General features: G+C 46.3%; 1 protein-coding gene across 1 annotated transcript; it reads right to left on the minus strand.

Moving 5' to 3' along the window:
• Positions 1 to 6,216: 6,216 nt before the first annotated feature.
• Positions 6,217 to 59,922, minus strand: TNN (tenascin N; the record flags this gene model as incomplete). Its single annotated transcript, XM_082614609.1, has 17 exons — positions 6,217 to 6,357; positions 8,478 to 8,641; positions 15,375 to 15,542; positions 16,452 to 16,548; positions 21,662 to 21,813; positions 22,229 to 22,361; positions 23,785 to 23,915; positions 26,288 to 26,551; positions 28,285 to 28,548; positions 31,931 to 32,194; positions 39,760 to 40,023; positions 43,387 to 43,650; positions 51,048 to 51,137; positions 52,443 to 52,628; positions 56,112 to 56,375; positions 57,496 to 57,870; positions 59,517 to 59,922. The coding sequence occupies 17 exons, from the start codon at positions 59,920 to 59,922 to the stop codon at positions 6,217 to 6,219; spliced, it is 3,627 nt and encodes a 1,208-aa protein (XP_082470735.1).
• Between the last annotated feature and the right edge of the window lie 12,167 nt (positions 59,923 to 72,089).

The raw sequence follows: 72,089 nt of genomic DNA on the forward strand, positions 1-72,089 counted from the left end.
TCCAATAAAAGGAGAACCCTAGGCGCGCTCTCTCTCTTGAGCTCATTTTCTCTCTCTCTCCCTCCCACACACAACCTCACAATGGGGCCTCCTGTGTGCCGTGTAATTTCCAGGTCTTGCAAGTAATAAACCTTTATTTTTCAAAGGTTCCTGACGGCTATTGCTGAAGGGTATCTTACAATTATAATAAGAGCTCAAGGGCCAGTCCAACCGAAACATTGGGTATTGATAGGCTGAGACCAGCCCAGAACACACAGCCTCATTTGCCTCCTATCCTTCTCTAATCAAACCTAATTTTCTTCACTTGCCAAAATAAAGAACCGGTTTCACTCCACCGCTCTTTTACTTAAATTGCAATACTACAATACCTTTGTTTTCTATTTCTGTCATAAGTGCACTGCAATTTATCTGCATTATAGAATGAACAGGCTTTTCTGGGCTAGCCTGAGAACCTAACTTCTTTATATACCATTGGCGTCGGAACTCAACCCATTTCCCCCGTAGTAACATCCAACCAACAGAAGGACTTTGGAAGTGGGCTCACCTGCACTTTAGGAACTGCCTAAAACCCCTTCCAGGGGTGCCCCCCCATCCCCTTGCCGAACCACCAGCCCAGTGGCCCAGGTCGGGGGACAGAGTCCCCGTCTCACGAGGCAGTTTCTTCAAAGTGTTTCCCAGTTACCTGTTTTGTGCAGCAGCACTGCCTGCGCAACCACCAAGCACTGGCTGGATGCTCAGTCGTACCCCAGAGGCTGACTCTCCAGGTCATTCTACCCAGGAAGGAAGGAACGTGAAGACCCCCAGAACTTCCCTTTCTGGAGGAGAGGAAAGTGGCGCTGAGGCTAGAGGCTCCCGGTAGGACCACACTGCCACCTGCTGGCCCGGCCGCGTACAGCGCGCCCCGCTGCGCTGGGAGGCTGCCCCCAAACGTTATTGATTGATCCGCGCTCTTTATTGACAGAAAACACCTTCCCCGACCCTCTCCACCGCCCTGGGGAAGGGCTTAAGGGAACGACTTGGAAATTCTTTTAGAGGAAGACTTCCTCCAGTAAATGACTACGTTTCGCCGAGAGCATTTCATTATTTATAATTGTTTTTCCTCTCTTCACACACCATATACCTGGTCCTTTTCTTTCATGTCATCCCTTTGACCACAGTTCCTTGGGTCATTTTTTTTTCTCCCTTCAGCATTTCCTAGCTTTAAGGATCCTTGAATCCCTGAGAATTCCAAGTTAAAAAGTAGAACTCCTTTTTTTTTCTTTTTTGGCCGCAGGGCTTGCGGGGGGATGGGGGTGGGGGGTCGACCAGGGATTGAACCCAAGCCCTCAGCAGTGAAAGTGCAGAGGTCTAAACACGGGACCACCAGGGAACTCCCAAAAGTAGAATTCTTGACATCATGTGACAAACATAAAAGTTGGGACCCTCTTCCCAGAGGAAGCTACTGTCAAGAACATCTAAACTCTGCATGAAAGGATCCCTCCCCTCCCTTTACCACCCACCCCCCTCAAATCCTGTTAATCCTTCCTCCAAAATATTATTTAATCTATGCTCTTTTTCCCTTTCTCACAATTTCTGCCACAGGCCGAGGAAGTCAGTACCTATTGTCTATTACAATAACCCTTAACTTGTCTGTGAATCTCCACTCTTTCCCCACAACTGCCCTCCACGCCTCCCCCTATTCTCTGTGCTCACCAGACTGATGTTTCCAAAATACAAGCCTCACTACAAGTGTCACTTCAAGGTTTAAACACCCCTGAGTGTTCTCCACTGCCCCCCTTTTTCATCTCAGCCATGGTTCTCAGCCCCAGTTGCACGTTAGAAGCCCCTGGAGCCTTAAAACAGTCAAAGGCAGGGCTTCCCTGGTGGCGCAGTGGTTGGGAGTCCACCTGCCGATGCAGGGGACATGGGTTCGTGCCCCGCTCTGGGAGGATCCCACATGCCGCGGAGCAGCTAGGCCCGTGAGCCACGGCCGCTGAGCCTGCGCGTCCGGAGCCTGTGCTCCGCAACAGGAGAGGCCACAGCAGTGAGAGGCCCGCATACCGCAAAAAAACAAACAAACAAAAAAACTCAAAGGCACAGGACTCAGCTGAGACCCACTGAAGCAGCGTCTCTGGAGGTGAAGTAGGATCAGGCTGGTAACAGCTCCAGCTGTTTTTGCTAAACAGTGCAACCTGAGACCACAGTGCTCGCGGGGCTGAGACCAGTCCCTGCCCATCTCTCCAGCAAGGCTCCCCACCAGCCACTCCTCACCCCACCTAGAAACCGTCTTCCTCCCTCAAACACGCCACACGCCCCCCTTTTTCATCCTTGCCCTCAAGTGTCCTCCTCCCAAGGCGCCCTGCCTCCCCCAGGCCTCTCGTTTCTCCCCTGGTAAACTCAGAGTCCCCCTTCCAGACGCAATGCTGACACCACGCCCACAATGCTTTCTACGGCACCCCGCGCTGCTCACAGCATTCTCCCCGTGGCAGTGCCCACTGTCGTGGTATGTCCCCATGGCCATCCCCACCACACTGCGAGCAGGGGCTGTGTTCTGCTCATCGAGGCTTTGCTAGTATCATTTTTTTTTTTTTTTCGCGGCTCGCGGGCCTCTCACCGCTGTGGCCTCTCCTGCTGCGGAGCACAGGCTCCGGACGCGCAGGCTCAGCGGCCATGGCTCACGGGCCCAGCCGCTCCGCGGCATGTGGGATCTTCCCGGACCGGGGCACGAACCCATGTCCCCTGCATCGGCAGGCGGACTCCCAGCTACTGCGCCACCAGGGAAGCCCCGGCTTTGCTAGTATCTTGCATGCAACAGGCAATGGCTCGGAGACTTTATCAACTGCGTGTGATACTTCTGTCCTCGCTTTTACCCCAGTGCCTGGCTGTGCCATCTGTCCCTTCTGTGACAGCTTTTGTTTTCTTTGGTTTGTCCTACCCGGTAGGAGTTGTCCCTTAAGCTTCCAAACCCTGATGGCTCATAACCTGGCTCTAAGAAATGTGTCTGACCCTTGAAAAAGCAGGTGTATCCAGAAATCTCTTCTGGGGCCTATATTCAGCTACCAGAGCAGGAGTTGCCAGAGCTGGTCATGTTAAAATGGGGTTAGGCACAGAGATTTACGTCTGGAATGTTCTCCTCAGTCAGACAAACATCCTTTGAAAATGAGCTTCCCACCTCCTGCACTTTCTTCTTTGCCCCAGTGGAATCCTTGAAGGGTCAACTGGGGTTTTCTCTGTCCTGTCCCTTTAGGGCAGCCAGGACCCTACAGGCAAAAGAATGCAAGAAACAACTCCAGTTTCCCACAAGCCCCCTTCTTGGCCAGCGGTGGGAAAACACCAGGGTTGGTGAACATGGACGGGGCTGGGCTGCTGCTACCCTCACAGACGCCTCCTGAGCAAACAGGCCATCAGAGGGAGCCCCCTGCGCCGCCAGAGCTACTCAGAGAGCTGTCACCCATCCAACAGCAGCCCGGGCCCAGAGCTGCTGAGTCAGAAGGGCTGTGGCCCAGCAATCCTGCCCCACCAGGCACACGTGACAAGCGCAGTTAAATTGGGGAAGCACCACCCACGAGGCACCCGACCCCACCCCCGCTCTGAATCATTCCGGGGTTTGATCCACTTTGCAAAGGAGGCTTTTCTTTTCTAAAAAGCTGCACCCACTGGGATGAGCACAGGGCTCCTGAGCCACCAAGGTGAGAACTCCGTGTGCAAACAGGAGACCAGAGGCCTCATAACTGAGAAGCTGTGCAAAGGGAGCTTTAAAATGGACAAGGAAATTAGCTCAGCCTCCAGCCCTGAGGAAGCTGGATCAAACTAAAGACATCTGGCCAGTCTCTGCAAATATCTACTCCTCAGAGACGCCCGTGGAGTCCCCCACTTCTGCCACCCATCTCCCCCTCCATCTCTTAATCCTACTATAATTTTCTTCCATGGCACTCATCACTTCTGGGAATTGTACGTGTATCTGTTTTTTATTGTCAGTCTCCACCAGTAGAATGTAAGCACAAGGGCAGGAATCTTGTGTTTGGTTCACTTCTATAGCAGCAGGGCTCAGAGTAGAACCCAGCACAGAATAGGGCTTAATCAATATTTGTTGAATGAATGAGTTAATGAGTGGATGAATGACAGCACACATAATCCAGCAGTGCAAGGACCATGTCTGGCTTGCTTACCTCTGTGAGCTCACCGCTGGCTCCCCAGTGCCCAGAACACTGCCTGATAAGCAGGCAGACAGTTAAATTCTCCTTGAATCGATGAGAGAGGTGCAAGCACGTTTTTTTGTTGTTGTTGTTACAGCTTTATTGGAGTATAATTGCTTCACAGTGGTGTGTTAGTTTCTGCTTTATAACAGAGTGAATCAGTTATACATATACATGTCCCCATATCTCTTCCTTCTTGCGTCTCCCTCCCTATCCCACCCCTCCAGGCGGTCACAAAGCACAGAGCTGATCTCCCTGTGCTATGCGGCTGCTTCCCACTAGCTATCTACCTTACGTTTGGTAGTGTATATATGTCCATGCCTCTCTCTCGCTTTGTCACAGCTTACCCTTCCCCCTCCCCATATCCTCAAGTCCATTCTCTAGTAGGTCTGTGTCTTTATTCCGTCTTACTCCTAGGTTCTTCATGACATTTTTTTCCCTTAAATTCCATATATATGTGTCAGCATACGGTATTTGACTTTCTCTTTCTGACTTACTTCACTCTGTATTAGTCCCAACACTGACACTGTACTTCATCCAGACCACACTTGATCAGACCGAGAAGTTACCAGGGCATCGTTCAGTGCATGTGTATAGGGAGCCAAGGGGATGCTGAAAATTTTAAAGGTTGACAAACACTGTTTTGGAAGTATGGCTTGGCATTCGGACAGAGGTTAAAACCTGGAGAACCCGAGGCAATAGACGACTGCAGCACCCTCGAGGAGGACCGCAGCTTTTAGGGCACTTGTCTTCCTCCCCACTCACCCCCTTCTCCTGGTTCCAAATACCATTATTGGCCATCACATCAGTCAGAGGCCACGGCCAACCAAACTCCATTATAATGCACAGATTGTACCCTTGCTTGCACTTAGGTTAAATTTAGATTTCAAGTGTACTTATGTGGGGAAAACAACACAAGGTAAATGTTTTTTAATCAAGTGGTTTATTTACTTATTTTTTTTCTCGAATAGGAAATTAAGTTTCTTCCATGGTCACTGACTTTGCCACAGAAAAACCTTCCCAAGTGATAGGAAAATAAGCCAAAAGGATCTGACCTTGCCAAGTGTCCATTCAAACAATAAGCCTCTGGTGCTGAGCGCTTTCAGGAAACCCAGGGGTCCGACAGAGCGGGGTGGGGGAGGGGGAGGGCAGGGGCAGGAGGGAGAGAGGAGGGAGGCTGAGGACTTGACAGTAGGAAAGGGAGTCACAGAAAAGGGTCTTTGGGAGGAACCAGTTACCAAGAGAGTCAAATTATTTAAAGTTGAAATAAGTGAGAATTTATTCACAACATATGCAGATCTACAAGAGTGATAATGCAGATGGCTGGAAAGGGGGCACTTAAAAATAGCAGTGACATGGAAGTTGGGGTTTAAAGCATGCCGGATATTGGTCAGAACACAGCAAAATTCAAATCCCTCTTGGTCCCTTTTGTTTTCCTTTATTTTTCCTCATAACATCAGCAATTATTTTTAAAAGGGGAAGATTTATGCCTTTTTCCCCAAAAAAGATTTTACCAATTTTCCAGTGGTAAAGGAAGGTAAGTTTCAGGCTACCTCAGCCCCTTGTCATCAAACCCCTCTTTGGTGTTTCTTTTTAGACAGAAGATTTGTATTAGCAGAGCCCTGTATATATATATATACCAATTTCCAGAGATTTCCAACTGAAGAAGTACTAGGTGATTCTTTATCCCCCCCCCTTTTTTTTTGCCCTAATCCCGTATATTTGTTGCTGAAGATAGAGCAGAAAACCTTGCAGTTCCAGTGCTGTCCCTCCCATACACATTGTGCAGCTATTTTTGTGTTGATTTTCAGGCCCACAATACAGGTGGGCAAAATGCAGGTGACAAGGAAGTGAGCTATATGGTTGGAAGCTTGGTGACATGCTTTGTCCTGCAGGTTATCCAGCCATCTCAGAAGCCAGGGGCTATGAGCACCCCTCAGACTTCCATTAGCCAGTCATCAGTACCCACCCCACCCCATGCTTACACAGGCCCCAACCCCGGGCTGGTCTCCTCTTGTGCGATCAGTGCACGAATGGGCCGTCAGAATGTTCTCGAATCTTCTCCCAGTGTTCGCTGCTTTCTGCCCAGGACATGCTCCCCGCTGTAGCCATGAGGGCGGATCTTCAACTCCACAAAAGGAATGGAGAATTCATGTCCTTTCCATGGCTCCCAGTTCACCCCCTACATTAAATAAATAAGTAAATAAATTAAATAACTAAATAAATAAAACAAATAAGTAAGCCAACATCAAGAAGAGGCACCTGGGAGAAGGTGGGGTGGATTATGGTATCAAAGAATGTTTCTTTGCCAGGGAAACTACTCCCTCTCTGCTTAGCGGAGAGACTGGGATATTTATAAAGGCAGTGAGACAGGAATCTAGAAGCGTGCTCCCTCTGCTGGGCAGCTGAGGTTAGACAGGCTGACAATTTGGAAGACCCCTGTGGTTGGAGGATGGGGGGTTGTGAGCCCAGGAGGCGGGTGAGACCAGAGCAGCAGCAAAGGTAACACAGGGTCAACCTGGTCGGCAATGATCAAATTATCTTTGCCTCACTCTTTTCCTTTACAAAAAAATTAAAGGCAACAGTAAACATATTAATTGGCCAATTGTGAAAAATCATTTTCAATTTAGACTGTTTAGATATTAGCTCTGGGGTAATAAATAGCCTGCTGAAAACTAAATTTCATTTTACGACTTTTGATGGGTGAGCACAATAATATTTAATTCACTTAATAACCTTGCAACCTGGCCAATAAAGAGCCCAAGTGACCAATTTTATGTATTTTAATTTGTGAGGTAAATAATAAACAAGAAGCTAAACGCCTTGCAGACTGTGAAAAGCACATTAACCAGATGAATGTCTTTTATTAGCAAATATGGGGATGGTTTAGGGCATGCTGGCTGCTCATTTCAAATATTTGATCTCTGATCACAGGCTTCCCTGAGTCAGCCCACATGCTGCCACCATGATTCAGGGGCACACCCTCCACGGCTCCCCTGGGGACAAATTTCTTCTTCCCTTTGAAAAATCACATAATGATTGGGAGTCCCTGCTGCCTGGTTAGCACCAAAGGAATCAAAATGTACCTGGACTTTAGATGTACTAATATTTACAGTCATATTGGTACAATATGTATGAGTTCTGGGGAGAGGTGGCTTCCTGAAGGCTAGGATCAAGATCCAGGATGGGAAATGAGAAACCCAGGAAGGGGAGAGCTCATGGAGGGGATGGATTAATGATGAGTAGGAACAAAGATGCAATTTTTAAGAAGCTGTGAGGGAGCAGGCAGGAGATGCCTGGAAGCTGGCGAGGAACCAAGACGATGTCCACGGGGCAAGAGGATTCAAGAAATCACTGATTGGAAAGTTGCAGAGCAAGGGAGGGGTGAGGAGCCCTCGCCAACTCCTGGCCCTGTGTGTACACTCCTGAAGTGGAGAAACCAGTTCAGCACAATGCTCTGGGCAGACTTTGGGTGGCTCTGGATGAAGTGGATCCAAGGGTGGGTCTGACATAAGACAGAAAACTTTGTTTTCCCCGTGATCAAAGGACTGAGAAAAATAGCTCTGGTTTAACTGGATGAACGACTAGAAAGAATTCTGAAGTGTCTGTTATGGATAAAACGTTTGTGCCCCTCCCCCACCAAATTGCATATGTTGAAGCCCTGACCCCACAACATGACAATATTTGGAGATGGCACCTTTGGGAGGTAATTAGGGTTAGATGATGTCATGAGGGTAGGTCAACCATGGTGGGATCAGTGCCCTTATAAGAAGAGAAGGACAGACCCGAGCTCTCTCTCTCTCCCCACTATGTGAGGATGCTGTGAAGAGGTGGCCATCCACAAGCCAGAAAGAGCTCTCATCAGGAACTGAATCTGCTGGGAACTTGATCTTGGACTTCCCAGCCTCCAGAACCATGAGAAATAAATGTCTGTTGTCTAAGCCATGCCAGCTATACTATTTTGTTACAGCAGCTTGAGGGGACCAAGACTGTCCATGTGTGAACTCGTAAAGTGACATGGTGTGGGACCCATATCATCTCTGTTAAGCAGTGGGCAGCCTGAGTACCTCCCTGCACTGAGTAAGGGTGCAGCATTGGTGGGAATGTAGAGTGGGGAGGGGCTGCAGCAGATGGGCAGGGTGGGCCTTGACCTCAAGGCCATGGAGCCTGGAGAAGAAGCTTTACTGCCCTGACTGCTGGCATCAGAAGGAGAGGGTCAGCCAAACCAGTCTGGAGGGTGTCACTCTAGGAACACAATATGGGAGAAGCCTGGGACAAAAAAGATGTTCACCTGTCACCTACCTCACTATGTTTGGTCTCCCCGTATCTGCCATTAGGGTTGGCCAAGTGGCAGTTCTTGTACCACCAGCCGCCATGGTGCGTCAGGGCACAGTTGCTGAGGGCGATATCATTGTCTCTGTCAAAGGTTGTAAACTTCCATCCATTGTGGTAAGTAAGAGCGTCCCCTGCAGGAGAGAAGAGATGAGAGGGGAGAGCCCAAGTCTCACCCCTGAGGGCGTGATCAAACTCTGGCCTGAAAGAGGACTGGGGGCAGGAAAACCTCCAGGCATGAAAACGCCAGGGATGCAGTCAGTTAGGCCACAAGGAGCCACTCTTTTCTCAAAATCGCCAAGATGAGAACACGATACAGATGAACAGATTCTCTTTCCCGGCTGGTCACCCAAACTTCAGGCCTGTTTCTCCAATAGCTTTAAAAGCATTTTCATTTAGAGACTTCACAGTAAAATATCCAAACACCCAAAACCAAACTCCTCGACACTTCCCACAGTACCTGACCACCCTCATACAACTAACCCCCTTTCTGTGCTCCTGTCTCTGCTTGAGCATCCTCCCAGTCACCCAGACTGGGTACCCCCAAGCCACATTTGACAATCCTGTGTACCCATTATCAAGCCCTTCCTTCTGCAGATCACTCCTATACACCCCTGCTGCACCCACGGCTGCCACCCTGGGCTGTTCTCATCTCTCTCCAGGCCTGTGTTAACACAACAGCTTTCCCAGCTCTTCCGAAGCTTAAGCGTCCATTTTCATCATCTCAGGCCTACTTCCTCCCACATGGAGTGAATTACTCCTCCTGGCTTTTCAGGCCTGTAACTCGGCTGTACCCTTTGCACAATCTCATAGCCCACTATCCCCACAGGCGCCCTCCACGCGTGAAGTGGACGCATCCATCGTCCATGCCTCTGCTCACCTGTTTCTCTCTGCCCTTCCTCACTCCAAATCCTCACCATTCCTCAAAGCCCAGCTCAACCCCACTCCTGAGGAAGATTCTCCTTATTAATCCTCCCACACACACACCTGAACTTCTAGAGCCCTTCTGGGCACATAGGTACAATTAAGTGCTTCATTAATCCTATCTAGAAATCTGCCTTAATTATTTTACTTGTATTCTACTATTTCCCCATCACATTTGTCTTCCTTTTATAAGTTTACTTTTTAATTCAGCTCATAAAATGCAATAAGGGCTCATATCAATCCCAAGCTTAATCAAGTTCTGTTCCTACAATAACAGTATTTGCATTTAATCTGATCTCTGAGTTACCCACCACAGTCACATATACATTCTCATTTGATTGATGCCCACAACGAGCCTGAGGGGTGGGTCAGGCAGCTCTTAATCCCATAAGGAAACAAACTCACAGAGGTTAGACTCTAGGAATTTGTCACGGTCCCACAGTCTACAAGCAGCAGAGCCAGGACTCAAATCTCTGACCTGAGATTCCAAGCCGAGAGTTCCTTCTGAGACACCAATTCACAGGAAGCTCCCTTATTTCAACAGCAGGCTTTGATCATGCCTAACAAGGACGAGCTGTCTCTGGCCATCTACAGCAATGGTTCTCAAAGTGGACCCTGGACTGTGAGCAGCTGCAGCACCTGGAACTTGTTAGAAATGCACGGTCCCAGGTCCACCCCAGACATACAAAACCAGAAACTCCACGGTCATACCCTGCAGTCTGTGCTTTAACAAGCCCTTCAGATGACAGCAAGCCCTTCTGATGCCAGCTAAAGATTGAGAACTTTTGTCCTGCATCCTCATTCATTCATTCAGAAAACATCAGGCATGCCTGCTATGGCCCAGCACCATGCCAGGCTCTGGGAATACAAACAGTGGTCCTTGCTCTCAAGAACTTAGTTGCAGGTGGCTGGGGACAGATAGATACTTGACAACACACTGTGTAAAGGGAAGGTCCCAGATTGACCCTCTGATTTGGGAGATCCAACAGTGGCTCCTTCATGCCTCACATAAGACACAGCAAAACCTCTGCCCTCATTCATTTTCTCCAATCAAAGAAGGGCAAATTGTCACATCTGTTCATAGACATTTCTCCCTCTCCTCAGATTCCATGCAGACAGTTCCCTACAGCTCCAAATACCACACAATGGTTCCTTTAGCAACAATTACCTGACCTGCACATAAAGTCCCCAGAGCTGTTTTCTAAGAATCTGTGCACAGGCTATGTCTTAAAGATCTCTTTGTGGTTATCTAACCTTGGCATTGGGATAAAGAAAGGTGAAGCAGGTTGTGGCCCTGAGTGTGAGAGTTTTTTCCCCCGCGATGGCTTTTCTACCTTCTAGAAACTGAAGCCACACTAATGTTCCGAGTATAGATAGTGAGTTTTCTCATAAATCAAAAACTAACTTTTCTTTGGTCATCAGGCCCTGGCCAAGACAGTATTCTGATTTATTAAGCTTATCTCCTCAAGAAAGATAAAGTAGAAAAGCCAATGGTGGTTAGACTCCCTCCCACCTGCTGGAGTGTTAGGAGAAAACACTGATGAGAGATAACGTGCCCCACTTCTAGTCTAATGGCTTTGGGTGGGAGCTCAGGGAGCTCATTCTTCTCGGGTGGTGGGTGGTAGAAGTTGGTGGCAGGCCCATAAGAGGTCTAAACCCAAGCCCAGGGCGGGGTTGCTGATCTGGTCAGCACCCACCTCATCAAAATATCACTCTGGGACCAACTCTTCTCCTCTCATCCTAGGAAAGATGACCCAGGCAGCTGAGCCATCTCAGACCAGAAAAAGCTGTTAATGTCATTTCCCCTTTAAGTCACACACAGACACAGGACCACATGTCTGGATCTTAAACATCTTCTACCCTGGGACCAGGAATTGGCCAATGAAAGAGTGATTCGTACCATCGCTAGCTTTCTCTTTTGTCCATGTGTTCAACAATGTTTTCTTTCTAAGTGCCAGTACTTAAAAATCCACTTCAAAGCTAGGAAGCCACTGGCATTTGGGGTGCAACAATTCTTCACTGTGGGTATTTGGCATCCCTGGCCCCAGCCCACTGAAGGCTGGTAGAGTTCCTCAGTCTACCAGCACATTTCTAAGTGCCCCCAGGGGGTGGGCCATCATCCCTGCTTGAGCAGCTCTGAGTCTCCGGCAAGTGGGACTTGAAATCAGCTGCAAATGATGGGTTAGCCCACAGAAGGCCTTCTGCACCACCCCGAATGTCTAGCTATTTATGTTTTCATTATAATCTCCAAATTGATGAATAGCAGCCTCTTGAAGGTAGAGTTCATAGACTGCCCTACCTGTCTCACTCCAAGATTCAGAATCAGAAAGTCAATTGACATGGCCTTACCTTGCTGGAGTTTCCTTTGGGGAGGAATAATGGTCTTTTTGATTTGACTTCAGTGGAAGCAAAAGTTGAGGGCCCACCTGGACAGTCTGAGTAGGGGAAGAGTCTAAAACCTCACTTTCCCACCAGAGCTATACACCTCTAGTTCCAAAAAGAGCTATAACAGGGTTAAAAGCTGGGGAGAGCTGGCACATGCCTGGAGATATCAGAATGTTCACTTCCTATCTGAATGCCATGGCCTCTAAACAGTACCTCATCATCTAGGACGTGAGTACCCAGAAGCTTCCTAACTTCCCAAATCCTCCTCGGGGACCAATCAGCACATATAAGGAAAGCTAAAACTCCACTAACCCCACTGCTGTAATTACGAATTTAAAAATAAGAATGATAGTACCCAGGGGAAGACTAGACTGTTGTCTAAATGCTGCACGAGTTCAAAGTCTCTCAAGGCTTCCTATTAAAAAACACATCCTCCACTGACCAGCACTGTTGGCCTGAACAACCTTAGAATGGGAATTATACCCTAATCACGGTTAAAATGCAAATAGAGTCCCTGGGAGGAGAACCACAGTAATTCACAAATATGTTGACTCCTTTTCACTCATTTTCTCATTAGCATCAGTTGATTTACTGGATTAAGACAGGCCTCAGAAAAGGTACATTTGAATAATAGAGGGAAGGGGATTGGGTAGCCTGGGAGGGCAGTCCTGAGTGAGGTCCCCGGCATAAGTCCCGTGAGGGCAGTGGGTTTCAGGGAGAGATGTGGGCACAGGTGCCAAAGGGAAACAGCCCAACCCCATAGCTTGTCTGCAGAAGATTCCATGAATGGAGTCCCTGAAGACTGGGATTCTTCAGCCTGAGAAAGGAAGGCTGACTGATCACGATGGTCAAGACTGAATGGTACTGGGAAGAAAAGGGATGACCAGCTTATTTGCCATGTGGACTGAGACCAGAGCAGGAGGAGGCCCGAGGGGTCTGATGAAATAAAGTTCATATTTTATGGCAAGACAAGAAAAATTTTTAAATAAACTTTTTCTTTGCCTGTTTGGGCCTCTTCCCTCCCCTTTAGTGTGTACCATGCATCTGCATTAACCAGACTTCCTTGGGAGGTGACACTCGCTCTTAATCTCATCAAGGGGCCATCATGACCCATGACCCACTACATGTTTGTACATGTAGATCTGGATTGTGTAAACTGTCAACAACACATCATTTAACATATAACCCTTTGTCTCAAAAACTTATATAACTGTGCTTTGACCTCTAACAGGTAGAACAGTCCTCAGAGCTTTCTGAAAGACTGCCTCCCTGCTTAAAATCCTCAGGTTGGCTTGAAAAAAAATTTCCACTTCTTTCTTATATCAACGAATGATTACTTTATTTCACTGACAAGTCTAAGGGAGATTGTAACATTCACACCCCTTCCACCTACTGGCTGGGAGAGCCAATGCGATCTGATCTTAGCTACAGCTGGCGGGGAAGGGGAGGGTAGGCAGTGTGCTTAGTCCTACAAGAGGGCATCTTTAAATTAAATCCCCCTCATTCGATTAATATGCTTATAATCATCTGAACGTCCACCTGTGTTTCCCAATTGCATTTTAACTGGCTTTTTTCTATGCCTGACTTTCGTGTTTTATATTATACTTTGTACAATGTAAAATGGTTGCCAGCCTTTTTCCAGCCTATGGAGACCAGGACCAGCATGGAAAGAAGGGACGGCACCCAAAGCAGTGCAGACTCTTCTAGCTGCAGTGGCTTTTCTCCCAAAGACTGCTTTTCCCTGTATCAGTTCTTTGCACGCTTCCTCCCACCCCCAACCCCTACTCGGGACCCTTGAAACGTACCCCACGTCTGTCGCCCAAACTCCTCATACTCTGGTAGGTTCCTACCCCTCCCGCTTTGTCTCCTCCCATGTTACCATGTCACCAAACTCACCTCTTCACTGACCCTCTGAAAGCTGTTTTGGGCCCCAGGCTCTATTCTTTACAATATACAACACCCATAAGATTATATAGAAAGGTCGTGCTAGCAGGATCATCTTTCAAACTCACCTACTCTGTGCCAGGCTCCACACTAAGCACTGGGAAACAAGAGCAAGTGCAAAATTCATGTGATTTTTAAAAAAAATTAAATGACAAGACCTGAAAGAAATTTTGCATCAGTAGTTGGCCACTTCCAGTCATGGCCCCGGACACTCAGGGGTGTCTGTTCACAGTCCTCCACCATCAGGGGGTTCTCAAGTAGACAATTTTGAGAACGTCTGCAGGCTTCAAGGGTACACCCCAATTTCCTTGTGTCTGCTCAGCCTTTGCTCACCCCTGGACTCCCCCAGGCCTGGAGAGCCCCCCACCCCCTTTCCTCCTATCTGAAAGTTCTAGCCTTTCAGACCCAACTCCAGCCCACTGTCCTGCAGAGAGCCTCTGGCAATCCCTTCAGTCCTCAATGTACCCACCTCTCCACACTCCTGTAGCTCTTTATTCTCCTTAGCACTTATTTGACTCTTTGCAGAAGTTGCCTTATATTATTATTTATCTATTTACGTGTGCGTCTAAGGGGAGAGACCATGTCTTACACAGTCAGTCGATTTGGCTGGTAACACATTCCTACATAGTTCCACCAAAGTCAAAGACATGCTAAGTCAAACACCAGACTTACTTGTTAGGGTTTAAAGACCATAAACACAGGTTTAAAGTATACTAGGTAAAACAATAACCACGCCTTGCCTCTTAAAGAAAATACTCAGTGATATAATTCCAGTATTTCTGTCATGTTGCTTAATTTTGTTCTTTTCCTTCACAACTGAACACACCATCAACTGGCTTAAATCCGATGAGCAGCTAACATTCCCCTACTTTCAGCTGAACTGCTCATTTCTGTGTTGTCACAGTTGTGTGGAGTTAATGAGACCTATACTTCTTATTGTTTGAATCAGCACTTTCATTCTTCTGTCTTTGTTTATGGCAAAGTGCCACAAAATGTTTAAATAAGGGCTTCCCTGGTGGCGCAGTGGTTGAGAGTCCGCCTGCCGATGCAGGGGACACAGGTTCGTGTCCCGGTCCGGGAAGATCCCACATGCCGAGGAGCGGCTGGGCCCGTGAGCCATGGCTGCTGAGCCTGCGCGTCCAGAGCCTGTGCTCCGCAACGGGAGAGGCCACAACAGTGAGAGGCCCGCGTACCAAAAAAAAAAAATTTAAATAATACACACACACACACACACACACACACACACACTGCTATGCAAGAATGGCAGTCACACTGCTGAAGCCGAATGAGTGGTGGGCAGACACCATGAAATCTCTCAGAATGTGGGTTCATCAGCTAATGTACAACAGCCTGAATTGGGGGAGTATAAGAGGAGGGAATTTACTGGTGGGGGATCAGTGTGTAATGTACAGAAGTTCCAATTTTATGATAGTCAAAGACCGCTTCAATGATTCTGTTTAATCCCCTGCAAGGAGTGGGGCCTCACTTGTCAGTGAGGACAATTCACCTTCACAGAACAATATTCCATCCCCCCGAGACCCATGGCAGGTGGCCGACCGATCCTCAGACACACAGAGCAGGGGACCCCAGCAGGAAGGACACGTTTTGTCTTACCTGCTGTGCCTCTGTATTTCCCAACTGTCAGCCTGTACCGCTCCTTGCTGGAGGCTACTCGGAAGGAGTCATATGTGGCATAGGCAGATTCGTTGGCCGTCTGTAAGTCCACTCGCACCTCATAGCGGGTGGGCGTGCCTGTGGTGAGGTTGTGCAGCTTGTCGAGTCCTAAGAATCAGGAATGGAATTCCGGTAACCAATCAACCGGTGTGTGAGCACCCACCAGTGGCATCGGACATTTTCAGCCCGCAAAGCTGCCTCAGCCTTTACCTCTTCTGCTAATGGGGGCCTCCCCTACACCATCTCTTCTGGGGGGCTCATTTTTCATCCCATTATGTCTTTGGCACAGTCATGCTTCTGAGTGTGGAAACCACATCCTCTGGCAGGGAGCGGAGGGGTTAATCATGGGATGAATCTGCCCCCACTGACTCCTTCTCTCTTAAGCAGAAGATGTTCTATTTATCATCCGCTTATCTCACCAAGTGGGAGAGGAGATCACCTACTGACTCTGGGGTCACCGAAGGGACTTTTGCACCAAGCAAACCACAAACATCATCTACTCTGTCAGACGCTGAGTATCCAGATTATGAGTTTTTAAGTCTTCATTTCCCAGTTGATGCTTTTGGCTACTTCATTCTCTACAAACATCTGCTCCAGAATAGAGCAGATGTAAAAGGGAAAAAACAATGCCGTAACGACTGGCATGACTAGCAGAATTTCAGGGACTCGTATGACCTCCCAGTGAGAGCCCAGAGTCCCGATCGATCAACTATTTTTCTCCTCTTGTAGTTTCTGAAAAGTTCAGGCTGCAGGCAGGTTGTGCGGGCCTTAGATGCAGCATAAAGCCCACCCACCTGTGACAGCCCCACCCTCTCGCACGCCCAGAGCACATGAGAACCTTCCCGGAGACACAGCCACACCAACGCCCTGGTCCCCTGGTCGGCAGGCTCCTCAGAGAGGCCCTGTGGCTTGGAGCTCTTCCTGTACGTGGTGAGCTTTCTCAAGCTGCCTGACCAGCTTCTCAGAGGGGACTCTCCCTTTTGCACCTCAGCCTTTATGGATGCTCAAAGGTCCTACCAAGCCAGAACTCCCTCATGGGGTCCCCGAAGCCTTCCACGTAGGTCCGCCAGCGCTTGAAGAAATCCAGCTGCCCGGTGTTCCGCCTCTGGAAGACCTGAAGAGGGAGGTGGACGTTTCCCTCTGACATACCTGAACAGACGTGGCTGAGTGACACAGGGCAGCACAGCGGACTGGGGCTGCCCTGAGGATGGGCAGAGGGGACACAAGGTAAAACTGACAGATGTGGCGATGGACTGCCAGTGGAGCTGAGGGAGAGGGGGATGTCAAGACTGCCTCTCGTGGTTTGGGCTCGCAGCGCTGAGGGCAATTCACTCAGCAGATCGCTGGGAAAGGGGCTGTGAGAGAGGACAGTTTCCGTGAGTGCAGCAGAGCTCATCTGGGGACCCAGTCAGTGTGAGTGACTTCTGAGGTATCCTGGTGAACAAAGATGCCATAGGAACCACTGAATGTAAGGGCTAGAGTTCTCAGGAGAGAGCCAGGCTGGACTCAGAAGGTGTATCTGTGTATCTGAGGCACTGCTGGGTGCTCAGCAAGTCCCCTTTCACTCTCCTCATGCCCTGAACACAGGGGGACTTCCTTTTTCAGCCTTTCTTGCAGCTAAGCTGGAACCATAGGACTTGTTCCAACCACAGGACTGTAAACAGGAGCATAGCTTATGGGCTGGGGGTCTCCACACTCTCTCTTCCATTGCCCTGGGCCACGGGGCCACGGTGAAGGCCACATGATGACAGGGCAGGACCACAAGCTGTGATCGGCCTGAATTCCTGAGTCACCACTGAGAAGTGACTTTGCACACATGAGAAAAAACCTTTTATGGGTTACATAATTGAAATTTGGGGTTGGTTTGCTACTGCAGCATAGCCCATTCTATCCTAACTAACATGGAAAGCCACCGGGACATAGAGAGGAAGATGAAGCCACTGGAAGGATGAGACCACCCGGGTAGAAAACAGGAACTGAAAAGAGAAAGTGGCCTAGAATGAAGCCTTGCAGACCCCAAGATATAAGAGCCACACACAGCAGGATAAGTTCCTTAAGGCAAAAGAGGAGCAACTAGTGACGTGAAGGACAACTGAGAAAATGTGGGATCAGAAAGGCCGCTGGAGAAAGGTGTGCCCAGTAGTGTCAAATGCTGGTGAGAAGTCAGGGAGCATGAGGTCCAAACTGCCCACAGAACCTGGGGACACGGAATCGCCAGTGACTTGAGCAAAGGCTGTGCTAGTGAGCGACAAGAGCAGAAGGCCAACCGGACCGGGCTGAAGAGTGAGGGAGAAGGGACAACGTGGAAACGGAGGTGGGACTGTTTCATGAGAGTACAAGCTGCTTTCTTTTCAAAACGTCCTCTGTCTGAGGAAGGGAGGCAGTTCCAGTCAGGGTACGTTGGATTCTTTTCTATGAAGTAAACCTGAAAAGTACCTAAAAGCTAAACACACCCATGTATGCTAATGCCTCCTGGCCTTGAGGGCCACGCTAGACACCATCCTAGCTGACTTCACAAATGAGGCTGGAACTCCCCAAGGCTGGAGCGGCATCTTCCTCTCCGCCTACTTTCCTTCGTGTTCATTCAAAAGCAGACGCCCAACACAAAATCCAATCCCCACCCCCTTTCCACCATGCTTCACACCACCTTGAAGTCAAGCACTTTATCTTGAATCTGATGAGGTAAACCTCCTGATACTTGAGCATTCTTGACCCTTTTCTCTGGGAGGAGACGGGGAGGGAGGAGAGAGCAGCTTGCCCACAGCAATGCCGAGAGCTCCGAGCGGGAGCTCACCGCCAGCTCCTGAAGCGCCAATCCCTGTCTGCTGGCCCAGGAGGCGCTGAACGAAGACGGCAGTGGGTGGGAGTCCTGGCAGGGGGTTGGCGAGTCCATCATTTCTATTCCTGAGCCTCAGTCAGCTTGCTGTCCAACAGGTTAGAAGCGGGAAGGAGGTGTCTACCTCAGAGGCGCTGGGAGGACTCATGAGACAGGACACGTGAAAAGGATACAGAGCCTCTGAGCAGAACTTAGGGATCGTCATGGCGAACAACGACCCACTGCACTAACCCTGCTGTTCGCTTTCCCATCTTTTCACGTGTCCGTCTTTTAGAGACGTCCCCTTCCTTTACTGGCTTCCTTCGTTTCTTTTTTCACTTATTCACTTGTGTAACAATCACTTGTTGAGCGTTTGTTAAGGGCTGACTCCAGGGCAAGAATATACAATGCCATTTTACAGATGTGAAAGTTCAGAAAAGCAAACAGCCAGAGTGACACAGCTAACTATTCAGTGGCTGATGCAAAGATAAAACACTGCCTCCTCATCTTTCCATGAGAAAGTCTGAAAAAAAACAGCTCTACTGACCCTGTTGCTCACAAAGCATGTCGTAAGATTCTGAGGCTAACTGTTAATTTCCTAGCACCTGGGATTACTCCTGTATCACCGACAGTGGAATCCTAGGGCAGATGTGGGCACTAATGTTTGGTTCCGCCCACCTTGCATCAAATTCCTTTCCCACTGATATAATTAGTTATACTATAAGGTCAGGCTCAAATTTGATCCTGTCCTCCTAGGACATAGGCTTTACAAAGGCATTTGGTCTCTATCTCTGATCAATGAACATAGTGCCCAAGCATTTTTTTATTTGTTTTTTTCTGTTTGTTTTACTAATGCTTCAGCTTGGTTCTGATGCTCTTGGTATCACTGTTCAGACCCAGCTCTATACTTACTAGCGGTGTCCTTGGGCAAGTTAGTTAACCTTGACAAGCCTCACTTCTCTAAACAATTAGATCAAGATGTTAATAGCCTATTTGCCATTCTCTTAAATCAAGCCTTCAGCAAGGTCATCAATCATGATAAATCATAAAGTACAGAGGCCAGAGTCTGGCACATACAGATATAATAAGTGATTATTATACCTCAATAAATGTTAGCTTGCACTTTATGACATCAGATTCCAAATGAACTGACCCATTTGATCATTTGTACATCTTGATCAGTCAGCCTTAACTGACTCAATCAGAATCTAGTCTATTCCCTTCTATGAGGTGAAAATACCTTATAATGAACTATCTGGGGTAACAAAAGCCCCTTAGCAAGTTAAGTCTCAAAGGAGAAAAAAATCTCTTTCTGCCTGGTTCTACACAACAGAGCTTCACTGCACTCTAGAACTTACTCACAGTCCTGAATGACTAAACCAAGAGGAAAAAATGAAAATCTCATTTAAATGCCTGTGGAAAGAGCCTCTCATGTAGTCCTTAGGACTTGCAAGATGGAAAACAAAGATGGAAATATTTGAGACACTTAAGTGTTCCCTGATGGTCTTCATTCCAGCCTCCCACCCATAGCCTCAGTTACCTCATGGCAGAGTTCTGGCCTATTAATCAAATTGGGTTTCTGCTGCCTGGGATGGAGAAGAATCTCCTTAAAGGGATTTGAGAAGCTCAATTTAGAAGAGCAATGTATTCATATGATGATCATCTTTCAATGACAGCAGACTCCTGAACCCCCAAAAACGTGGAAACCATCAATAAAAGATTTGGTAGAGAAGTTTTCAGGACTCCATATATTTTCTGGAGTGTGGTAGCTTTGAGGAGAACCCTATAGAATTTCAGTTCATGTATTATCTTCAGGAGTCTGGGTGAGAAAACAAGACTTGGGAGGGGTGGGGGACTGGCATTGTTTAGAACCCAGAGGGAGTTTGTTATTTCTGGAACTGATGTCTGTGTTCTGGTAAAGATCACTTGCATGGGCAAGAAGCAGAAGGCAAGATCCTTGAGGTCAGGGACTTCTGTCTGTTTGGTTCACTGCTGGTTCTTGAGTATGTAAAACAGTACTTGACACATAGTAGGCACTGAATAAATATTTGTGGAAAAATCATGGGTACTCCCAGGCAGACAGACGAGCAGGTCTCTTTCGAAAGGTTGCCCTAGACACACATCTCCTGCCCTGTGCGAGGCTGGCTTTCAAAAAGGTCACACTGGACAGTACAAACATCCTGCCAACGGGCATCTATGGGCACAAACGCAGGGAACTGGCTTCAAGCCTGAAGGGACAGAATGCTTAGAGTTACAATGGTGCTGATGAGAAGCAGCAGGTACAGCCCTGTGAGTCTGGTCAGGTGGAAGGCCTCCCATGTTACATTCTGTTCCATTATTTTTATAGATCAATCAGGAATTTCCCCCATCCAATCCCATTACTGCCTTTCAGCTATCAGATGCAGCTGTGTGGATAATAAGTTTTCTTCTTTGCTGCTTATTAGATGGTATCATTTTATCGGTGGCTGTTCCAGTGTCTTTGGTTTTGCAGGCCCCTGAGCGAACGTGTAAATGAACATAGTTGGAGCTCTATGAGATCATACTTTCTCCTCCCCACAGTGAGTGGTGGAAGCACAGTGGGTAAGACTGCAGGCTGGTTTGGAGCAGTGAGAGCCTCTCTCTGTTCGGGTACAGGAAGAAGGGGGTGGGGGAGATGGAGAGATCAGATTGAAACTCTCAAAAGCAGCTCATCATAAAATTGGATCAGGCAGATGCAATCAAAGAAGGTACCATGTGGTTTACTGGCCCACAGAGAGTAAAACCTCCACACAGAAGAGGGACGGTCAGAACACTGTCAAGTTTCCTTCTCTCAGGTTTTAGCCTTTCGTATCCAAGTTCCAAAGGCCTTGCTTCTGTACTGTGGAGTCAGGATACAGAAGTTGGACAACGGCTCCAATTCAGAGGACTGAGCCCGCAAAGAGGCTATGCGTTTCCATCTTGGATGGCCTGAGATGACCCATTGGGAAGACCAATGACCCAAGAGGCTGGAGTCCTAAAATCTGGTCCCAACTTTGTTATTAACTCATGTGACTTAGCCAAGGCACTTCTCCTCTTGGGCTTCAATTTACCTATCTATAAAATATGAACCATAATCTCTCTCACTTACTCTATAGCTCATGTGTGAGGGTCATGTTTATGAGATGCTTTGCACAGAGTAAAATGTAGGTTAACACATGTGTAAAGGGCATTAGTAGACAGTGATAAACCCACAGCCTTCCCAATCATCAGCCTTAGTTTACAAAGCCTGCTCTATCCCAGGAGTGAAGTACTTCGGGCTCTATTCTTCCAGTAGGGTGGGATCTCTTTAAAAACAGCAGCAAGCCACCAAAGCTCCTCCCTCCCATGTATGAAGAAGAAATAGAGCTTCCTGGCCCGAGAAATAAGACACTGCCCAGGGCTCTGTGTGACTCACGATCCAGCCGCCTCCATCTGTGTCCATGTCACAGTACACCTGCAGGGGCCGACTGGCATCCCCGTGCAGGTAGACGGTATAGAGACCGCTAGCGACGTTGCTATTCTGCTGAACTTGACTGCAGTCCGAAGGGTGTGGAAAACGGGCACCAACTGGGAGCCAAGCAGAGGAACAGTGTCGTTAGGAGAAGGGCGAGGGAGCAGGGGAGTGGGGCTTGTCCCCTATTTTAACATTATTATGTTTAGAAATTATTTTGGAACCTCCTACTACTTTGCTTCTTCCAACTCTTCACTCACATCTTTTTTTTCTCGCTCATTCTGCTCTCATCATTTCCTCCTCCTCTGACCCAACTCCCCTCTCACCAAATAACACTCTATTTCATTCCCCTCCTTTGTCTCTCTACCACGGGATGGATTTCTTTTGAACTCATGACCCCACTTCCATTTCCCCCTGTCTAGAGAAATCCAGAATCCTGTAGCCACTTGCTCTTCCTTGGACACCTCTTCTGGCCTCTCCAATGCTTGCCCTCCACTGCATTCTTATTCAGAGCGCACGAGCTCACGTTACCTGTGGAAAGGGTGGTGGATACACTCCTGCTCCGGCGATCACCCTTAAAGGCAACCAAGGAGACAGGGAGGGTGACACCCTGCTCAAGGCCTTGCAACTCAAACCTCTGGTCCCCTCTTCCAAGCTGCACCTCCTACCAAACAAAGGAGACAGTAGACATTCATTTATCACCCCCAGCACCCTAGGTGTCAATAGCATTTCCTGGTGCTAATGACAGACGCTCCCTGGGAGAGTAGAGTTTTGCCTCTTTGAGGGCTCATTGGCAACCCAGAATCCAAGTAGGTTCTAGCTGCTTCTTTGAAGGGCTGTGCCATGGAGATTCAGCACTTCTGGGTGCTCTGGCTGGGAACCAGCACCTGGCACTGCCACTGGGAGAGCACCCACTAGGTGTCCTGGCAACCTCTGCCCCCCAAATACATGCTGGGGCACCAACCTCAGCCACCACTGGAAGCAACAGGCTGGCAACATCAGGCTGAGAAGTTAATGGGGAAGGTGAAGCGGGCTATGGTTATCTGTGAGGCAGGGAGATAGTTGGTTTTTCAATAACCTTTCTTCTGAAACTGTCTTACTCCCTCTGTAAACATAGGGTAAACTTTCCTGGCAGGACTGTCATAAGCATTAACTGAGATAATGAATAAGTCAAGGGGCCCTTCCTTTTCTCCTTCCTCCCTTCTTTTATCCTTGTGAAGGAGAGAGAATAATAACTTTCCACTTGGACAAGTTACAAAAATGTGCTGGCCTTCAGATCCCAGATGGGAGGTATAATTCTTGAAAAAAGGGTTAATCAATTCATTCAATAAATATTTATTGAACACCAACCATGTGCTAGTTCCAAGCACTTCAGATACAAGGATAGTCAAAACAGACAAAAATTCCCTGTCCTCATGGTGCTAACATTTATTGGGGAAGCCAGACATTAAACCAAATAACATGGAGCAGATTGTGTGGCCAGCAGATATGTGACGGTCAGCTAGGAAGGAGCAGGCACAAAGGTTAGTCCTATAAAATGAGACCACACGGGACTTCCCTGGTGGCGCAGTGGTTAAGAATCCGCCTGCCAATGCGGGTTCGAGCTCTGGTCCACGAAGATCCCACATGGCGCGGAGCAACGAAGCCCATGAGCCACAACTACTGAGCCGGCGCCCTAGAGCCCATGAGCCCAACTACTGAACACCGCGCACCTAGAGCCCGTGCTCCACAACAAGAGAAGACACTGCAATGAGAAGCCCGTGCACTGCAACAAAGAGTAGCCCCCACTTGCCACAACTAGAGAAAGCCCATGTGCAGCAACGAAGACCGAATGCAGCCAAAAATAAATAAATTAAATAAATAAATTTATTTATTTATTTATTTTTTAAAAAATGAGACCACACATAAATTGTTCACAAATGACCAAGTTTAGCATTGTCCCTTGCACACAGATGGTGATCAATAAGGATCAACACGTTCATCAGCAGGTTGCCATGGGGCCACCTCTCAAGCTGGTTGGCCCAAGTGAGTTGCTTCATAGGGAGGCTGGGCAGGGGCAGAAGAGAGAAGACAAGGAGTATCCATACCTTGACAGTGCCATCTGGGAACTGGGAGGTCAGAATATAGCCATCGATCTGAGCAGAGGGGCGTGTCCAGGTCAATACCCCACCAGACTCTGTTACAGCAGACGGATGAAGGTTTTGGGGGGGGTCAATGTCTGTATATAAAACACCAAGTAATTATTATTACTAAGGTAATGAGAAAAGGTAATTTTTGAGGTGTTGGCTTATGTTTTCTCCCTATATATTCTCCCATTTTTCTTCCTCCCATCAAGCAGGTAGCAGGCTCCATTCTTCCTTGCCACAAGGCCTTTAGGATCCGTGTCTCTAAAAGTATAAACCCACCGAGGACAAGAGGATTAAGGAACAGGGAGTTGGGTGAGTCCCAGAGGGAATGAACCTGGGCTCCCACTTCCCCAGCAGATCTCCAGAGAGCAGTGGGTATGAGCAATCTCGATCAGCAGACAGATTCCCTGAGATGGCAGGGCTCCCAAAGTGGTAAGGAAGGATGAGGGAAGGCAGATCTGGAAGGTCCCTGCACACAGAGGCACTCAGCAAACAGCTACCCAGAAGGGTGACCGAAATACTGGATGGCACTCCCTGGCCTTGGAAAACCACCCAAGACCTTACATACGGCCCTGGGGAAGGAGCATGATCCTAAATTTCCTGAGATTTCCAACTAACAAGCAGAATGGGAGCTTATGATGGAAATCAAGTTGGTATAGAAATATAAAGTTTGGGGAATTCCCTGGCAGTCCAGTGGTTAGAACTCCATGCTTCCTCAGCAGGGGTCCCAGGTTTGATCCCTGGTCAGGGAACTAAGATCCCACAAGCCCCATGGTGGCATAGCCAAAAAAAAAAAAAAAAAGAAAGAAATATAAAGTTCTATGTCTTATATAACTAAGTATGCAGTCTAATATGCATACCCTGTACAGAATGGGGAAGCGGGGGAGGTGCTTGTATAAAGGAGGAGAGAAAGGAAGAAAGGGTAGTAGAGATGTAGGAAAAATAGAGATTTCTTCTGGCTCCTATGTACTTTCCCACTCAAACACCAGAGGGAAAGTGTGGGTGCATGTGTGCACTGTAGACCAGGAAAACTAAATCTCAGCAAAAATTCTAGTCAACACCACAATAATTGGTCAGATGACTCATTTTTTTAACCAAACAAGATATGAATGGAAATTTCCATTTTGAAAAGTCATTATCATAGGAGGTGATTTTAATTTAGAAGTTTCAAAAAAAGATGTCTCCAAGCTATTTTCTACCCAGTAGCATTTCAGCTGAGAACTGAATTGCAGTATTTTAATAGAAATCAGGCAGCTATTTCTTTGAATTAGGATATTTTGACAAATTTTGAGTTTCTGTAACATCAGCTTAGTGTGACTTTCTAAAACATAATATCTGGTATGGATTTTCTTCCATCCATCACACAGAAAAACTGAATTTCCTGCTTTCAAAATCAAAGCAAAACCTTAACTATTTAAATATCTCAAGTTGGCTTCTGCCAACTCTTTGACTGCCCACCCATCCCTGGGTTATAAACTTCAGATGTCATCTTAGTTATTTCCACATTTCTGCAAAGTAGAAAGAGGAAATATTTTTGTCTTTAAAAATGGGGAAAGTGAAGCAAAGAGAAGATAAAGAAGGAAGAGTGGAAGGAAGGAATAAAGGAAAGAAGAAGAGACAAGAAGACAGAGAGAGAGGGGTAGGGGAGAAGGAAGGAGGAAGGTGCTGGTTGCCTCGGGAGAGCAGCACTGGATATCAGCACTGGGATGTGGAAAAGAGTTTTTCTTTCTACATATCTTTGTTTAGTTTGAAAAATTTTACTATAAGCATGTATTACTTTTTTGATTAAAAACTTCTGTTCATTGCAACTAACAAAAATAATAAAGGAATCAAGGCACCTCTAACGCCAGTGGCCACGCATGGCATACTCGGCCACACAGGGGACGGCCCAGGCCTTGCCCAGACTGTCTAAAGAGGCCCACGGACGTCAGGGTGGGCTCAGTGATCCCATCAGGTCCCTCTGAGGCCTGATCGCCGTGATGCTCGGTGACACCAGGGGCCTCGTCACGCACAGAAAAGACAAGCAGTCCAGGCTCCTTTGGTCACCAACTGTAGTAAGGGGATGAAGATGCTCCACCACTGCCCCCAGTCTGGAGATGGAAGCCGAAGAGGCTCCTTGCCTCCCTCCTCCCTAAACTGAGGCCCAGCCAGGTTCTCATAGCCAGGGCAGAGAGCCTGGGCGCTGGGCTGGGTGAGGGGGATAGGAAGGGAGGCTACTTTTTGCACAACCATCTTGAAGAGTCACACAGTCTTACTTTCACACCACTTCCTCTACACCCGTTCATCTTCATCTGAACTGTCCTGTCAACATACATTAACTTAAAAAGGTGAAAAGGGAAGCACTTTGAAGAATGCCCACAGGTGAAACACTGTGTTCCCTGCTCCCCTCCCCAGCCGATGTGGAGGAAGACTGTTTCCCGATAGGAGTGAAGAGTTTGATGTCCCCCGTCGTCCCTGACAGTACCTGTCGGGGCCGTGGTGTCGGCCTCCCTGCTCTCCCGGTCCCCCTTCTGGGCCCACACGTGCACCGTGTACTCCACGCCCGGCCTCAGGCCCGTCAGGACGGCGCTGCTCTTCTCCTTGCCCACGGGAACCTCCCCGGAGTCTCCGTCAGCAGAGGTGTAGCGCACCAGGTACCTGTCAATCACGGCCTGCACCGGGTCCCAGGAGACGGCGGCCGTGTTCTCTGTCACTTGGTCAGTCACCAGGTTTTTGGGGCTGTCAATGTCTGAAAGGAAAAGTGCACTATTAATAAGCACCAAAGAGTGAGACGATGTTTCTTGGGTGAGGTAGCCTCCATTCTAATGGTTTTCCCATCTCCTTTGTGGATTTTCAGTTGTTTCATGGACGTAGATCTCACCACAGCTGGACTCTTGGATCCTCAAGGAGGCAGCACAGGACAGCAGAATGAGCAACTAGATCAGAGTCACAGGAGCTACAATCCAGTCCCAGCCTGAGAGGCAGAGTGGAGGAGCAGGTGGAGCCTTGGGCTGGAGCCGGGGAACTAGGCCCAGCTCTGCCATCAGCCAGCGGTGGCCCTGGACAGCTCTGCTGCCCCTGGCGGGGTCTCCATTCCTCATTTGTAAAATGTGGGCCTTGCCAAACAGATGTTAAGGTACCATAATATTCCATGAATATTCCACAAATCTGACTCCATGAATCATCAGCTAACTTTGTGAATTGTAGAAATCATTCACTTCTCTGTATCTGAGGTTTCTCAACTGTAAAATGGGCATATTGATTCTTGCTCTACCCGTCTCAACAAAGTCCTCTGAGTACCAACTAAATGAGGAATATAATTCTCATTCCTTGCTGGTAGGAATGTAAAATAGTGCCACCGCTCTGGAAACAATTTGGCAGCTCCTCAAAAAGTTAAACATAGAATTACCATATGACCCAGGATTCCACTCCAAAGTATATAGCCAAAAGAATTGAAAACATATGTCCATACAAAAATTTGTACACAAAAACTCATAGCATCATTATTTATAATAGCCAAAAAGTGGAAACAACCCAAAGGCTCATAAACTGACAAATGGATACACAAAATGTATTATATCCATATAATGGAATATTATTCAGCAATAAAGTGAAATATTGACACAAGCTACAACATGGATGAACCTTGAAAATATTATGCTTAGTGAATGAAGCCAGTCACAAAAGGCCACATACTATATGAATCTATTTATATGAAATGTCCAGAATAAGGAAATCTCTAGAGATAGAAAGTAGTAGTTTCCTAAGGCTGGGGGAAGTAGGGGTGGGAAAGACTGCTAATGGTATGGTGTTAGCTTCTGGGGTGATGAAAATATTCTGAATTAGACAGTGGTGATGGTTGCACTACTCTGAACATACTAAAAACCACTGAATTACACTCTTTAAAAGGGTAGATTTTATAGTATGTAAATTATAACTCAATAAGTCTGTTCTTAAAAAACAAGGAAACAGAGATGAAAGAACTTTAAAAAGTATGAACCATTACTGTATAAAAATGCAAGCTTAGGATCCTCAGAACAGAGCACACAGTCCTCAAAGAGGATTTATCCACTAAGAAAGCAATAACACTTCCCTGTTCCAAAGAGATTACAGCAAAAGCCATTTGCCTAAAGTACTTAGCTCACAGATCCTAACATGTAGTTTCTTTTTATTTCTTCCCTTTCAAGAAGAAATATTTAATGATTGATCACAAAGGAAATATACAGTTGGAGGAACCGTCGGTGGACAAAACCAATCACCATTTACCTTCACAAGATCAAAGTGCGAGGCCAAATATGAGCTCTTCATTATGATATAATGTGTAAAAACAGAGTGAGGGTTGGTGTGTGGTTTGACAGGAGTCTACCATCCTGCTCTTCCATAAATCACCAACTCTGCCAGTTTTAGAACAGAAAAACAAAACGTGACCTGCCATAGACAGTGTGATAGGGCTTATATTTTCAAAGAACAATGCTCCATTACCTGTCGGGGCCTTGGTGTCGGCCTTCCTGCTCTCCCGGTCCCCCTTCTGGGCCCACACGTGCACCGTGTACTCCACGCCCGGCCTCAGGCCCGTCAGGACGGCGCTGCTCTTCTCCTTGCCCACGGGAACCTCCCCGGAGTCTCCGTCAGCAGAGGTGTAGCGCACCAGGTACCTGTCGATCACGGCCTGCACCGGGTCCCAGGAGACGGTGGCCGTGTTCTCTGTCACCTGGTCGGTCACCAGGTTTTGGGGGCTGTCGATTTCTTTTTAAAAAGGAAAGGCTGAATTTTAGAGCCAAGCAGGGACATCCCACCTCCTCATCACCATTATCGTTATCTTTATTAACAATACAATTCCATTGAAAACATTTTCCAGGGAAATAAGCCACTGGATATTAAAACTGGAAGGAATTAGATCTTCTCCAAATTTATCAACATGGAAATTTTCTGTCCTTCTAGTTCCCATGAAAACAAAAATCTCCGGAGCAACAAGATAAGCCACCCAAATGGCGACTGAAACAACCTCTTTTGTTATCTCCATGGTATCTAGCTACTTTGTTTCACAGAATTTGAGAGTTGAGAAGTTACATCTTTCAAGCTTCTTCTCTTGTATAAAAGGGGAGGAGAAGGGAGACCCGGCGAAATGAAAAGACTCTGAGATCCAACTGTTTTCTTGTGTTAAAACCTAGACCTGTTTCCTCTGAATTTTGAGCCCTCCCACCTTCTCAAGGACTTTGTTCCCTTTCATCTACCCTCTCTTGCCTGCATCATCAATCTCTCCTCCTCTACCATTATTCCCAGACAAACAAGCTCTAGATCTCTCATCCCCCCGCTCCCCATAACTGACAGGCTTCTCAGGAGAACCGTCTGCATATCTCAGTTTCACTTCTCTCCTCCCATTCACTCCTCAGCTCGATGAAGTTTGGCGTTTTCTACAGCACACCACTACAACTGCTAGCCTAGGTCACCAACAACTCCACGTTGCCAAGTCCTATGGACACTTGCCATCCTTGCGTTGCTCGACCTTTGAGCAGCACTTGTCAGAGCTGAGCCACTCCCTCTGTCTTGAAACACTCTCGGCTCTTGGCTTTCATGACTACACACTCCCCTGGGCTTCTCCTAACCCCTAACTCCTCCTCTTCAGCCTCCTTCATCAGCAACCTGAAAATGTCGGGGTGCCCAAGGTTTCCTCTCTTCCTCTCCCTCTACAGGTGATCTCACCCATGTCCACAGCTTTCAATACCAGCCGGATGCTCACAGCTCCCCAATATGTATCAACTCTGAGCCCTTGACTTGTATCTACAACAGCATAACCACCACAGTGCCTAGCATGTATTAGACACTCAATAAATATTTGTGGAATCAATAAATAAGTCACTCAATTAACCAAGGAATCTCATGAGTATCTCAAGCTCAAATATCTAAACGTCTTAACGTTCCTCCTCAAACCTAGTTATTGCTCAGAAGATGATGCCCCAATCTTCCATGTTACTCAAGTCAGAAACACAGGTCATACTTGGTCCCTCACTTTCTTCCCGTCCCACACCTCATCCATCAACAAATACTGTCATTTATGCCTCCAAAATATGTGCCCAGATATCCCTTTTTCTCATCCCTACTGCCATCACACTTGTCCAAATCATCACCACCTCTCCCCCGACTTTATTAAACTTCCCCCTTCTACCCTTATCATCTCTTCCATTTATTCTCCTCACTCTGGCGTGAATAACTGTTTAACAATGAATATCGCATCATGCCACTCTTCTTCTAATAAGTGTAGCACGCTCCCTCTTTGAAGCACCGTGTGGTCTTGTGTGATCTGACCCTTCCTCCTTCCCCCATCGTCTCATGCCACTTTCTCTCCCATCCTCAATGCTCCAGTGACACCAGCCTCCTTTCAGTTCTTCAACCATCTCATGCTGTTCCAGCTCAGGGCCATCACACATATTCTTCCCAAAACGGCTAGTTTTCCCCAATACATATTCTCCCCTTCCTCTGCAAGCACACTGCCCAACAGATCTCTCTGCAACGATGGGAATAGTCCATAATCTGCACTGCCCAATACAGTAGCAATTAGTCACATGTGGCTACTGACTATTGGAAATGTGGCTAGTATGACTGAGGGAATAATTTTTAAATTTTTGTTAATTAATTAAAATTTGGGGCTTCCCTGGTGGCGCACTGGTTGAGAGTCCCCCTGCCGATGCAGGAGACACGAGTTCGTGTCCCAGTCCGGGAAGATCCCACATGCCGTGGAGCGGCTGGGCCCGTGAGCCATGGCCGCTGGGCCTGCGTGTCCGGAGCCTGTGCTCCGCAATGGGAGAGGCCACAACAGTGAGAGACCTGCATACCGCAAAAAAAAGAAAACAAAATTTAAAGAGCCACATGTAGCTAGTGGCCACTGTGTTGGGTGGGATAGTAAAACAGAATTGTAAGCTGGGCACGTGGCCCTCCAGCTAAAGACTTCATTTCCCAGCCCCCCTTGTACTGAGGTCTGGCACTGTGTCTTGGATCTGGCCGGTGGAATGTGAGAAGTGATGTGTGCAGTGCAGTCATGCTCTTCCCTTTCCATTACCCCTTTCCACTGGCTGGAGTGAGGATAGGTGATGACCATGTAGATACAGGCAACTCCCTAGGAATGGCTGAGCAACAATACGGAAGGAGCATAGGCCTCCTGTACCATGGAGCTACCCTATCAGCCTTGGTCCCTTACACTCTGACCATTCCACAAGAGAGAAATAAACTTCTTTCTTATTTAAGCCACTGTTATTTGGGTGTTTCTGTCAATGTGTATCTTAACTATTGCTCCCCCATTCCATCCTTGCCCTGTTATTCTCTACACCTACACCATGTTTATCTTGTTCATAGAACTTATTAATAATTTATACTTATAAATGTGTTTGCTTGTTGATTGTCTTTCCCACTGGACTTCAAGAGAGTAGGAAGCGTATTTATTTTGTTCACTGCTGTAGCCCAGACCTGGCACTTATAAACGTTCATTAAAATTTAGCTACAGGGGGCTTCCCTGGTGGCACAGTGGTTGAGAGTCCGCCTGCCGATGCAGAGGCCACGGGTTCGTGCCCCGGTCAGGGAAGATCCCACATGCCTCGGAGCGGCTAGGCCCGTGAGCCATGGCCGCTGAGCCTATGTGTCGGAGCCTGTGCTCTGCAACGCAAGAGGCCAAAACAGTGAGAGGCCCACGTACCGCGATAAAAAAAAAAAAAATTTAGCTACATGTTGAAATGAACACAGAGCTCCAGCTGCCAAGGGTAACACTTGTTCCTTTAAACTAAGCACCATATATTAAGTAAAAAATAAAATAGCTTGCCACAAAAAAGTACTTTAACCCAGTGTTTTTAAGAATTTTATATTGGCTTTACCTTATTCCCTATGATTTCCTATAACTGATTAAAAACACAGACTTTGGAAAATAGTTTTAAGACATTCATGGAACTGCTCAGTACTGAACCCATTACTGTGCTTTGTTCTTTCTTTAGTGAACAGAGTTTTTTTTACAGCAAACTCTCCTAAAATAGTCTACAGTCCTTGAGGTCATGGGCCACAAAAGCAGCAGTGCCATAATTCAACAGTAGTAGATCAGCCCACAGTAAAAACCCTAGTTTGCTTTTCTCTTCTCTCCCGTTACCTGTCGGGGCCGTGGTGTCAGCCTTCCTGCTCTCCCGGTCCCCCTTCTGGGCCCACACGTGCACCGTGTACTCCACGCCCGGCCTCAGGCCCGTCAGGACGGTGCTGCTCTTCTCCTTGCCCACGGGAACCTCCCCGGAGTCTCCGTCAGCAGAGGTGTAGCACACCAGGTACCTGTCAATCACGGCCTGCACTGGGTCCCAGGAGATGGTGGCCGTGTTCTCTGTCACCTGGTCAGTCACCAGGTTTTTGGGGCTGTCAATGTCTGAAAGGAAAATGAGGATCAATAAACACTGTTACTAGAGTGAGATCTTGTGGCCATGCTGTTTGGGCTGGGGCAGCTTCCTTTCCTTAGAATCTTCCTATCTCGCATGTCAGTTTTCAATTGTTTCATGGGTGTAGACCTCTTTCTACATCTGGACTTGTGGGTTTTCAAGGAGGCAGAACAGGACAGCAGAATGAGCAGTAGGACCAGAGTCAGAAGAGCTGTGGCCCTGGACAACTCTGCTGCCTCTGGCTGGGCTTCAGTTTCTTGATCTGTAAATCTGGACTTCAGGTTGGATGGACTCCAAGGTACCTTCGAGAACGAATGTTCCACGCATGCATCTTATTTCATAAATTACTAACTTGTTTTGTGAACTTGGGCAAGGCACTTCACTTCTCTGCATTCATAACATTGAGTTGTTAATAGTTATTGTACATATCTCTCTGAGTAGTTCTGAAAACCGAGACAAAAAATGTCATGTAGAAAGGGGCCTTGAGGGCTTCCCTGGTGGTGCAGTGGTTAAGAATCCGCCTGCCAATGCAGGGAACACGGGTTCGAGCCCTGGTCCGGGAAGATCCCACATGCTGCAGAGCAACTAAGCCTGGGCGCCACAACTACTGAGTCCGCATGCCACAACTACTGAAGCCTGCATGCCTAGAGCCCGTGCTCTGCTACAAGAGAAGCCACCGCAATGAGAAGCCTGCGCACCGCAACAAAGAGTAGCCTCCACTCGCCGCAACTAGAGAAAGCCCGTGCGCAGCAATGAAGCCCCAATGCAGCCAAAGATAAATAAACAAGTAAGTAAGAAAGGGGCCTTGAAAATATTAAAATATCACAGTGCTTATAGGAAAAAAAAGCAGGCGGAAATAATATTATTGTATACCCTGTAGAGATGGGTATTATGTGAGTTAATAACATGCCCCTTACGACAGCTCCGGGCACAGAGTGGATGTCCAATGACCATAAGCTATTTTAAATGATATCAGTTTGTTGATATTTTATGAATGTACAGGATTATGTTCCTCCATACTACACACAGGGAAGGTGTCTGAATATGTATTCACCAAGAAAATAATAGTGTTTCTTTGTTCCACATACAGGCATACCTCATTTTATTGTGCTTCTCTTTATTATGCATCAAAGATGTTGCACTTCTTACAAATTGAGTTTGTGGCAACCCTGTATCCAGCAAGTCTACTGGCACTATTCTGCATGTGCCAATAGCGTTTGCTCACTTTGTGTCTCTGTGTCACATTTTGGTAATTCTCATAATATTTCAAACTTTTTCATTATTATTTTATTTGTTATGGTAATCTGTGATCAGTGATCTTTGATGTTACTACAATTTGCTGAAGGTTTACATGATGATTAACATTTTTTAGCAATAAAATATTTTTAAATTAAGCTATATACTTTTTTAGACATAACACTATGGCACACTCAATAGATGTAGTGCAATGTAAATGCAACTTTTATATGTACTGGGAAACAAAAAATTCATGTGACTTTCTATATTGTGATGTTCACTTTATTGTGTTCGTCTGGAACTGAACTCACAACATCTCTGAGGTATGCCTATAGTTCATTGCAAAAGCCACTACCCTAAGGTCCTATCACATATATGCAATGGTATGTTCAAGTGGGTCTATTCTTATCTTGGTTTAGGCTGTGACCCCCAAGAAAACTGGTATTTACTTTCCAACCTGAGGGCCCACAGCCAAGGCAGGACCAACAGTTTTGTGGCCTTTGATTGACCAACCAATTCCAGACTACGAAAGAGGCTGGAGAGTACAAACAGGTGGGACTTAAAAGAGTGGATTTCTTTGGAGAGAGTTACGCCGTGAGTCCCATGGGTGAGAGCCAAGCCTCGAATAAGCAGTTGCAATGGGATCCCTTACAGAGCTACTTATATATACTCCAGAGCAAAAGTTCTCAACCAGGGGTGATCAGCAATGTCTGAAGATATTTTTGGTTCTCTCAGTTCAGTGTGGAATGGGGAGGCTCATGGCATCAAATGGGTGGAGGTCAGGGATGCTGCTAAACATCTTACAATGCACAAGACAGACCCCTGCAACAAAGAATTATCAACAGTGCCAAGGTTGAGAAACCATGCCCAAAGCTTGGGGAACACCGTGGGCTGGTGTCTGACATGTGCCTAAAATATCTGAGAGGTGAGAAAATAGCTGGCTGTGCTGCTGCAGAGCAACAAGAGGCTGCAGCATTGCAACAGACCCATACATCTGGTTGCATGGACAAAGGATGCATGTCTGTTCCCCATGGACCAGATGTGGGCCGAAGAAAGGAAAGCCCACCTGGGACTGTTTTAGAAGCTGTCCAAGAGGATCACCCAGAGGGGTGAGGTGGGGTCACCTCACCCCTCACCAGAGAAGGGCACAGGAGGGCACCCCCAGATGTATGGGCAGAGGGGAGTAGGAGACCAGTAGGAGACATGCATGTATCTACAGAATCACTACAGTGAAAGAGGACAGATGAGGTGTCTCTGAAGAACACAAGGAAGTGTTCCGTGAAGGAAAAGTTAGTTTTAACCCTTGTTAGGCCCCATGACAGACCCAAGCCAGCTGTGACTATTACTGTCAAGCAAGATCCCTCACCTCTCCTCCTCCCGACACCCCTTACTTCCCACGTACCAAACATAAATGGGTCAGGAACTCGAGTTAGCACTCTGGAAGGACAGTGCTTAAAGAATGGACTGGAAATACAAGAGAAGCCGAGCACGCCCCCTTCAACAGCAGGCAAATAGCCCAAGCTGATGGAGAGGAGCAGGTTTAAAGTTACATAAAGTATGTACAATTACATGGATGTAGACATCTTAATTACTAAAATGATACATATTGGATGCTAAAAGTGACTAGACATTTGCTTAGTTTGAGCTAATAAAACGTTATTATTTCTGCATAAAACGCTCATCCAAAGAGGAGAAACAAAAATAAGCACCACAGAAAGGCTTTATTTATTTATTTAACATCTTTATTGGAGTACAATTGCTTTACAATGGTGTGTTAGTTTCTGCTGTATAACAAACTGAATCAGCCATACATATACATATATCCCCATATCCCTTCCCTCTTGCATCTCCCTCCCACCCTCCCTTTCCCATCCCTCTAGGTGGACACAAAGCACCGAGCTGATCTCCCTGTGCTATGTGGCTGCTTCCCACTAGCTATTTTACATTTGGTAGTGTATATATATATCAATGCCACTCTCTCACTTCGTCCCAGTTTACCCTTCCCTCTCCCCGTGTCCTCAAGTCCATTCTCTACATCTGCGCCTTTATTCCTGTCCTGGCCCGAGGTTCTTCAGAACCTTTTTTTTTTTTTTTTGTAGATTCCATATATATGTGTTAGCATATGGTATTTGTTTTTCTCTTTCTGACTTACTTCATTCTGTATGACAGTCTCTAGATCCATCCACCTCACTACAAATAACTCAATTTCATTTATTTTTAGGGCTGAGTAATATTCCATTGTATATATGTGCCACATCTTGATCCATTCATCTGTCAATGGACACTTAGGTTGCTTCCATGTCCTGGCTATTGTAAATAGAGCTGCAATGAACACTATGGTACATGATTCTTTTTGAATCATGGTTTTCTCAGGGTATATGCCTAGTAGTGGGATTGCTGGGTCATATGGTAGTTCTATTTTTAGTTTTTTAAGGAACCTCTATACTGTTCTCCATAGTGGCTGTATCAATTTACATTCCCACCAACAGTGCAAGAAGGTGCCCTTTTCTCCACACCCTCACCAGCATTTATTGTTTGTAGATTTTTGATGATGGCCATTCTGACCAGTGTGAGATGATACCTCATTGTAGTGTTGATTTGCATTTCTCTAATGATTAGTGATGTTCAGCATCTTTTCATGTGTTTTTTGGCAATCTGTATATCTTCTCTGGAGAAATGTCTATTTAGGTTTTCTGACCATTTTTGAATTTGTTTGTTTGTTTTTTTGATTTGAGCTGTATGAGCTGCTTGTATATTTTGGAGATTAATCCTTTGTCCACTGCTTCGTTTGCAAATATTTTCTTCCATTCTGAGGGTTGTCTTTTCATCTTACGGTGTCCTTTGCTGTGCAAAAGCTTTTAAGTTTCATTAGGTCCCATTTGTTGTTGTTTTTATTTCCATTTCTCTAGGAGGTGGGTCAAAAAGGATCTTGCTGTGATTTATGTCATAGAGTGTTCTGCCTGTTTTCCTCTAAGAGTTTTACAGTGTCTGCCCTTACATTTAGGTCTTTAATCCATTTTGAGTTTATTTTTGTGTATGGGGTTGGGGAATGTTCTAATTTCATTCTTTTCCATGTACCTGTCCAGTTTTCCCAGCACCACTTATTGAAGAGGCTGTCTTTTCTCCATTGTATATTCTTGCCTCCTTTATCAAAGATAAGGTGACCATATGTGCGTGGGTTTTTCTCTGGGCTTTCTATCCTGTTCCACTGATCTATATTTCTGTTTTTGTGACAGTACCATACTGTCTTGATTACTGTAGCTTTGTAGTATAGTCTGAAGTCAGGGAGCCTGATTCCTCCAGCTCCATTTTTCATTCTCAAGATTGCTTTGGCTATTCAGGATCTTTCGTGTTTCCATATATATTTTGAAATTTTTTGTTCTAGTTCTGTGAAAAATGCTACTGGTAGTTTGATAGGGATTGCATTGAATCTCTAGATTGCTTTGGGTAGTATAGTCATTATCACAATGTTTATTCTTCCAATCCAAGAACATGGTATATCTCTCCATCTGTTTGTATCATCTTTAATTTCTTTCATCAGTGTCTTATAGTTTTCTGCACACAGGTCTTTTGTCTCCTTAGGTAGGTTTATTCCTAGGTATTTTATTCTTTTTGTTGCAATGGTAAATGGGTGTGTTTCCTTAATTTCTCTTTCAGATTTTTCATCATTGAAAAATGATGAATGTATACAGGACTGCAAGAGATTTCTGTGCATTAATTTTGTATCCTGCTACTTTACCAAATTCATTGATTAGCCCCAGTAGTTTTCTGGTAGCATGTTTAGGATTCTCTATGTATAGTATCATGTCATCTGCAAACAATGACAGCTTTACTTCTTCTTTTCCTATTTGGATTCCTTTTATTTCTTTTTCTTCTATGATTGCTGTGGCTAAAACTTCCAAAACTATGTTGAATACTAGTGGTGAGAGTGGACAACCTTGTCTTGTTCCTGATCTTAGAGGAAATGGTTTCAGTTTTTCACCACTGAAATGATGTTAGCTATGGGTTTGTCATATATGATCTTTATTTTGTTGAGGTAAGTTCCCTCTATGCCTACTTTCTGGAGGGTTTTTATCATAAATGGGTGTTGAATTTTGTCGAAAGCTTTTTCTGCATCTATTGAGATGATCATATGGTTTTTCTCCTTCAATTTGTTAATATGGTTTATCACATTGATTGATTTGTATATATTGAAGAAACCTTGCATTCCTGGAATAAAACCCACTTGATCATGGTGTATGATCCTTTTAATGTGCTGTTGGATTCTGTTTGCTAGTATTCTATTGAGGATTTTTGCATCTATGTTAATCAATGATATTGGCCTGTAGTTTTCTTTCTTTGTGACATTTTTGTCTGGTTTTGGTATCAGGGTGGTGGTGGCCTCATAGAATGAGTTTGGGAGTGTTCCTCCCTCTACTATATCTTGGAAGAGTTTGAGAAGGATGGGTGTTAGCTCTTCTCTAAATATTTGATAGAATTTACCTGTGAAGCCATCTGGTCCTGGGTTTTTGTTTGTTGGAAGATTTTTAATCACAGTCTCAATTTCAGTGCTTGTGATTAGTCTTTTTATATTTTCTATTTCTTCCTGGTTCAGTCTTGGAAGGTTTTGCTTTTCTAGGAATTTGTCCATTTCTTCCAGGTTGTCCATTTTAGTAAGCTTTAGGTGCTTGTAGTAAGCTCTCATGATCCTTTGTATTTCTTCAGTGTCAGTTGTTATTTCTTTTTCATTTCTAATTTTATTGATTTGAGTCTTCTCCCTTTTTTTCTTGACGAGTCTGGCTAATGATTTATCAATTTTATTTATCTTCTCAAAGAACCAGCTTTTAGTTTTATTGATCTTTGCTATTGTTTCCTTCATTTCTTTTTTTTCCGATCTGATCTTTATGATTTCTTTCCTTCTACTAACTTTGGGGTTTTTTCTTCTTCTTTTTCTAATTGCTTTAGGTGTAAGGTTATATTTATTTGAGATGTTTCTTGTTTCTTGAGGTAGGACTGTATTGCTATAAACTTCCCTCTTAGAACTGCTTTTGCTGCATCCTATAGGTTTTGGGTTGTCGTGTTTTCATTGTCATTTGTTTCTAGGTATTTTTAAATTTCCTCTTTGATTTCTTCAGTGATCTCTTGGTTATTAAGTAGTGTATTGTGTAGCCTCCATGTGTTTTTATTTTTTACAGATTTTTTTCCTGTAATTGATATCCAGTCTCATAGTGTTGTGGTCGGAAAAGATACTTGATACGATTTCAATTTTCTTAAATTTACCAAGGCTTGATTTGTGACCCAAGATATGATCTATCCTGGAGAATGTTCCATGAGCACTTGAGAAGAAAATGTATTCTGTTGTTTTTGGATGGAATATGCTATAAATATCAATTAACTCCATCTTGTTTAATGTATCATTTAAAGCTTGTGTTTCCTTATTTATTTTCATTTTGGATTATCTGTTTATTGGTGAAAGTGGGATGTTAAAGTCCCCTACTGATTGTGTTACTGTCAATTTCCCCTTTTATGGCTGTTAGCATTTGCCTTATGTATTGAGGTGCTCCTGTGTTGGGTGCATAAACATTTACAATTGTTATATCATCTTCTTGGATTGATCCCTTGATCATTATGTAGTGTCCTTCTTTGTCTCTTGGAATAGTCTTTATTTTAAAGTCTATTTTGTCTGATATGAGAATTGCTACTCCAGCTTTCTCTTGATTTCCATTTGCATGGAATATCTTTTTCCATCCCCTCACTTTCAGTCTGTACGTGTCCCTAGGTCTGAAGTGGGTCTCTTGTAGACAGCATATATACGGGTCTTGTTTTTGTATCCATTCAGCCCATCTATGTCTTTTGGTTGGAGCATTTAATCCATTTACATTTAAGGTAGTTATTGATATGTATGTTCCTATTACCATTTTCTTAATTGTTTTGGCTTTGTTATTGTCAGTCTTTCGCAGAAAGGTTTTAAACCAGTGAGGAGTGAAGAAAATTTGGTTTTGGATCAACCATCCCTCAGCATGTGCTTTCTTCATATTTATCCTTTATGAAGGGGAAGGCTTTAGGCGTTAATAACAAAGCAGGTGCACAGGCAGAGAACAAAGGACAATGAGCAATAATGTCAATGTTTAAATACCAAGCTTTGGTCTTTAACCAAACAGGACAAGCTATGCATTCTAAGAGAAGCCATTCAATGGAAGAAAGGGGTACACAATTTACTATGCAAGGATACCAGCCTGCTCATCCTTGAGCCTCCCTTTCAGCCAAGGTCAGAGAAGGAAAACCAACCTAGACGGACATCAGCTTAGCAGTGACACAGTGATGATGCATGTTCCATTACCTGTCGGGGCCGTGGTGTCGGCCTTCCTGCTCTCCCGGTCCCCCTTCTGGGCCCACACGTGCACCGTGTACTCCACGCCCGGCCTCAGGCCTGTCAGGACGGTGCTGCTCTTCTCCTTCCCCACCGGAACCTCCCGGGAGTCTCCGTCAGCAGAGGTGTAGCGCACCAGGTACCTGTCAATCACGGCCTGCACTGGGTCCCAGGAGACGGTGGCCGTGTTCTCTGTCACCCCGTCGGTCACCAGGTTTTGGGGGCTGTCAATTTCTTTAACAGAGAAGAAGGAGTGTATCATTTGCCAACTCTGTAATTCGTGAAAGGCCAGCACACAAACAACCAAAATGATGACCTCAACAAATTTCAGAGTCTGTTATATGCCAATCGTTTGGATAACTTAAGGGTTTAATTAAGCAAGTGGTCTGAAATTTCCAAGAATGAGCTATTTGCATTCAGACGAAGCCAATATTCAGTCTCAACTCTATAAACTTTTTCCACAAGTTGCCTTTGGATAAAAAGAATTCATCTTCATATACAAATTTCTCCTTTACCCTGGGTTTACATAATATACTCTTTTAGTTCCTGGCTCCTTGTATCTGAAAGCAATTATACTTCAATAAATCTGTGCATCTGCTCTAATATTTTCTTTTGGAAGAAAAATATCCCAGAAGTAGGACCTGTCAGTTCTTTCCATATAAAACATTATGTCTGAGGCCAGAGAAATGGGAGACTTTTAAAGTGAAGGTATTTGAGGTCTAGGCTGATAAAAATAATCCTACTTGTAGAATCTGTCTGGGTTTCTAGGCAGTTAAACTGGGTTGAAATGTGGGCTACACTATTTCCTGGTTACTAACTCTGGACAAACTGTATAGCTTAAGTCTTGGTCTCCTCATCTCTACAAAGAAGGAACTATCAGTACCTACTTCTGGGTTATGGTGAATAGTACTTGAGATATTGCACAGTAAGTGCTGAAAGATGAGCTCTTTTTTATTACTAATGTCACTTGAGGTATGAAATATCACTTTCTCCTCAAAAATGTAAACTCTTAAAAAGTCAGAAAAACAAGGAATTGGGTGCAATGATTAGCATGCCCTTATGATCTTGTTTCAAAAACCACCTCCTTGAAAAACTGAGCTTTCTGTGATAGCAGCTGCATTTCAAACCTGTGCACCATCACTTGCCAGCTCGGCCAGGCCAGCTCAGTGGGATACACAGCCAAGGCAGGCCCTGCTAGAAGGAGCACAGGACACCTGACATGAAAGACACACAGACAGCTGACATGAAAGGACAAACAAATTACCCTGGGATTCTATGCTGGCTTCAATGCCCCAGCCTCATCTTTCCCTACTCTACCCCCTCACAGACCTACCTACCATAAACACCACTAAAGATGACATTATTAACATAAGTGCATATTAAGACATGACAGAAAACCAACCTGTCATATTCCCACACCTTCGGTCTCTGCATATGCTGCTCCCACTGCTAACAGCTGCACATCCTTCTAGATTCCGTTCAGGGGTCACCTATTCCTATAGGCTGCCATGACCCGTTACTCCCACTTTTTTTCAGGTTCCCATACTTCCAGTGTTATTTGTTTGCTCTGGAACATAACTCGCTGCACTTTGTCTTTTTCACTTGTCTCCTCTACCCACAGGATTGTGAATGCCATATGAGCACAAACTGTGCTTTTACCTTTGTACCCCCAGAGCCTACATCTGCGCCTGACACCCCCAGAAATACCACACCCCAGTGGCTCCCCGTGATCTGGGGTGCTTTACTTGCACCATGTCCACCTGTGAAAGGGGAAGCCTCTTCTCCATTCCAACTTCCACTGTCTTAAAAAGGTTGACCCACATGCTCTTTCTTTTCACAGCACTCAAAATCCTAGTGAATGGAGGGCTGTGTGTAATATAAACCAGGAGCTGGTAATCTAGAGCTCATGGGCCAAATCTGACCCACTGCTTATTTTTATAAGTCAAGTTTTATTGGAACACAGTCATGCTAGTTCATTTCCATACTGTCTATGGCTGTTTTCTCATTTCAATGGCAGATTGAGTGGTTGCAACAGAGACTGTATGGTCCCCAAAGCTGAAAATATTTACTATCTGGCCTTTTGCAGAAGGTTTCCTGACCTCGACTTTAAACAAACTAGGTCTCACCATCCTTACTGTCAACTTCTCCTTCCCCTGGAGGAGACAAGGCCCATCTGACCCCAGGAGGCTATGCAACACAAAGTGATTCAAGGCCAAATGCAGATTAATATTTCTGTGCACTGAATCAACATTTTGTCCCCCCACAAAAATTTATACGTTGAAGCCCTAACCTCCAACTTGATGGTATTTGGAAGTGGAATCTTTGGGAGGTAATTAGGTTTAGAAGAGGTCATCAGGATGGGGGCCCCCACAATGGGATTAGTGCCTTCCTAAGAAGAAGAGGAGACCAGAACTTCCTCTCTCCACCATGTAAGGAAGAAGGTGGCCGTCTGTAAGCCAAGAAGAGAGCTCTCACCAATAAATGAACCAACTGGCACCCAGATCATGGGACTTTCCAGGCTCCAGAACTGCTGAAAATAAATTTCTGTAATTTAAGCCACCCAGTCTATGGTATTTTGCTATAGCAGCCTGAACAGACTAAGACACATTTTAAAAAATAAACATGACTATCATTTATGTAGCACTCTCTATGTCAGGCACTTACATGAATTAACTCATGTAACCCTCACACTAACCCAGTGATGTAGACATTCATATGCCCCATTTTACAGACAAGAATCTGAGGAACAGAGGTGAAGCAACTTGCCCAAATCACTCAGCTAGTAAATGGTAGAGCTGAAATTAAAACTTGGACAGTCAAGCTTCTGAAACCATATTCCTAACCAATCATCAGCTTCTCTGAGAGTCTCTACACTAAGTGTCCACAACAAAGGCCAATCAATAAGTGAATTGTTTTCTATGATTCCTGTCAAGTGTTGGGAAACTCAAGTGGACTCCAGAATTAGGCTTCTCTGAACTCAGGGACAGTGCCAGAGGAGGTTTTAAGCAGAAGGAATGTCTGGGATACACCCCCATGTAGCCTCAGGACACCCGCAGGCCCCAGCCGAGCAGAACAACTGGATGGAGTAAGGGAGCCCTCACAGTTTCTGAAAGCTTCAAGTCAGAATTGGTACATTGGTAAATGTTGACTCAGGAAGCAAACCATTTCCATGGTCTGAAAGAGAGCTCCAGATTACATGCAACATGCCTGTACAGTCACTGCAAACTGAGGTGAGCATTCAAATTCACTGTCAGTCAAATGTTTTGAGCTTTAACGTCCAAAAAATGAAACTTAGAAAGTGTCCCTCTACTCTAAGGGAGGTGCATATGGAATTCCAACCCAAATAAGTATGACCTTCTGTATCAAATAAAAATGATGGTCTCTTTTGCTTGAGGTTAAAAAGGAAAACATTCATAATTATGAAATTTGAGATTGCTTTTGCAACCCCCACCCCCACCCCTGCAAACAAAAATGTTGATGCTAGGTGGGCATCAGCCTCCTGATTCAAAAATCAATCTTCTCCTTGCCATGAGGAAACCTGTTTCTTTAGAGGTGGGAGACAGTAAGAATGAGAGAAGACTCCCATCCTTCTGTTACCTGTGAGGGCCTTGGTGTCGGCCTTCTTGCTCTCCTGGTTGCCCCTCTCAGCCCACACGTAGACTTTGTACACCTCTCCCGGCTTCAGGCCCGTCAGGACAGTGCTTCTCTGCTCCCGGTGCACAGCTGTGTCCTTCGTCTCCCCGTCAGTGGAGATGTAGCGCACCACATACTTATCAATGACAGCCCGGACTGGGTTCCAGGAGACCATCGCTGTGTCTTCTGTCACTCGATCAGTGACCAAATTGGTTGGACTATCAATCTCTTCATAAAAATATATGAGAAAGAAAAAGTAGAGAAGGCATCTGGCTGGTCATGATCACGAATGTTTCAAGATCGAGTGCATCTGGGTGACCTGGTTCCATAGTCTATGCAATGCAAGAGGCCCTCTCCATCATCTGTGACAGGTGGACAACTGGCCTCTGCTTGAACCCTAAGGTGAGAAAGGTCTTCCTGATGGACTTCCATTTTATAATCACTGAGCACATTAGAGAATACTCCTCCAAGTGTGGCCACTTAAAGTATTACTCCTTCAAGTATGTCTACCCTTGGTGGCATATAGAATACACCTAATTCCTCTTCCTGGAGACCATCCAGCAAGTATTCAGAATAATTCTCATTCTCCTTTAATCAAACAGCTTCATCTCGCTAATTTATGCACTTATACGTTAAAAACTATTATATTATATTAATTATATTATATTATAAACTTATATTATCAACTTCCCAACTTCTAACTTATAAAAACAATTATATTATATCATATCATACTATATTATATTATAAATTTATATTATCAACTTCCCAACTTCCAACTTAGAGTTTCTAGACCTGGCACTTACATCTAAACATGCTCTTGTCTTTCCCTTTTCAGAGAAAAATTCCCAAAACTTAGTTCATTCATTCAACAATTCACTGAGCATCCATCCCATGCCATGGCCATGTGATGGCACTCAGGAATCACCAGTTAACAAAATAGTCAGAAATCCCTGCTCATGCAGACTTTATATTCTAGAAGCACCAACCCAGAACAAAATGCCCTCCATGTCCCAGACACTTTACCCCCCAATAACATAGCCTCATCCAACAATCTCAGAAAAATCTCTAAGTTTTTCATACTTGTCCCAGTTACCCCAGGGGCTCTCAACCTCTGCCAACATTGGACACCTACTAAGTACCACCACCAGAGGGTCTACTTCAGCATGTCTGAAATATGCCCTGACATCTCTATTTTAAAAACAAGTATGCAAAACTCTACAGGTGATTCTGATGTACCTCACAGGTTAAGAACCTTCACATTAAGCTACATCTCCCCCATTTTTTGCATATAATACATGTCCTGGATATACCAATTATCCTTGTTATATTTTATATTATGGATTCCATTTATAACTTAGTCTTTCATCCAACATGGCCACTTTCCTTTCCAGCTTCTTATCATTTGCAAACCATCTGAGTGCACCCATCAAGGTCACTAATAAAGATGCTTGCCCTGAGAACCCTACTTACAAATAGACCGGGATCCTTTTGGTTAAAGACACACAAAAAAGTCTCTTACTCTCAGAAACCTAAGCATTTTTCTTCTTCCCCATCTTGTTGTAGTTCTCTTGGCCAAGAGTTTTCCAGCAGAGATGTTACAACTTTACATAGCTACATTCTTTAACGTCAGCTACAATGCACCTTTCTTAAGCACAGTGGCCATGTTTTATTTGTGTGAAAGGAAATGAAATACATTCCATCACCAGAGACAGTACATATTTTATTTAATAAATCAACTGTCATTTACTGACCACATATTAAGTGCCAGGTGCTTTTCATACATTACTTTAGCAGACTTCATAGCAACAACATGAGGCATTTATCAGATTCTCCATGTACTAATTTGGGAAATTAATAACGGTTACCATTTTTAGATCACTAATTATATGCAAGACTCAGAGAGATTAGATAATTTGACCAAGGTCACACAGATAGTAAATGGTAGTCCCTGACTCATTCTTTAAACAATCACTGAGTGCCTACTTGGAGCTGGGGACTCAGCAGTGTTATGAGTTGTGTCCCCCACCCTTTGCAAAGGTATATCTAAGTGCTAAACCGAAGTACATCAACATGTGACCTCATTCAGAAATAGGGTCTTTCTAGAGATAATCAAGTTAAAATGAGGTCATTAGGGTGGGCCTGATCCAATATGACTGCTGTGCTTATAAAAGGGGGAAATTTGGACACAGAGACAGACACATACAAGGAAAGACAAGATGAAGACATGCAGGAAGAAGACAGCCATGTGATTGCAGTGCTTCATCTACAAGTCAAAGAACGCAAGGATTGCCAACGAACACCAGAGGCTGGAAGAGACAAAGAAGGAACGTCTTGAGCTGTCAGAGAGAGCGTGGCCCTGCTGACACCTTGATTTCAGACTTCTAGCCTCTATAACCGTGAGACACCCAATTTCTGTTTTAAGCCACCCAGTTTTTGGTACTCGGTTATAGCAGCCCTAGGAAACTAGTATAAGCAATGAAGAGAATAAAGACTCTCTACCAGGGAGCTTACGTTCTCCTGGAAGAGCCAGACAATAAACAAGCGGGGATAGTATTGGGAAGCCCGATAGGGCAAGGTAAAGGAATTAGAAAGTGAGGAACAAAAGCTATTTGTGATTTTAGAAGGAGGGTCAGCAAGAAGGTAACAGCTGAGCAAAGACTGAAATGAAATGAGGCATTGGGCCATGTGCAATCTGGGCAACCTCATTCCAGGCAGAGAGAACAGCAAGTTCAAAGACCCTGCTCCACATATTTGGGGAACAGCAGGAGGCCAGTGCATCCGGACAGAGTAAGTGAGGAGGTCGAGTGGCTGGAGGTGAGGCCAATGAGGTGAGGAGGCAAATAGATGCCTTTGAAAGTCATTGTAACAACTTGGCTTTTGCACTGAATGAGATGAGAAGCTTCTGGGGGGTTTTCACAGGAGAATGACATGATCTGACTTGCTTTATAAAAGGACCCCTCTGGCTGCTGCAGAGAGTACAGACTATTGCAGGTCAAGAGTGGAGGTCACCTAGGAAGCTGCTACAACAGTTTATGTATGAGATGACAGGAACGTGGACAACTGTGGCAGATGAAAGTGGGTTGGGGAGATTTCAAAGATAGAGCTGCCAGAATCTGCTCATGAATTTGATGTGGGCTATAATGACTTGTTGGTTTGGGTCTTTAGCAATTTGCCGAAAGTGGTGACCATTTACAGAGTTGGGGAGATCTGAGGGAGGGCAGGGTTTGCAGTAGAAGCTAGGGAGAGGAATGGGACCAAGGGTTTACTTTTGGACATATTAACTGGTAGAGCCAAGATCTGAACCCAGTCCTATCTACCAAAGACTACACATTTCCACCTTATACCACTATAGGCTAAGCGGCACTGCCATCGGCCTATTCTTATGGAACTACGACTACAACTAAGAATGATAATACTAAACTACAAATAAAATAGATAAAGTATGACCTGAAAATTTCTTGCAACCTGAAACCCAGAAGCACTAGTGGATTGGAACTTGGAGTGGCAACTAGAAAGACGAAATGGTGCCAGACTGTTGTCTCTGGGAGACAGGGGCTGGGCATACCTCATACCCATTTGGTAGCTGGCCAAATCCTAGAGGAGTCCCAGCAGCAGCCTCAACTGGGAGACAGGCCCTGCCACCCCGGCCCCAACTTCCTCCTCAGGCTGCAACTTCCCACCTGCTGGGCACCAGCTGCCCTGCTGGGACCTTTCTCAGGGCCACTGAGCTTAGGGAGATTTAAAACAAGATTTAAGAGGCTTGATAGGTAGGATTCACTTTTTTTTTTTTTTTTTTTTTTTTTTTTTTTTGCGGTTTGCGGGCCTCTCACTGTTGTGGCAGCCATTGCGGAGCACAGGCTCCGGACGCGCAGGCTCAGCGGCCATGGCTCATAGGCCTAGCCACTCCGCGGCATGTGGGATCTTCCCAGACCGGGGCACGAACCCGTGTCCCCTGCACCGGCAGGCGGACTCTCAACCACTGAGCCACCAGGAAAGCCCCAGGATTCACTTTTGAGTGCATGTATTGGACTAAAGGTAAGCCCCATGTCAGAGATTTAATTTACAAAACTGAGGATACAGAAAAGGCTTATTAAGAGCTATAGACACATCAGGAAAGATTATTCCACTTTATAACAAGATTCACCACAGGATTGGGTAGGGCACAGCTGTCCTCAGTCTATGCTGGCAAACCCAACAGCACGGGTCCACACTCCAACCCATGGCCACAGGCATTAGGGACAGCCTTCTCCACTCACAACGGCCACTTGTGAGTCACCCAGTTGGCGTAGTGGAAAACGGAACAACCAAGGTCTGAAATCCATGAGGATATTATGGGTTTGGAGGCAGAGAGGGGGGACGGGGCCTATGTTACTGGTTTGAAGGTGAGTTCATGGAAGAGGTGCCTCTGGACTATAGTAGCTATGTTTTCTCAGGTCTCCTCTACTGCTTTTCACTGTAGCAATAAAATTATTCAAAAGGCACCATTTGGAGAGAATGTACGCAAAGAGATCAACCCACCTTCCTGCTGTCTTCTAGCTTTGCTTCTGGAAAGCGAACCTAAATTCAAATGCCATTTACTAGTTCACTCTGAATCTCCTAAACTTTGTAGGTTTCAATTTTCTCACCTGTGAAATGGGGATAATAATGCTTACAATGCTTTTAGAAGGACCGAATATAATGTTTATGAAGCCCCTCAGTACCTAGAACACACAAATGCTAGAGATCCTCATTGTTTTTCAGCTATTGGGTGTATGTGTGGGGAGGCTGTGAGAGACAGGAGTTCTGAGTGTTGACAGGAGCTCATCTTGAAACATGAAGGAGTTTGAGAAGGAAAGTTTTCGGGCTGGGCCATTTCAAAATGAAGCATTGTGTTTGGGAAGCAATAAAAAGCAAAAAGGATAATAAGAGTTGCCAAAACTTCTATTTCATAACATAGTCTAAGGGGAAAAGTTCTGAGAAAATTGTTAACAAGTGAATATGCTAGGCTCTATGCTCTGCTGTGCGTGGGAGTGTGGGAGATTATAACAAAGCAAGCGGTCCTTTGTTTTAGACTCACCACGGAAAGGCATGACTTACAGACATGATTAAAAAATCACAATCATAAAAAAAATAAGAGAAGGGACTTGAAACGCATTTAGTCCAACCTTTCATTTCGCAGATGGAGAAATGAAGAATAAAGGGATAGCATCACCTCTTAGTTAGGGGCCTGCCTCTCTTGTCATTTGATGTGAAGTGGCTGTGACAGTCTGATGGAGGAGTTCAGGGACATTTCTCCCTGGAGACACTGGCCTGGCCCGTGCTTGCTTCTCCGGAAACTGATCTGTTTCTAAAGCCTTGCCTTTCTAGAAGTGCCTTTCAGTGCACTTTGAGTATGTTAACAGGGTGAGCAATCGACCCTTTCACTTTCATGGTATTAGTTCCACTGAGTGACTCGTTAAATGGAAAATACCTGAACTGTGCCATTTCCTCCCTGCACATGCTTACGCCATTCTTATATTCCAGTGTGTTTTTCCATCTCATGGAATGCAAAACACCTGGAGAAAAGAGAGACTCTTTTTTTCCCCCTTACACTAATTGTCTAGCCAGGTTTGAGAGTGCTCCCTGACCTTAGAAATTATTGTGTCTTTTATTTTCATGTTGGTAAGACACATAGCACAAATTTATTTGCAATACAATAAAATATCCCATCCTGCTTTTAGAATAGTATTGACAATAAAAAAACATTTCTTGAATGCTCAACTTCTAGTTGGGATAATATGCTTGAAAGGTTAACTAGCAATTCAAGGCCATATGTAATTAAATGCTCTAGAAATTCAAAGGCAAAGATGGCTGCCATTTAATATTGTCCTAGAAGGCCTCAGTGGAGCAGCCAACGCTGGAGATGACCCAGAAGGATGAGTGATAGTACTGCTGTGAGCCCCTGAAGGGCAGGAACCAGGGCTCATCACCTTTGGAAGTATCTAAAGGGCTTGTGTCTTTAGGACCCAATGGTACTCTGCAATTAATGTTTGTTGAACTGAATTAATTGATAGCTAGAGATAACAGTGGAGAATTTTCTAGGCAGGGGTAACAACACGACCAAACCCATGAGGTAGAGATAAGCCTTCTGTGTTAGGGAGCCCCAAGAACAGTCCAGCTGCAGGCTTCCTGTTGGGAAGTTGTGAGAACAATGGCCCAGGTTGGAGGGGCCCACAGAGGCCAAGATAAAAGAAGTCTATGTTATCCAAAGACAATGAAGACTCACAGCATTTTTTTTTTTTTTTTTAGTTAGGGAGTAAACAGTATGAAAATTAACCAGAAATAATGGACAGAGAAGTGAAAGTAGGTGGCATTTTAGTTCTGGGTCCACCAAAGTGGACATCCTGGGTTCAAATCCCAGCCCTATCATTTCCTGGCTGGGCGACCTTGAGCTTAATTTCTCCAAGCCTCAGTTGTCTTATATGTGACTTGGAAATAATAATAGGACCTACCACACAGGATTATGATGAGAACTAAATGAGATAATTTATGAGAAGTGCTTAGTGGTATAATGCCTTGTGCATGGTAGGCTCTCAATTAATTCACAGATAAAGAGAAATGCACTAGAAGCAAGGAAGGACTTGCCATTTTCTAATTCACCAACGTGTTTCACTAGTCCACCATTCAGGCAGGCTGCACAGTCTATACTGTATGGCTGAAAATTAAAGTATATTTTATCTTTTATAATTGCCCAACTCTATAACTCTTTCACACTCCAGATATGCAACCTATTCGGCAGCTGAAAGAGTGAATCCAATTCTTGCACCATCTCACCCTTATTCTCACCACCCTAACCAGCTACTGCCAGGACCGAACTGAAAAGAACTACGAAACTTTTCAAGGAAGTCTCAAAATTCAAAGATCCCTTCTTTGCCAGCTCCAAGGATCAGCCTCTAGCGGGTGGCTGTAGGCTTTAGATCACCACCTCCCGACTCGACTTGGCAGGAGCACAGGGTGACCGCAGGAGGCTCACAATTCAATACAGGCTCAAGCACTGCCTCAAAACTAAAACTTACATAGGATATCTTGCATATATAACTACAAGGATTTCAAATTCTTTTCTGATTAATAAATTACAAACTTACTGTCGCATGTTACTGATTTATAGCAACGTTTGTCATTGTGTATTTTCTCAATCTGCAGATGCTAAATCTATTGCTACTCCCATGTGAAAGTCTTTAATATCTTCTGACATTTTAAAGCAAACTCCCTGAGTGTGTTTGTCATGAAAACACCACAGGAATGACAAGAAAAAAATTATAAATCACCTGCCTTAAGTAATGTGGAGCTGTGTGCCTAGGTCCAAGATAATAAATGCCTTAAAAATAACCCAATGATTGAAGCTATTAAAATAAGCAGAAAGGTGTTGGAAATGGCCTTTCCCCTTGACTCCAGGATCCTGGAGGAGACTTTCAATGGCAAAACATATTTGAAATAGAAGAAGTTTGCTTCCCCTCTCCTGCCCCCCAAAAGATGTCAGTACACAAAGAGACAGGCTGTCTCTACACACAGATCCCAGAGTTTTTATCCAAAGAGGAGTCAGCCAAGAAAATATCAGAATACAAACATGCGATGCATTCATAGTGCCTCCCCGCTGTTCTTACCTGTCCTGCCATTCAGGAGAATTGGCTTGCCCTCGAGGTCTCCCCTCATGGGGACGACTCTGATCTTATATTCTGTCCCCGGCTGCAGACCTAGAAACAAGCAGCCAGTGCTGGGTGTGAGTACAGGCTCCAGACCCTCGAGCTCCAGCACTGCTCTTCCCCAGGATTTCTCCTGTGAGGGTGTGGAGAGGGCTAAGCTTCTCTGCTCAAGACTATCATCTACATAAGGCAGCTCAAGAGCTGCAGGACCAGTGGAATACGAGGCATCACTGCGGAGCTTATCAGTCATGAAGTGCGGGCCAGAGTGGATGAGATGAAGTTAATGGAGTTCCAGTTCCTTCCTTGGACCACTGAGAACTTATTTCCCAATTGTATTTACAGCCCAAATGTTTTTCTGCTCCCAGCAATCCTTTTCCCTCAAAAGTTTCTTTCCTCCCCATTGTAATAATTAGCTTAATTTTCCCTCTTTATTTTCTTTGCTTTAATTTGCCCTTTCTTTTTCTCTTTTCTTTATCTTTGTTTGTTGTTTCTCTGTAGCGGCAACTTGAATGATTGCTCCTCATGACACAAACATTCAGACTCTGGTGGTGAACTGCAGGCAAACAGCAGCATGTATGAGGCACACATGCGATTTGCCACCCCACAAAACATTGAGAACCCCAAGATGACCTCTCAAGACAGAATGCAGGGAGTAGATGGCAGGACAAGGCCCCAGAGGAGGACTCACCGTGGAGCTAAAAAGCCTCAGGGCCCCTCACCTGCACCAGCCCCTTCCAAGGCCATGTGCTGAATTGGGTATTCGTGCTTGTGTATTACTTTTCTTAAAGAGGACACTGAAAATTGTGCGAACTTCAGGTGTCACAAAACATTACCCAGACCTACGTGGCCCCATTCGTTTGCAGCCGTCTGATTTCCAGCTCTCCCAGAGTTAGCTCCGTCACCTGGGATAGGAGCGCCCTACCCCAGGCCGCCTAGCTCAACGCCTTCCACATATGGCACTGGACAAACCAACCTCAGTCAACCAATTTCCCTCTCTCTCTCTCTCTCTCTCACACACACACACACACAGTTCTTCCAAAAGGAATGTCTGTGTCCCACCAAATCCACCCCGAGACACAGACAGGGGCTTCCAGAGGGTTAGCTGACTTGGGAGAACATTTCGGATGTGTAATCTGTTAGCTTCCAGAGGCAGTGCTGGAATGCTGGAGCAGAGACCTCGGGCTCCCAGAGTGAGCTCACCTCTGGGAGTTCCCGGGTCAGGGTTCAGGTGATTCCCAAGGCCCCAGGACCCTCTGTGCACACCTGAGTGCTACAGATTCTGGTCCCCTCTGCACACACTGTCCCCGCCTCAGCATCCACCAGCAAACATCTCACATCCCCAGTGTTGGCTCTTACCCGTGATGTCATATCGGCTCTTGGGGTCACTGCTCTTGGGCACGGTGACCTCGGCCACCTCTTGCCCTGTCAGGGGGCCATACTGCAGCTTGTAGTAGTCCACCTTGGTCGGGGGGTTCTCCCACTCCACATCGAGGGAGTTCTCAGTCTCATCCGTCACCCAGGCAGTGCCAAGCACAGCAAGATCTAGGGCATGGGTCAGGGAGGGCAAGAGAAAGCAGTGAACAGCAGGGGCCCGCAGGTCTGTAACAAGACACTGGCTACCAGGTCAGCTCCCTTTCCTGACACACTGAAAGCAGGCTTCAGCCCCAGGACACAGTCCTTAGAAGGTATCCTAGAATGACCAAAGTAGCAAATAACTGTTGGTTTTCACATTGTCCATGGAGGATAGACCGTCCTTCAGGAAAAGCCTCTCCCCCATCCCCCACCCCATCAGATGCCACGCAGTCCGCCCTGTCCACGCTGCTGCGGCCAAGCCCTGAACCTCGCTCCTAGGCCCGCCAGCCAACCCACTCAGCCAGGGTTCACACAGCTCTGAACTAAACACTCACCCTTTAGCTGCAGAGCCCCTGGCCACAGAGACTCAAGCTCAGGATGAGAAGCTCAAGGCCCCTCCATGTAGAGTTTGGGAAATGCATTTCCAGTTTTCTGGAGTATAACACTGGTCATACAACCAGCTCTCTCCTCAGTCTCCCAAATGACAGTTCCTTCCCCTTCTCTCAAATTCTCCTATAAGGATTAAACATAGGCAAAGCTATAAAGTAGGAGAATTTTAAGTTGGTCCTTCTGAGCATTCTTCCTGCACCTTCTACCAAATTCTAACACTTCCACCAGGTACCTGGTGCCCTCAGCTGCCCCACCGGTCCATCCTGTGAAGGAAGAGAGTTACTGAGCACATTTATTCATAGTAAAGTATTTTTTTAAGAGAGTGCAGTGTTTTATTTTATTTGTACTTTGGCCACGCTGAGCCAAACCCAGGGATCAAACCCAGGCCTCTGCAATCCTAACCACTAGACCACCAGGGAACTCCCATAGTAAAGTATTAATGGCTAAATGTTCACCCCTCCACTCAGAAAAAGATGAAAATATAATGCTTATTACAAAGGAATGGATTGCTGATGTGGCTCTGTGGGAAGAACTGTTGGGTGGTGTTGGAAGAGGGGTCTGGGAACACTTTGAGCTCCAATGTCCATATCCCAGGCCGATGTCACCTGGCCTGAAGTTTGTAACAGGAAAGACAAGCCCCCAGACTTTCAGCCTCGCCCCTTCCTCACCTCCAGTGCCTTGGTTCTGAAGGTGTTCCCACCAGACTGACTGACCCCTTGTCAAGGATGTAGGACAGAGAATTTGTGCATCAGTCAAGGGGTGAACTCTACACTCTCAAGGTCCCATGGCTCTGAATGTTTCTGATTCCCTCTGTTATGGGTAAAGAAGCTCACAGAGCGTTTCCTCTAAAGCACTCCTGCCCAAGCTCTGGCTTCTACCTGCCCGCCTCCAGGTTCTTCTCTCAAAGATGGGAATTCCTTGAGGGAACAGGTCAAGAGACGAGTAATGAAAGTGACTCAAGGATTACAGAAGGGGCCCTACATGGCTCACAAGTGAAAAAGCAGGATCTTAATGAAAATGTTCAAGATGATTATGGGGATAAGTGTCTCTCTGGCTGAGGCTCCCCGGAGGAGCAAACCAGAATGGGTTTCACTTGAATCAGATTAGAAAGACGACTTCACAGTCACAGGATTTTACAAGTCCCTAGAGCAAGAAGCCTAGAGGGGTTGCTAAGACTTTCAGAACAGGTGTCTCGGCTCTTCATTGAGAGGCTGTGAGCACCGTCCTGTCTAAATGCAGAGGCAGCCACAGACAAAAATGGGGAAAGAGAAAAGGAGCCCGACAGCTGGGAGCTGGCCTGGCTCTCACAGGTGGGCCTTGGTGCTCTCCTGTTGAACATAAACAACTCCACAAGACATCAACAGCAGACAAGGTGCTCTGTGGCCATGCCAAATTAAGACCAAACGAGACGATTCCAAGATCACATCTGCACCCAGGCAAAACATGAACGAAACATTGTCCAATTCACAAAAGTGACTAAACGTCCTCCCTCCTGACTGGTAGGAGTGACTGTTCCTTTTTTATCAATGACAGCTTTAGCCTCCATCTAGTCTGCCCTCTTTCTACATAAGATTCACTAAGATACCAATCAAAGGATAACCCCCCAGTTCCTGACAGCATGCAATCCAAAGCAAATCCCTGCTTCCTTAACTCTTCCCCCAAATCACCTAACACAAGCCCAACTCCTACACCAGTCCCCTCTTACACTGTCTTACTGAGACACCCATGGTCCCCCATGGTGTGTGTGCTCCGATGCTGCAACCATCAATAAACCCAACTTGTTCAACTACAGGGGTGCCCTGAGGGGTCTTTGGCTGGAGGGCGTTGACAAAGGCAATCACAAATTGCCCTCCCAAGCATGACAAGTCCTTCATGGCTCTTTCCAACACTGAGCTATCCCTACCCTATTCTACCCTTACCACCAAAAACGACAGGCAGTCTGATGATTCTCCAAAGACACTGCAGGTCAGAGGCCCATCCACCTGGATGTCCCTGGATTTTCCTCAAGAGTTTAGGGCAAGATGGAGGCAGCTCATTTTTATTAGCATCTAGGACAGTGCCTGGCACATAGTAAATGTTCAATAAAGTATGCTGAGAAAAGGAATGAATCCGAATCACTCAAACAACTAGGTTTCTCCAAACCCTTGAAGATCTAGGCTGCCTCAAGTACTTGCATGAGAAAATAAGAATTTCTAAAGAATAAGCAATGATGCTTGTCCTTCCAAGCATTTTGATAGCATTTAGTGGTGCCCTGGAGACTCCATCCCTCCAGATCCATCCTCCTTCCTGCTCTGTATCCCAGATTATGACCTCTATGAAATGCATTAGCCTGGTTCCCTGGACCTCTGGTTTCTGGTCATGTTCAGCCATTGAGAGTCACCAGAAGAGGGCAACTGAGCTCCTTCACTCCCTCCTGGTGGGGACACAGTAGACTGCCTGCATCTCTCTACCATCAGGCAGCCCTCTCCTAAAGCCCTTTCTGGGTCCCAGTACCAACTTCCATCCCTTGCCCCTTCAGACTGGGGGGGATCCCCACTGATGCTTGTCCTAGAATGTTTCATCATCCAAACCCTACCTATACCTCTATAAATAACCTCTTCATTAAACTTTCTTCAGCTATCCTGTTTGTACCCTCTTTTCTGCTGAGATGAATCTAATTGATACAGGTGACTTCAGCAGACCCCCATCCATACCAGCTTGATCTTGCTGAATGGTTGCAGTGGCTCAGTGAGGGCCTGCGGATGCAGGTGTACTCCACGGCTGCTTGTATGTGGGTGCAGGGCAATCAGACCTCACTAATCTCAGGGATGGAGAAGATGCTGTGAGCCCCAAACCAGCAGGCTCCATCACTGGCTTGGAGGACCCAATAATCATGGAGCAAAGAGAGAGGAACAAGAATGGAGACTTTTCTTCAGAACCTAGGATTGCAGCAGCTATGTTTTCCAAACCCCAAATCAGGGCAATGGCCTGGGGTGGTAGAAGGGTATTTGTGGGGACAATGGAAGAAAATGCTTAAAACAGAGCCTCTACTGGGAAACCTGGGGCATCTGGCTGCTTCCTCACCTGTGGCGGCAAGTAGATGCTGTGGGCTGCTGGAAATCTCTTTCTTCACGTTGCGCAGGGTGACTATGTACTTGGTTCCAGGCAGCAAGCCAAGGATCTCATAGCTGTGCTGATCCTTGGGCACTTGGATCTGCTTGATAGAGAGCTCCTTCCCCAGGGGGTAGTAGCTAAGGAGGTAGTGGTCCACCTGGCTGGAGGGCTCCCAGCTCACCAGCAAGGAATCCTCTGTGCTTTTGAGCAGCTTCAGACCCTGGGGGGCAACCACTGCACACAGAACAGGAACAAGCATGCAGATGGTGAGGAAAGAAGGGTGGGAATCCATAGCCAATATGTATTCATTGAGCATCTACTTTATACTTAACACTATGACGGTGGATGTGGAGGATACAGAGCCTGTGTAAGGCACCATTGTGGACCCCCAAAAGTTATTCTGGTTAGGAGTTAATATTGACCCCCTATGTTGCCAGAGCTGCTCCAAGTCTTTGTTCAAAATCCTCCAACCTCCACCTTTAGCAGGAGTTAACATAAATCTTTAAATTAAACGGTCCAGGGATGAGAAAGGAAGCTACAAACAAACAAACAAAAAAGATGGAACCAGCTGGGACCAAGATGGTGAATCTGACCCCTGACAGACCCTGAGTTTCACTCTATGCGTATTTTAGTACATTAGCATATTAAATGACACACCTACCAGCAGCCATGACTGGGACTTTAAGGATCAAAAAAAGGATGCAAAGAGACTGGCTCCCCACTCCCTCGATAAAGCACTGCTCCTTCTCGGGTAGACTAAAGCATATGCCTCCCCACCATCAGCCTCACTCCTACGCCCTTTGTCTTTACTCATTAGGATTAAATCTCTCTTGCCAGGTGTGCGAGAAGTTGATCTGTGAACTTAGTTCCCACTTCTCCATTCTTTGGCCACTGAACACAGCTTGTGCTTTGTGGATTTCAGCTCAAGTTTTGTTACTGGCTGCTAGAACCAGAGCCCTCCCCTAACCAAGCAGAGAGCCTCAGCAGGGCTAGGGCCCGAGCAGGGGCCATAAGACTTCATTCAGTAACACCTGGGGCTATAAGACTTCATTCAGTAACACCTAACACAGGCACACACCATCAGGTAAGACTATGGTCCTCAAACCAGCAGTATCAGCATGGAACTTGTTAGAAATACAAGTTCTCGGGCCGTCCCTCAGACCTGCTGAACCAGAACCTCCGGGAGGGGCCCAGGAATCTGTGTTTTAACAGGCCCTCCAGGGGATTCTGATGTAGGCGACAGGTGGGGGGTGCCCTTCTTAGGACAAAATGTAATTGATGGTTAAACGGTGCCGTGGGGACCGCCGGGGCAAGTTAAGAAGAGAGGGGGGCCAAGGCGCATCTTTGCTCTCACCCTGGGCGCAGTCGAGGCCGGTGAAGCCCTCCTCGCAGTAGCACTCGCCCGCGTCGCAGAAGCCTTGGCCGCTGCAGTCGCCGGGGCAGCGCCGCTCGCTGCAGTCCTCAGACATGAAGTCCTCGTGGCACTGGCAGACGCCGCGCACGCACACGCCGTGCCCGCTGCAGTTCTCCGCGCAGGCGGGGTAGGCGCAGTCGGCCCCCACGTAGGGCTGCTCGCACAGGCAGCGGCCGTCTACGCAGCGCCCGTGGCTGCTGCACGCGCCGGGGCAGGCAGGCCGCTCGCAGTCGGCGCCCTCCCAGCCCTGCTCGCAGTGGCAGCTGCAGGTGTCCGGGGAGAAGGTCCCGTGGCCGCTGCAGGGGCGGCTCAGACCTGCCCGAGAGAGGAAAACAGTCAGCTGGGACTTGAGGGCTTGTGAGCGGGGAATCTCCTTCCCTGGGGACCCTAAGAGCAGGCTGGTGATTTCAGGGCCCTGCACGGTTCTTTCTGTGGAGGAGGGTAGGGCCTATGGGGAAGACAAGGAGTCTGCCCTTTCCAACCTGAGCCAGAGGAGGACCTGCGCAATCTATTGATATATTTTATGCCTGCATAGCCACAGGGACCACATTTGCCTTTCCCTTTTCATCCCGAGCGCTCTTTTGACTTCTCTTGGTTCTCTCCCCTATGAATGGTGCTAATTGTTTAGTACCTTTCTATGAAGGCGCCTTAAATGCTCTAACCTGGATGTCAGCGGGCCAACTTACACTAAGGGACAGGGCTCCTGGGCCAGGCAGGAGAGCTCCAGGCTGGGTGGGAGCTTGCCTTGGTTGCAGGGGGCTGGACCTAGCAAGACTGGGTCCTTGGGAAATGATCCCAAATTGAAGCCTAGAAAAGTGGACCTGCAGAAGCTATAAAATAGCCCAGTCTCATTATGGGGGTGGCAGACGGGAGAAGGATTAACCAGGCTCCCCTCTCTAACCCCAGACAGCAAGAGGCAGTTGGAGGGCGGGCCAGTCAGCCCTGTCTCTTCACCAGCCCCAGCTCCTGTCTCAGAACACCCTCCTTCCTTCCTAAAAACTTTTGACATCGAGGTCTCTCAGGGGCAGTTCCGTGCTGTTTTATTCATGACAGCATCCTCCGTGCCTAGTTCTGTGTCTGGCTTATAAGAGGCGCTCTTAACGGTAGCAATTTCTCCAGACATTAAAATACATGCCAAAGTATCACTGGTTAGTATCATTTGGATCAGCCTGGCAGTTTATGCTGAAAAAAAAATGTGGTGATGAGGGGACTCACTATTTGTAAAATCAAATTGTAGTACTAGGGGCTTCCCGGTGGCGCAGTGGTTGAGAGTCCGCCTGCCGATGTAGCGGACACGGGTTCGTGCCCCGGTCTGGGAAGATCCCACATGCCGTGGAGCAGCTGGGCCCGTGAGCCATGGCCGCTGAGCCTGCGCGTCCGGAGCCTGTGCTCCACAAGGGGAGAGGCCACAACAGTGAGAGGCCCACGTACCGCAAAAAAAAAAAAAAAAAAAAAGTAGTACTTTATTACTGATAAAAGAGTTCACAATTTTCTGGCTAATGGCTGGGAATCTTCTGTACATCATCCGTAGTTCTCAGAACTAGACTAGCTGATAGAATTCTCCTCAATGGACAGTTGAGGAAACCTAAGGAATTTTCCCAAAGTCACACAGCTAAAGAATGGCAGAACTGGGATTTGTACCCAATCCTGTCTAGCTCCAAGGCCATTGAGCTTTCCTCTCTAACCCGTTGCTTTCCCTTACAATAGAGACTGGATCCCCAGGTAAAACTGCACCCAAAAGCGTTCTCATCCAGAAGCACTGACCCAAGAGTCCAGACTCACTTTAAGAGTTGCTGGTCCCTCCCTGCTCAGGCTTGAAGATAACCCCTGGAAGCTAAGCGCCAATGGTGGCACCCCCTAGAGAAAACCCAGAGTGAGAGTCGGGGTGCTCATGAGGCTGGCGGAACACATGAAGGTGCTCATTCAGTGTTTGTTGAATGGATACCAGATGGTGAGCTCACCAGCAGCTTCCGGGCAGCAGCGCTGGGCACTACACCGCTCCTTCACCTCTGCCATCTCTTCCTCCAGCTTCTTCACCCGAGCCAGGAGGTCCTGGATGCTGCCTGCTAACTCGCAGTCCTTCTGGGGCGTCTGCAGGCGGATGTTGTGCCTGAAGATGATGTTCTGTTCCTCAACCTCCCCTGGGGCCAGGAGTGAGGCTCCATCATCACGGAGGGGCTGAGGGTCAGCCTCCACCTGGACCAGGGCGGACTTGGGCACATCAATCTTGTAGGTGTGGCTGACAGTGACCTGTTGCTCCTTCTCGCTGCAGACAGAAGACTCGAGAGTGGCCGGGGCTGAGGCCACCAAGAGCACAGAGCCAAACAGGAGCCCCAGGGGGAAGCAGAACATCCCCTGGAGACCCATCCTTGGAGTGACGGGGAGCAGATGCTCCAGGAGGCCTGCATCCAGAAAAACATGCAAAAGCAAGCCATGGAGATTAGCTGATGGAAACTGGCCTTTGTAACGGATTCTAAGAGTCCACAGGAAGCTGAGAAACCAGAAGAGAGATTTCCTCCTGTATGGAGGACCTGAACTAGATTAGTTTTTGTTCCTTCTTCACACATCGCGCATTCTTGCCTCCTGTCTTTGCTGACACTGTTCCTACTCCCTCGAGGCCCTCCTCTTTATTTCTAATCCAGTATTTCACCTGCACTTCAGTAATAACAAGAACAGCGTCTTGTGGTCAGGGCATACTGTGTGCCAGGCTTTGCTCGCCCTAATCCCTGATCTATATATTGACCCTGATACCACCCCCACACTAACAACGCCAACAATCAGAGCCGCACATAGAGCACAAGCTGTGTGCCAGGCACTACCCCAAACGTTCTACGTTTATAAGTTCATTCAATCGTCACAACACCCTTCATGGAATATACTGTTACCCCCATTTTAGAGATAGGGAAACTGAGGCACAGCTACCCCAAATGACTTGCCCGCAGGCACACGGCCAAGAGTGGCAGAATTTGAACCCAGGAAATCTGACTCCAGAGTCTGTTCTGGTCACGATAACATCATACTGCCTCACACAGATGAGGAGGCAAAGGCTCAAGGGATAGAGCATGTTGACCTGGGTACCACGGTAGGAAAGGGCAGAGCCTGTACTCAGTCCCCGGGCCAGTGTGCTGCTCACCACCTCTGCCCACAAGCCAGCCAAAGAAGAGAATTTCTAATAAAAATACCTTCTGCACTAAGCCTTCTCTCACGCCCCCTGCCTCACCCCAGCTGGAAACTAGCTCTCCTTCTGCTAAGCATTCAGAAAAATGTATTGGTCCCTCTGTGCATCTCTTGGCGGTTATTCTTGTGTTGTTATCACTCTTGTATGCAGCTCATGTCCATGCGAGGCTGTAAACCTCTTAAGGATAGGACCCAAGGCCAATTCCTCTCGGGGACCCCCCAAGGCAGGAGCACAGAGGTCCATGTGCTGAGGGGTTCAGTCAACCTCCACTCCTCCAGCGCTCAGGTGGTTAGTAAGTCAGATCACCCAGACCAGAGCTGGCTGTTAGGTTCTGCCACCTCTACCGCCAGCAGGAGGTGAGGGCCTCCAGCACCATCAGTGTGTAAGAGGACCCCTCTCCCCTGGTGCCCCCGGCCCCCCTCTGGGATGGCACATTCTTGACCACTAACAAGCCGAGTCAGGGCAGACCACAGGGACTGGGTTTGTGCCTCCCATTGACTTATAGGCACTCAGTCACCAGGACATCTCTCAGTCAGGCTGTCATCCAGAAACCAATCTGCAGAGCTGCCTCTTGACAATGGACTTCTGTGACCAACTCGAGACTCGTAAGCATTTGGACCAGAGATTGAAGATGTCAGGAAGCCTACTCCTTTCCTGGTGTCCCATGCAAGCCCGGGCTCTCCTTCCCCATTGTGCAAGGCAACTGCGACGTACTGAAAGGGCAAATCGGACAGGTCCTAGGTGTCTAGCCTTGCAAAGGCTACCTTATCCTAAGCTTTAGTCTCCTCAGCCGTACAGTGGGAATGACAGTGCCTGCTTGACTACGTTGTACACCTGCAACTAATATAATGTAGTAAGTCCACTACACTTCAGTTAAAAATTTTTTAAAAAGAACTAGAATATTGCTGGCTCCTAGAAGTCCCCCCCGTGCCCTCCTATAGTGCTTCCTCTTCTCCAAATACGTAGTTGAAGTCAGCAAAACACCATCAAAAGAATTGGCCTGGGCAGATAACTTCAGAAAAGGAAGGAAACTTCCTAGTCATGAAACCAAATTCTAATACTGTGTAAAATCTTTAATTCTTAATAGTCATCATTTATTCAGTATCAGAAAGTGGAGGAAATAGAGGCTGAATTCTGCCAGAGGCTGGAAGAATTGTTATGTAAAGAAATAATAATAATATTACAATAATATTAACTGTTATTTGTCAGGTTGCTGCTACGTGCCAGGCACTGGCTACGTGCGTTAATCCTCATACTTAATCCTCATGTAAGATTGGTGCTACTCTCCTTACCCTGGGTGAGGAACCAGGTGTTGAAAGTAAACTCACTTACCAGGAGTTGCTCACCTAGTAAACGGCACAGTCAGGATTCTAATTTAAGTGCAGGTGGTTGCAAGCCTGTGCTTGTTCTGCATTGATACAACTGACATTCTGATACAAAGAACAAATGAGTTCAGTGTATACCATTTCTATGCAATCCCCTCCTTTGGAAAAATGTCCTGTATGTTGTACTCAAAGGTCATGCCACCACTGCGAACTAAACAGAATGACTCCAAAGGAAAGTTCTTCTTCATGTTATCCCTTTGCCCCATGCTCCTCCTTGGCTCTTTCTATTACCTGAAGCGTGTATTATTGATAATAGTAATAGCTCACCTTTTCTGAGCACTTACTACATCCCAGAAACTGGATGCAACACCTTGCAGAGGTAATGGAATGGTCAGTGAGACTTTTCTTGTTGTCAGGTGATTTGAACAGTGGGTAATAAGTGTCCACACAGTTTAAAGAAAGCTGCTCTACCGAAGGTTTTTCTGGGGCTGGGAGGTTGAGGTAAACAGGAGGTGGAGGGTAAGAGACCAGTGCCTGCCCCGTGCCTGGAGGAATTCAGAGATGGGATTTTGCCTGGAACAGGCTGCATAGCAGACAATGGAGGGAGGCCACAGAGGGAGGGGCTTGCACCCCAGAGTGCGGGGAGACAAGGATATCTAAGTCCTGCCATAGGTCAAGTCCATGTCACAGAAACAATGCCGCTGGGGCCAGAGTTACGGTGCAGCCCCACAGCTCACCCCAGTGGGCAAACTACCAGAGGAGGTGACAGAAGGTAGAATGCGGACTGTCTGAATAAAAGAGGGGGCAGGTGGAGCCAGCAGTGGGGGCAGCTGCCATAACAAGGGCTTCGGATAACCAGAGGGAACTGCACCAGCCCCTGCTAAATAAAGATACCTTTTCCCTTCTCTTCTGACATCCCTCCCTGCCTCAGTCAGCAACGTGCCAGTTGGACTCGGGGGATGCAGGAAAGAAAGCACCGGGCCAACCGCGGTCCCCTGCCCTCCCGCTCATCTGTGGATTCCAGCATCGGCCTAAACTGGGGGAAAAGAAAAGACGTGGTCTGGATAGGACACTGAGGCTCTGATATGGGGAATGGACCTGGCTTTCACAAAAGGGCTCTCTTCCAACCCCCAAAAGGACCAGAAAAGCTCTGGAATCTGCTTGAGACTTTTGTCAGAGGATGGGGAGGTGAAGAACACCAGTAGAGCGATTGGAAGGCAGGTATAGGATAAATATTATGATATTTCACCATTGCTGTCTTCAAAAGTTCAGCCCGATGATAAGTCAGTCACACACACTCATTCTCTGCTTACTCCCTAGGATGGAAACTGAGGCTCAGAGGCAACAAGCAATGTGCCCCTGATTATGCAATGAGAGTGCAAGATCGCAGATTGGAGCCGACACATGGTGTCCACTGACTGAGCTGTTGACACTTGAGCGCTCTGCCATCACCAATAACCACACCGGTGGATCTGAAAAGCACCTACTATGGATGGGCTGCACGTGAGTTTGCACTGTCAAAACTCCCCTTCCCAGGCAACGATAGAGCTAAAAAAGCTTCAGACCTCTCTGTCCACTGTTGACATCCAACCCCCCAACCCCAGCCTGTGGCTCACTATTCTCCAAGATATAAATGGAGTGCAGATGGTTTTCAGCAGTTCTGAACGCATGCAAAAAAGCCATGGACTCTTGCCACAAGCCGCAGCAGGGCTGCGCATAGCCGTCTCACAGTGTTTGTGTTTGAAGCCTGGAATAGGAGTAACCCCAGAAGCCCTTGTAGGAGCGTTCGCTGTCACCCGTCCTTCTGAGCTATAGCAAGATGTTCTCGTTAATTACAGCCTCTCGGATGCTACACATTGAGCTCAGATTTTCCTGGGCAGGGTGATTGCTCGAAAGAAGATGAGAGCAGGGAAGCCCTCAACTAGCACTTCTGTCAAGGGTAATGAGCAGCAGGAGAAGCCTTCTGGCTCTCTCCCTTCGACACATGGCAGGGGGATCAGCAGAAGGAAGGGATGACTTCCCCGACTCTTCTGTGCACAGCGACCACAGACCGAGCTCTGCAAAGATGGGGAGGGGTGGTGAGGGCAGCTAATGTCCCTCAGACAAGTGCGGAATAATAAGTTTCTGAATGGGGATGATTATTCTGTTGAGGAATAGTTTCCCACGGAAAGAGAGGTAACTGCTAAAGGAATGTACCGAAGGGCATTTGCATGCTGGGAATGTGCACACAGGAAAGCACACGTCCACAAGAATCAAGAGATATGGGAACATATGTATATGCATAACTGATTCATTTTGTTATAAAGCAGAAACTAACACACCATTGTAAAGCAATTATACTCCAATAAAGATGTAAAAAAAAAAAAGAATCAGTCTCATTGACTGAAAGTGTCTTTAATTCTGACTGCAGGACGGGTGGTAGATGATGTGGGAAATGGGAGCCGGGACACATTAAGACTCAGGACAAATGCTGCCTGCTATTGCTATTTCGAGAAAGGCTCTTTGAGGTGTGTCCTGGTGACGATGAACTGGAAGCACCATGAAAAGTGTGGACGGCCCTCCTGGTTCGGCCCTGAAGGCACACTGATGTCACCGGCCTCTACATCTATGCCCTATTCATTCTCTCTTGGCGGCCACATCTACCCCTGTGGCTTTAACTTCCAGCCAAACACTGACAGCTCCCAAATCTGTGTGTGAGTTCCTAGCCCAGACGTCCCTATAAGCTCAGGGCTGACAGTGGCCATGACTGTGTTGATCCCCTCCATATTCACAGCCTCACAGCACATTCCCGGCCTAAGTAATATTTTGTGTAAATAATAATAGCCACTGGGTTTTCTGCATGTGTCTTATTAGATGACAGGTACTATGCTGGACAGTTTATAGACGTTATTCTCATTTAATCCTCAAAATCCTGGGAGTCCATTGATGTCATTCTTTGTTACAGGTGCTCAGAGAGGTTAAGCTGCTTAAGGACACACAGCTAATAAGCAGCAAAGCTGGGATCAACACCAGGTCAGTCCATTCCCCTCATCTGTGTTCTTTATCTCTTTGCTATATGTACTGCCTCAAATGAAAAAAATCCAATGAGAAGATTACTACATGCGAAAAAGAGACCAAATGTCCTCCTTCCTGGATAGTTAAGAGAGGGGTTCTCCTGGAAATAAAGGAAACCCAAGGCATACTGAGGGCTCAGGTAAACATTAGTTGCTCAGTAACTAAATCCTATGTCTGTACTTTTCTCTGCGCAGTACAAAGCATGATCCCCTGGAAAGATAAATTAGTGTTTGTGCCATAGAGAGTTTAAATTCTAGTCACTTCTCATGAGAGGCTGGAAAATTCCCTTCCTAGGAAACACAAAGCAGATGAAGACTTCTGTCCGTAGGGTCAGTTACCAGCCAAGCCTTTGGCCAGAGGAGAAGGATGGACTCTGATCCCAGAGGGTCCTCTCCAATCTTAGGGCTGATGATCTTCGTGTCACCTCATTTTCTCCAAAGAAGGGCAGGAATAAAATATACTACTTACACCAAAGAGAGTGGCAGCCAATTCTTTAGCCACCATTACAGATCTTTCTACTTAAATTTGGGGCTTTCTCTGGTTCCCTTATGACTTCATCTTGCCCTTACAGTTAACCACAAGCAAATAAGAGCACTACTTTGGGTTTTAGAAAAACTGTATTATTTTGGGTTTCTAGTGGAATCACTTAAAAAGAAGATATTCTATCCCCAAATGACAGGGTGGACATCATTGAACTATGAAGGAAAAGTGAGGGAGGTGGGTAGCTAGGGATACATCGATGTCACAAAAGTCCCCTGGAAAATTTACTCCTTCCCCAAACTCCCTTGGGCGTATTCTACCAGTGATCTACAGCCTGGACACTGAGTGAATCTAGGGTCTTTTGACCCAAATACTCAGTCTAGGAGAGCAAGTTCTCGTGCAACTGAGAACTTGCCCTGGTTCAACTCAGCCTGGACTGGAAGACCTTAGGTAATGGGTTTCACCTCTGTGTCTCTTCTCCTTCAGTTTGCAAGCACATATGATGCACAAGGTACCCGTGCTGTTTCTGTTGGGTCCAACTCCAGACAGACCAATTATATACAACACTTTTTTTTTTTTTTTTTTTTTTTTTTTTGCGGTACGTGGGCCTCTCACTGTTGTGGCCTCTCCCGTTGCGGAGCACAGGCTCCGAGCGCGCAGGCTCAGCGGCCATGGCTCACGGGCCTAGCCACTCCGCGGCATGTGGGATCTTCCCAGACTGGGGCATGAACCCGTGTACCCTGCATTGGCAGGTGGACTCTCAACCACTGCGCCACCAGGGAAGCCCAACACTTTTATTTCTAGTCTCTGCAACATTGAACTCTCTACATAGGCATTCCCTATAACAGCAGTCCCCAACCTTTTTGGCACCAGGGACCAGTTTTGTGGAAGACAGTTTTCCCATGGACAGGGAGGGTGGGTGGGGAGGAGGTGAGTTCAGGCAGGAATGCGAGCGATGAGGGGGATGGCTCAACCGGTCCACGGCCTGAGGGCTGGGGACCCCTGCCCTATAGGACACGAGGCAGCTGGGTGTGGGTGAGAATGAAAAATTGATTTCATGTGATAAGGCTTAATATGGTCATATTGCAGGCATCATTTCTCCCCCCGCCGCCACCCCGGCCACTCTTCTAGTTCAGTAGAATACACCCAATGAATGCCCAAGAAACCTCTGTGGAGACCTCACACCACCATGCAATACCCCTTCTCCCAAAAGAACTCTTTCCATAAAGTCTGCCATATGCCATAGGCTAGAAAAGATAAAGGGTGGCATTTGCTGACTCAGCCTCAGCACTCAATCACTTTTTCACAGGTGGCCACAGGCTTGTGTGATTGTTTTGTTCTCTCAACTGAATCTTGATCCACCTTGCAAAGGCTCAAATAGGTGATGAGAATGGTGGCTACCATTTTCTAAGCACTCATCATGTGCCAACCTCTGTGCCAAGCACTTTTAAAAGCTATTCCTGAACATCAGGCAAAGATGTTCATTTATCCCACAGGAAGGTCACAAAAAGACCCTTTGCTTTCATGGGAATGCACAGGATCATGCACGAGGAAGAGATAAAATGGACACAAGGGCAAGAATTCAGGGACCTCAAACAACATCAAACCAAATACCCAGTATCCAAAATGACTAAGTATTACCTTATATACAATTAGCCTTATCCCCCATGGTCCTTAGGGCATCTGATGACAAACTCTACTTCAACTGATTGATGATGAAGAGAGGCACATGATGAAAAAGTTGCAATTCCTTTCTTTAGTTTAGTGCGTGGTTTTCCACATATTGAAATAACTTTAAAGTTCCAGCCTTCTATCAAAGAGGAGAGGCTTTTCCTTGTTAATTTCTGAGACTTGCACTGCTCCACCCACTCTCCCTGGGCCTCTCTGAAGCCAACAGCACATATTCAGATGGCGGCTGGGTGGCATTAGCAGTGAGTCTACTGCGGTGAAACCCGGCAAAGCCCCCGCCCATCCAGGGATCGGGTCTGAGATCTTAGCATCATCAGCTCACAGACTGGCAGCTCCAGATGCTGCTGCAGAACCTAAACCATGATCTCATGTCTGTTTCCAGACCCTATAGGAACGAAGGCGCTGGAATGAGCACTGGGTGGACAAGAGTTTCCACTGGGTCTGGGCCCAATTTCCTCAGGCATCTTCTCAGGAACAGACCTCAGTCTACCCTTCATTTCAAACCACAGAGCAGGGCTAGAATGGAAACAGAAGCCACAAGATGATTTGAAGTCATGCTGTCCTATTTTCCCTCTTCTAGGAGTCAGTTGCAGCCCACATACTTGGGGACATAGCAGGATTCAGAATTTCATAAAAGAATGTCAGGTGGTTTTTTTCCCTCCTCCCTGGGAAAATGATACTGATGTTGGTACTCTCTATTCCTTCCTGAGTCCCTTCTCCCAACACCTTACCTCTGAGTCTCCAAGAAATGCCCAAAGGCCAAAAATCACTGATTTTTTTTTCCATGAAGATCCTGTGTTCTGCCAGCTACCAATCTATAGTCCTGGCTGAGCAGGTGTCACCTGATACTTTAGTGATACTTTGGCTTCTCCAAGAACCAATGGACTTTGGGCACTGTGGTTAACCTACGTCCAGATGTGGGCACTTTCTCATTTTTATGTTAGGACTTGTTCTTTTTTTAATGCTTATATAAGCAACTCAGTTTTGTGCTTTTAAGTGATTGTTCTGACTCATTCTTTCTCTCTCCTTCCCCCAGCTCTCTCTCAAACATAAAAATAAATAAATAGATAAATAAATAAAAAGACCTCCAAAAATTAGCCCACCATATCATTTCTTGAAATGTTTCAAAATGTTTTCTTTGCGGTATTGTGAGGGTAATAGCATGAGAATGTTGAGAAGTTGTCCTCTTACAAATAAGAATCAAAACTGATGAAACTAAATATTTGAATAAACTTCAAAGCTCTTCAAGTACATTCACAAACATCATCTTAATTGGTATATACAAAATCCAGAAAAAGGAAAAGTTATAATAGTTTCCTGATCACAACTGAAATAAAAGTGCCATTTTAGGATTTAAAAAGTGAGCTATAACAGATAAATTACAAAAAGAGAGATCTTTAACATTGTAAAGAAGCGAACAACAACAACAAAAAAATAGAGATGAGAACACGCTAGACTTAAAAGAAACATTTAACATAAAAATCTATTACTCCAGGTAGAAATTTCCCTACAACACAGACTGCATCTGGCCAGGTAAGAAGAATATTGTACTTAGCCCAGTCGCGGAACCAAGTATACTACAGTCTAAGGACACATTCCTCAGGTCCTGGGAAATATTTCGTAATTCGGTTTTCACTCCTTATGGAGGTGATAGGAGACCAGTTACACTGCCTGGATGTTCAGGCTCAGGAACTGAGGCACGTGAATTTCATCCCACCTGGCCACCATCCTCCCTCGCACAGGTAAAATCTTCAGAGATTGGTGCTCTTACCTCGGAGGCTGCTGGGCACCACTTCCAACAATTCTGCCACCCGGGAGCCAGGCCCCTGGGGCTGCAGACCTTGGTGCTTGTCTGTCCCTCGTTCTCTCCTCTCCTCGGCTTCCCTCTCTGGGTTTAAATCCCATCCAGACGAGGGGAGGAGCCAACAAGGACTCTTGGGTCTTCCCTTCTCTTCCAGGCAAAAATTCTATTAAGAAATAATGAGCAACTCTTTCTTACTCTAACTAGGAAAGGAAAAAAATACATACACATTTCCCCCTTCATTTTTACTCCAATTACACAGCAGCTAAAAATACAGGAGGCTGTTTCCATTTAAGTAGGTCCAGAATAAGGTTATTGAAAGAGTTTGCATGTCTCCTGGCCGAGAGCTTGGTTTGAAAGTGCATTCATAAAGTCTCTTTCTCTCTTTTTCTGTTTCAGCCACTCTGGAATTTATTGCCTACCATTTTTTTTTTTTTTTTTTTTTTGCGGTACGCGGGCCTCTCACTGTTGTGGCCTCTCCCGTTGAGGAGCACAGGCTCCTGACGCGCAGGCCCAGCGGCCATGGCTCACGGGCCCAGCCACTCCGCAGCATGTGGGATCCTCCCGGACCGGGGCACAAACCCGTGTCCCCTGCATTGGCAGGCGGACTCTCAACCACTGCGCCACCAGGGAAGCCCTATTACCTACCATTTTTAAAATAGGAAGAGACTTTCATCACAGAAAGAAATGAGCAGAGACCCTCAGAGACAGAACCTCCTGTGATTCCCCCACCTCGTCCCTCCATCAGCTCACAGCTGGGAGTGGCAGGGTTCTGAGGACACCTGAGAGCAATAGCAGACCCAGGGAGTCCATTCCACAGCCCATTCTGGCCCCTACCCCTTCCCAGAGGCCTCCCCCACACCAGCCACAGAAGACCCCCATCACCAGGAAAACATAGAGGTACACTTTCACAGCACCCTTCCCCTTTTGCCATCAGATGACCAGGCCTTTACACTTTCTATGAACCAGAGCTATTCCAATAGGTCACGGCCCTACCCTCCACCCCTCTCCTGCCCTGCCTGAGGCAGATTCTGGAGCACAGATCTACAATGTGATGGAAGGAGCCCACGTGTTTTCCATTCACCTCCATAGAAATCAAATGTTGTTGGAGGGAGAGAAGGAGAAGGAAGAGAACAGGAGAGATGGGGGATCAAGGAGTTGCCCCTAGAAGTGTGAGGGTGCATCCAGAGCCAGATTGCTTGTGTCTGAAGCTTGTGTCTGCTACTTGCAAATGACCTTTGACTTAACGCCTTCCTGCCTCCTTTTACGTCTCTCTAAAAGAGGAATAATATGATTATGGTGAGGATTAAATGAGTTGATACATGTAAAGAATTTTGACTAGTCCCAGGGACACAATGATGGTTCAATAAACATTAGTTTCGGGGTGGGGGAGGGATAAATTAAGAATTTGGGATTAACAGATACATACTACTATATATAAAATAAATAACAAGGACCTACTGTACAGCACAGGGAACTTTATTCAATATCTTGTAATAGGGACTTTCCTGGTGGTCCGGTGTTTAAGACTCTGCCCTTCCAATACAGGGAGTGCAGGTTCAATCCCTGGTCAGGGAACTAAGATCCTGTGTGCCGCGCGGTGTGGCCAAAAAACAAACAAACAAACAAACAAAACCCCAATATCTTGTAATAACCTATAATGGAAAAGAACCTGAAAAGGATTTTTTTTTCCCTCACTGGCCTGAAGGGAAGAAAAAAAATCAAAGGAGAGGAGTTGGGTCCTTCATCAGGTCAGCATTGCACAAAGAGAAGGAAACAGCCATAAGATATAAGACACAGTGCAATAGAGTTCAGAGGAAGCAAGAATCCAGAGCCAGATGTGACCACAGGCCATAAGCTCCTTCACCCTATCCAAGACAGAATTCACAGAGATGGGTGATGGGAACAGGGGCAGAGGGTACTTTGGATTTGCCACAGGTTGTTAGGGGGATGTTGGAGCTGATTTTAGTTAACTCTCTAAGAAAGGTGACTTCAGCTGGAACCTGAGTTACAAGATTTCTTCTCAGTAGCTCTCATATCGAGACCCATAGTGCTGGTTGGCTTTTCCATGTGTTTATGCAGAGGCTCCGTAACTTCAATATGAGCTCCTGGAGAATAAGGACTTAGTTCCTCACTATCTATGGTATTGCAAAGTACATAATATGTTCCCTTAAATTCCATCATTTATGCTTCAAGATGCCTAAGGACAAAGCAAATTCCCCAAACATATCAGGCCTAATCCACGGTGGAAAGCATTGATTTGTCTGCCTGTTGAACAGCCTTGCCCTTCCTCTTTCCCAAGAGAACCCCAATTTTATTTAGATATCCACTCACCTCTTCCTGATCTTGGGCTTCAGGGGAGTCTGGGCTCCAGGAGATGACTTTTGACTGACCTAAACCAACCAGTAATCCCATGGTCTTTGCCACTGACTGATTCAGACAGGAACATGCAATGCATTTGGGATCAGTGAGTTGTGGGGAGAGGCTACTGGCGGGGCTTCAAGGAAAGGTCTTCACTCAAAAAATAAATAACTGACACAAAGAGGAGACAGACATCGTTACATATTTATATAATGCCTGAAACTGTGTCAGACACCTTGCAACCAAATGTAAGGGGTCCTAGCCAAAGACAAAGAAAATGTACCAAGTGTGGCCAAGCAGAAAGATGGAAGGAATCTGGGTTTTTTATGACACTACTGAGCTACTGGATTCACTGCCCCTCAAGTTTTTCTACTTCGGAACTTTCTTGAGTTAAGATTTTGTTTCTTAGAATTGAAAGCATTCTAAGGGATTCCACATTGCTCAGTTAATTTCTTGGTAGCAAAGAAATTTATTGACATCCTGTTGAGAACATAGAGAGAGAGATGCAGGGAACTCCAGGAAGAAATCGTTACAGCCAGGGACAGGCCATAACTTGGAGTCTGGGAAGTCAGTTTCCAAAGCTTTCTGTTCTTCTAGCTGCACTGTATTGCCTTCAGTTTGAGAGTCCATGGTGGATTTTAAATGG

The sequence above is a fragment of the Mesoplodon mirus genome (genome assembly GCF_964341445.2).
Source record: "Mesoplodon mirus genome assembly, chromosome: 3".
In the NCBI taxonomy this organism is placed as follows: domain Eukaryota; kingdom Metazoa; phylum Chordata; class Mammalia; order Artiodactyla; family Ziphiidae; genus Mesoplodon; species Mesoplodon mirus.